The sequence below is a fragment of the Castanea sativa genome, chromosome 4 (genome assembly GCF_040712315.1).
Source record: "Castanea sativa cultivar Marrone di Chiusa Pesio chromosome 4, ASM4071231v1".
Lineage (NCBI taxonomy): Eukaryota > Viridiplantae > Streptophyta > Magnoliopsida > Fagales > Fagaceae > Castanea > Castanea sativa.
Window position 1 is genome coordinate 42,400,222 of NC_134016.1, and position 71,668 is coordinate 42,471,889.

The 71,668-nt window shown below is 35.4% G+C and overlaps 6 protein-coding genes and 1 pseudogene across 7 annotated transcripts in view; 1 reads left to right on the top strand and 6 right to left on the bottom strand.

Moving 5' to 3' along the window:
- Positions 1–3,918: 3,918 nt before the first annotated feature.
- Positions 3,919–4,395, bottom strand: LOC142632938 (uncharacterized). Its single transcript, XM_075807249.1, has one exon. The coding sequence runs from the start codon at positions 4,393–4,395 to the stop codon at positions 3,919–3,921; it is 477 nt and encodes a 158-aa protein (XP_075663364.1).
- A 1,857-nt stretch (positions 4,396–6,252) lies between these two features.
- LOC142632939 (uncharacterized) lies at positions 6,253–7,743 on the bottom strand. Its single transcript, XM_075807250.1, has 2 exons — positions 6,862–7,743; positions 6,253–6,660 (listed from the first exon to the last, which is right to left on the bottom strand). The coding sequence occupies exons 1-2, from the start codon at positions 7,741–7,743 to the stop codon at positions 6,253–6,255; spliced, it is 1,290 nt and encodes a 429-aa protein (XP_075663365.1).
- A 2,457-nt stretch (positions 7,744–10,200) lies between these two features.
- On the bottom strand, positions 10,201–14,936 carry LOC142631775 (serine/threonine-protein kinase ATM). Its single transcript, XM_075806088.1, has 2 exons — positions 14,703–14,936; positions 10,201–14,496 (listed from the first exon to the last, which is right to left on the bottom strand). Exon 2 carries the CDS (start codon positions 14,420–14,422, stop codon positions 10,427–10,429), a length of 3,996 nt encoding a protein of 1,331 aa, XP_075662203.1. The 5' UTR covers positions 14,423–14,496; positions 14,703–14,936; the 3' UTR covers positions 10,201–10,426.
- A 4,271-nt stretch (positions 14,937–19,207) lies between these two features.
- LOC142631177 (pantothenate kinase 2) lies at positions 19,208–34,916 on the bottom strand. Of its 2 annotated transcripts, XM_075805274.1 has the most exons (23): positions 34,380–34,916; positions 33,348–33,560; positions 33,097–33,152; positions 32,499–32,537; positions 32,293–32,409; positions 31,187–31,306; positions 30,973–31,067; positions 30,781–30,874; positions 30,473–30,604; positions 28,875–28,987; positions 28,450–28,642; positions 27,238–27,446; positions 27,114–27,158; positions 26,924–26,972; positions 26,385–26,467; positions 24,560–24,676; positions 23,851–23,914; positions 23,194–23,340; positions 22,921–23,079; positions 22,388–22,471; positions 20,810–21,004; positions 19,947–20,018; positions 19,208–19,652 (listed from the first exon to the last, which is right to left on the bottom strand). In XM_075805274.1, the coding sequence occupies exons 1-23, from the start codon at positions 34,660–34,662 to the stop codon at positions 19,563–19,565; spliced, it is 2,769 nt and encodes a 922-aa protein (XP_075661389.1). In that variant the 5' UTR covers positions 34,663–34,916; the 3' UTR covers positions 19,208–19,562. The 2 variants fall into 2 exon arrangements, with proteins under 2 accessions (XP_075661389.1, XP_075661390.1); XM_075805275.1 differs by lacking the exon at positions 32,499–32,537.
- Positions 34,917–41,629: 6,713 nt separating this feature from the next.
- LOC142631067 (iron-sulfur cluster assembly protein 1) lies at positions 41,630–48,037 on the bottom strand. Its single transcript, XM_075805138.1, has 3 exons — positions 47,645–48,037; positions 42,835–42,889; positions 41,630–41,988 (listed from the first exon to the last, which is right to left on the bottom strand). Exons 1-3 carry the CDS (start codon positions 47,952–47,954, stop codon positions 41,829–41,831), a joined length of 525 nt encoding a protein of 174 aa, XP_075661253.1. The 5' UTR covers positions 47,955–48,037; the 3' UTR covers positions 41,630–41,828.
- Positions 43,672–47,475, bottom strand: LOC142631066 (uncharacterized; annotated as a pseudogene).
- Positions 48,038–67,992: 19,955 nt separating the features above from the next.
- LOC142631300 (putative boron transporter 2) overlaps positions 67,993–71,668 on the top strand; it is a 5,149-nt gene continuing 1,473 nt past the window's right edge. The window contains exons 1-10 of the mRNA XM_075805445.1: positions 67,993–68,441; positions 68,690–68,772; positions 68,873–69,065; positions 69,144–69,282; positions 69,508–69,673; positions 69,956–70,122; positions 70,242–70,415; positions 70,555–70,650; positions 70,995–71,132; positions 71,217–71,536. Coding sequence (XP_075661560.1) covers positions 68,338–68,441; positions 68,690–68,772; positions 68,873–69,065; positions 69,144–69,282; positions 69,508–69,673; positions 69,956–70,122; positions 70,242–70,415; positions 70,555–70,650; positions 70,995–71,132; positions 71,217–71,536 — 1,580 coding nt within the window. The 5' untranslated portion in view covers positions 67,993–68,337. The remainder of the gene's footprint in view (positions 68,442–68,689; positions 68,773–68,872; positions 69,066–69,143; positions 69,283–69,507; positions 69,674–69,955; positions 70,123–70,241; positions 70,416–70,554; positions 70,651–70,994; positions 71,133–71,216; positions 71,537–71,668) is intronic.

Genomic DNA, 71,668 nt, shown 5'->3' on the forward strand with positions numbered 1-71,668 from the left:
GATTTAGGGAAAGATTTCAATTCTCGGAGCGGGTTAGGGTTCGTTTGCCCACCAAGGAGGATCGGGCTTGCCATTCTTTCCCTGGGGAGGTCTGTTTTTATGAGTCTTCCTTTATCTGCGGGTTGAGGCTCCCGGTCCATCCTTTTTTTTATGGAGTTGTTAGATCGTTACGGCATTGCTCCGGGGCAACTTATGCCTAACTCCTGGAGAATACTGGTCAACTGTATGGGAATATGGCTGGCCGCTACGGACGGTGGAGAGCTTAGGGTGGACGAGCTCACTTATTTGTACCGTCTAAAGGAGTCTAAAGAGTTCGGGTACTATGAGTTAGTCCCGTGGGAAAAGAGGACTAGGATTGTTTGAAATCTACCCTCGTCTTTCAGGTACTGGAAGTCCCGGTTCTTCTTTGTGTCGGGGGACGATTTTGAAACCCCATCTGGAGGGGTTTGGGGTGAACTCCCGAGGCTATCTCGTCAATGGAGGACCCCAAACTTAGGTGCGTCATTACTTATTCCCGTCACCCGAGCTTTGTTGAACTTGATTTTCTTCTTTTTTTTTTTTTTTTTTAACTTCTCTGTTCATTGTTTTGCGCAGTAAAAAGGCGTCCTAAGCTCAAGAGCAGGTATAAGGAACGTGTGGAGAAGGCGATCGAGTACGCGCGGACAATTGAGGATTGGGACGACCTTGTAGATCCGCGCACCCTCGCGTTTTATTGCCTCGGCCCCGAACCGTCTGCTTTCGTCTTGCGTAACCTCAGGATTGAGGGCAAAAAAAGTAATTTTCGCCTCGTGTATTTCTTTCTCATGTATGTTTCTTTCACATGTGTGTTTTTTTTTATGTATGTTTCTTTCTTGCAGAGATGACGACCAAATTTAACAAAGGCATGTATGACAAGATGAGAGCAAAAAAGGATGAACCTTTGTCCCACCTCGGGAAGAAGGTGGTACGCATTACCGGGAAGGGCCCTCCGGTTACTTTTGCGGCTTCTGTCACGCATCTTGCCTCCGGGACTGACACGATGAGGTCAGCCTCTCCTGCTACCTCTATCGAGGAGATCCCCACTCCTGCTTCTAAGAAGCAGCGAACTTCAGACAAGGGGAAGGAGAAAGTTGATTCCCGTTCGTCATCAATCTAGGACGACGAGAAACTTGCTGTGGACAGAGCTCGTGAGGTGGTGACGGCAGAGGACTTGAGGGTCTTCTCGGGCTCATCAACAAAGGACCTTGTGGATCGTCATTTGCACAAGCTAGTCTAGGTAATGCCCTTGTGTTATTTTTGCTTCATATGCCCGTCCACTTCCCCCTTCTCCTTTTTTTTTTTTTTTTGAATGTGACCTTCCTGTGTGTTCTACAGGTGTTGGGGGAGAGTATTCATCTTTCCTCCGAGTATTTAGCTCAGGAGGCCAAGGTCGAGTCTGCTTTATCGCAGATATCGGTCTTGGAGATGGATAATTCAAAGCTGAAGAAGGAGCTTATAACTGCCATGGGTGAGGCCAATACTGCAAAGGAAGAGGCCAGGAAGCTTCAGGATGACCTCAGAACTGAGCGGCAGTTGGTTCTAGAGAAGGACGAACAACTTGCTTCTGCTCGGGAGAGGCTGAAGGGAGTTGCTGCGAGGGCCATAGAGGCTTCCGGAAGAACCGAAGAGTACAACTCGTTCTCTTCACCGGTACTCTCAAGGGATTCGAGCTGCTGCGGAGATACCTGATCAAGCACCCCTCTGGAGTAAACTTGGAGACGCTAGATATGGAGGAGGTAGATAAGGAGATGTCTGCTGACGAGGCTGTGCAGCAATCGGTTCTCGATGCTAGTACCCCAGCTGAAGTTCCTCCTGCTGATGAAAGAGATGACGAATGAAAACTTTATAATTTCTGTTTTTTTTTTTTTTTTTTGGATGTGCCCTTTGTATTTTGGGCTTTAATTTGAGAACAATTTTACTCATATTTTGAGAATACTATTTTTATTTCAAAGTAATCGCTCACTGCTCTTGGTTTCGTAGCTACTTGTTTTGTTATCTCAAATTTTATTCGTACTTTGAGGATACTACATGTTTTGCTGCCTTCACTTTAGAATATACATCCGTTATTGCAGAATTCTTTCACTTAGAAATTTAGAGACAATCTTTCTGTCTCATCAGTAATGCATATCCGTCATTACTTAGATATTTTTTGGAGACATTCTTTTTGTCTCGTCAGTAATGTACATCCGTCGGTGCAGGATCCCATTACTTAGAGATTTTTGGAGACATTCTTTGTGCCTCGTCAGTAATATACATCCGTCGATACGGAATTTTATTACTTAGACTTTTGGGAGACATTCTTTGTGCCTCGTCAGTAATATACATCCGTCGGTGCGGAATTTTATTACTTAGACTTTTGGGAGACATTCTTTGTGCCTCGTCAGTAATATACATCCGTCGGTGCGGAATTTTATTACTTAGACTTTTGGGAGACATTCTTTGTGCCTCGTCAGTAATATACATCCGTCGATGCGGAATTTTATTACTTAGATTTTTGGGAGACATTCTTTGTGCCTCGTCAGTAATATACATCCGTCGGTGCGGAATTTTATTACTTAGACTTTTGGGAGACATTCTTTGTGCCTCGTCAGTAATGTGGACTAGTCTGTTAGCACGACTGTAATGCTTTTATTAATTTCAGAAAAGTGAATACATTAGCTTGTTACACCTTTTGATGGTACTTCTTTAAATGCTCAATGTTCCATAGTCGAGGAAGCGCTTTCCCGTCCAGGGTTTCCAGGTGATAGCTGCCTTGCCTGGAGTAATGAGTGACTCGGTACGGTCCTTCCCATGTGGGGCCGAGCTTTCCTTGGGTGGAGTTTCTAGTTGCTGTCGTCACCTTCCGCAGGACGAGGTCGCCAATGTGGAGTCGCCTGAGTCTCACTCTTCTATTGTAGTACTCGGTCATTTTCTTCTGGTATTCCGCCATCCTGTCCGAGGTTCTGTCTCTTACCTCGTCCAGTGGGGCCTGTGTTTACTCAGAATCGTTGGTTATTGCTTTCGTCGTGGAATGCTTCTCGTCCGATGCCGGTTACTCCCACTTCGACCGGATTATCGCTTCTGCCATATGTAAGCCCTCGAATGGGGTTTCGCCCGTCGGAGTTCTTGCCGTGGTTCTATAGGCCCACAACACGTTGGGTAATTCTTCGGCCAGCACCCTTCGCGTCGTCCAAACTTGGTTTTGATCATCCTGAGCAATGTCCACCCGTTACTTCCGTCCTGCCCGTTCGCCCGTGGATGCCTGTGGGATGAGAACCGATTTTTGATGCCGAGGCCGGAGCAGAAATCTTTGAAGCCTTGGTTATCAAACTGCCGCCCATTGTCCATGACAATCGTCCGTGGGATCCCGAACCTGCAGATGATACTTTTCCACACGAAGCTTTGGATTCGTGCTTCGGTGATGGATGTCGTTGCCTCGGCTTCGACCCACTTTGTAAAGTAATCAATTGCGACGAGTAGGAATCTTACCTGTCCTTTTCCCGGGGGTAGCGGTCCGACGATGTCAATTCCCCATTGTGCAAATGGCCACGGGGATGATATGGTCGTCAACTTCTTCGCCGGGAGTCGTTGGATGTTCCCAAATCTCTGACACTTGTCACAATTTTTGACGAGTTGTGCTGCGTCCGTTTGGACGGTTGGCCAGAAATAACCTGTTCGGATGACTTTGCTCGCCAGGGACCTGGGGCCAGCGTGGTTCCCGCACACGCCTTCGTGTATTTCTTCTAAGATGTACCTGGCTTCGTCCTCGTCGACACATTTCAAGTATGGTAGGGAATAACCTCTTTTGTATAGTTGGTCATTCAAAATGGTGAATCTGGTTGCTCTTTACTTGATTTTCCTGGCGTCTTTGGGGTCCTGGGGGAGGTGCCCGTCTTGGAGGAAGGATATGATTGGCACCATCTAGCTGCTTATTCTCTGGACTGCGAATATCGAGATTTCTTCGATGCTAGGGCGTTCTTGTATTTCCATGGTCAGCTCCGTGCATGCTGGTTCATCTTCTGACGAGGCTATCTTTGCAATCTCGTCTGCTTCCATATTCTGGCCTCTTGGGATCTGCATGAACTCCAGTTTGTCAAATTCCCGGGCCAAATGCTTTGCTATCCTGACGTATTTCTGCATTCTTTTCTCCTTTGCTTCGTACTCCTCCTTGATCTGTGCTACTACTAGCTTCGAGTCACTTTGGACGACCAGGTTTTTTGCTCCGATTGCCTTCCCTAGTCTCAGCCCTGTCAATATTCCTTCGTACTCGGCTTCGTTATTGGTGGCTGGGAACTTAAGTCGAACCCCATACCTGAGTTTTTCTCCGTCGGGAGTTATTATAACGATCCCTACTCCTCCCCTTTGGGTCACATGATCCGTCGCCTCCGGATCGTCCATCGTTCGCGCATCTTCGCAACATTGTCACCGTCGTTAAAGGTGAACTCGGCAATGAAATCCACTAACGCTTGGGCTTTGATGGCAGTTCCGAAGGTACTCGATATCAAATCTAAGTTCCACCGCCCATTAAACCATTCTCCCGATCGCCTTCAGCTTGTTCATGGACTTCCCGATCGGTTGGTCCGTCATTACCAATATCATGTGCTTCGAAGTATGGTCGCAGCTTTCGTGAAGCTACTATCAAAGCGAATGCAATTTTTTCAATCCCGGGGTACTTGGCTTCGCCCCTGCAGGGCTTGGGCCGATGTAATAAATCGGCAACTGTTTCTTGTCTTCTTCCGATCGTGGTCGCGCCGAGACGGCCGGGCTGGCCGACGCCAGATATAGGTAGAGGCTTTCCCCTTCCTTTGACGGACTTAGTAGGGGTGGATTGCTCAGGTAGCGTTTGAGCTCTTGAAACGTGGCTTCACATTCGTCAATCCAGGCGAAAGCTTGCTTCAACGTCTTAAAAAAGGGGAGGCATTTGTCCGTTGCTTTGGAGACGAACCTATTCAATGCAGCGATCCGTCCTGTGAGCTTCTGGACATCTTTGACGGATTTCGGTGACGTCATGTCTAGTATTGCTTGCACCTTCTCCGGATTGGCCTCTATCCCTCTTTGGGACACCATGAATCCCAAGAATTTCCCTGATGCTACCCCGAAAACACACTTGCTGGGATTCAACTTCATCTGATATCTCCTGAGGGTGTTGAATGTTTCTTCCAAGTCGTCTAGGTGTGCTAGTTCTTTTTTGCTCTTAACGAGCATGTCGTCCACATATACCTCCATGTTTCTGCCGATTTGCTTGCCGAACATTTTGTTTACTAACCTTTGGTACGTTGCCCCCGCGTTCTTCAGTCCAAAAGGCATTACCTTATAGCAGTAGAGCCCCTGGCTCGTGATGAAGGCGGTTTTTTCTTGATCTTCCTCAGCCATCTTTATTTGGTTGTATCCTAAAAAGGCGTCCATGAACGTCAGGATTTTATGCCCAGCCATGGAATCCACCAGCTGGTCTATCCTAGGCAAGGGGAAACTATCCTTTGGGCATGCTTTGTTTAGGTCCGTGAAATCTACACACATTCTCCATTTTCCGTTTGCTTTCTTTACTAGCACGACGTTGGCAACCCACTCGGGATAATACACTTCCCTGATGAAGTCTGCCTGCAACAACTTGTTAACTTCGTCGTTGATCGCCTGGCTTCGTTCGGGGGCAAAGACTCGGTGCCTCTATTGGATGGGTTTCTTCTCGGGATCTACGTTTAATTTGTGCTGAATCACTTGTCGCGATATGCCGGGCATATCCTCATGACTCCATGCGAAGACGTCCTGGTTTTTCCTGAGGAATTGAATGAGCTTCGTTCTCATTTCGGGGCTTAGTGTTGTTCCTATCCTCGTCATCTTCGCGGTTTCCCCCTCCACGAGCTCGACTGCTTCCAAAGCCTCTGCTTTGTCTTCTTTCTCCTTTTCTATCGTCCATGTGTGACTCTCCTTTGTGGCCACTACATCCTGGTAGCATTCCCTAGCCAGGACTTGATCTCCTTTAACTTCGCCAACATCGTCCTCAGTTGGGAATTTCACCTTTAAGCAATATGTGGACGTGACCGCCTTTCATCTGTTGAGCGTAGGTCTACCAATGATTACATTGTACGCCAACGGGCAGTCTACTACCAGAAAGTCCAGCCGACGTGTTTCGTGCTTTGGGTATGTTCCTATCGTGACTTTTAATGTTACTATGCCCCCGAGGTATACTTTGTCCCCACCGAAGCTAACGAGAGGAGAGTCGAAGGGGCGCAGCCTCTTGGGATCAAGTTTCACTCGCTAGAAGGTCGGCGGTGTACACAATGTCCAGGAACTGCCATTATCTATAAGTATCCTCTTGGTGTTAAATCCCTCGATCGTGAGTGTTATAACTAGGGGGTCATTGTTTGGCTGCCTTACTCCTCGTGCATCTTCTTCGTTGAAAGATATGTCATGGTCTGTTCGTCTCTGCTTGAATGAGGGCTGCATATGGACGCTATTCACTTGCCTCTGGCATGCTTTCTTGAGGGACTTGCACGACCCTCCCGTTGGTGGCCCTTCTGCAATCATGTGTATTTCTCCAATCACGTCTTGTGGTAGTTGAGAAGTGCTGGCCCCATTCTTTACCGAAGGCTCGCGCTGGCCCTTGCCTTCGTCTTTGAACCTGCTGGGTTCTCGCTTCTTGACATACTTCTGCAATTTTCCTTTCTGTATCAACTCTTCTATTTGTCCTTTCAGGTCTCGGCAATCCTCCGTGTAATGGTCGTGATCCTTGTGGAATCGGCAGTATTTGTTCTTGTCCCACACGTTAGGGGATGAATGTAAAGGCTTTGGCCACTGAAGGTAGTGTTGATCCTGGATCTGTGTCAAAATTTTGTCAATTGGCATAATCAGAGGGGTAAATTTTACCGTTCGTGGCGTCTTCTCTTCCTTTCGTTTGTCTACTTCACTTCCCCGACGGTTTGGACGCTCCCTCTTTTGCCCCCTACGTTCGTCTTCGTGCCTTCCCTCCTTTTTTGATCTGCCCTCGTCAATAATGGCTGCCAGTGCGTCCTCAGCATTCATGTATTTTTGCGCTTTCAGGAGCATCTCTGCCATCGTCCGGGGCGAATTTTTTGCCAGCGAGACAACGAATTCCCGAAACCTAAGCCCGGCCTTAAATGTCGTCAGCTGTACTTTGTCGTCTGCATCGTCCACTTCTAAGGTTTCTCGAGTGAAGCGCTTCACGTACGAGCGCAAGGTCTCCTTCTCACCTTGCTTAATCGTGAGCAGGTGATCCGCGGGTCTCTTGGGACGTTGCCCTCCGACAAAATGGCGCAGAAAGGCGCTACTCAACTGTTCGAAGCTGTCAATAGATGAGGTGGGCAGCCTCGTGAGCCATTCCCTACCAGCCCCCTTTAGCGTGGTAGGGAAGGAACGACACATTATCTCGTCAGGGGGCTGTTGAAGACCCAATGTTGTCTTGAAGGTATTAAGGTGGTCTTGGGGGTCCTTGAGTCCGTCAAAGGGTTCGAGTTGAGGTAGCCGAAACTTTGGTGGTACTGGCCGTTCTAAAACTGCCATGGTAAAGGGTGAATTTGTTGCCCTGACCATCTTATCTAAGCTCCGGTCTGTCTTCTCCTTGATGGCATTTTTCAGCTCGTTCATCTCCTTTCTCATCTCCTGGAGGAGATCAGAATGCTGTTCCTCCGGAGTGATGGTCCTTCGTCGGTCAGTTCTCCCGTGGCTATCTCCTTCGTCTTCTTGGACCGCTCTCGATCGGCTCTCTTCCTGCTGAAGCTTTTGCCTCATTTCTTCATTCTATCTGGTGAGCTCTTCCACAGTGGCCACAAGAGCTTGAACTTGCTGAGCCAAAGCTGCTGGATCTTGGTTGGACTCCATCTGGATATTGAAGTTGGTAGGAACTGCGCTTTCAGATCGTAGTACGAGAACGTCATTTCCCACAGACGGCGCCAAACTGATGAAGCAGACTATCGTCAGTCGAGGAGGGTTCGTCCAGATGAATACCAGTCGGTGGTAGTCCGTCCAGGTGATGACTGTATCACTCCTGCGAATAAGACAGAAGTTTCTTTACTCGGTCACCAGTGTGGTGCCTACCGCAACACCTCCGATGCCAAAGTTAGCACAAAAAGAAAATAGAATTTTTATAAAGGAATTGCCTTGTTTTTCATACAATTGTATATATCTTTTATGTGGGTGGTGCCTCTCCTTTATATACCTTTTTTTTGGTGTCTAGCCGTTGTGGTATTAATTCCTGGCTTAATGGTGCTCCTGGCCGAGTAATGGTTCTTTAATATGTTTCCAACAGTCTACCCAGCTGGCGTCGTAACCGCTCGAGGTATTACTGCCGGCATTGAATCATTTTGGTGCCTTCATCAGTGACGTGGCAATATTTTTCTCGTCATGGGGGTATAGGTCGTCTGTAGAATTATATCCGTCTGTGAGCCATTCTCGTCATTCCCATCAATATTATTTACAAAAATTCTTAAATTTACAATTCGAAGCTCATTAGCCTAATGATATCACAAAAGAATGAAAGAAAGATATGACTTCAAAGACTAAATATCAATCTCAAATGCATTATTTGTAGTATATAAAATGTGAAAGAAAGTTAATTAACAATATGATCTATGCTGGATCTCACCTGAATCGCCCCATCTATCCTCTTGACTTTGTAACATAGATGATTAAATATAAGGTTGAGTAGAAACAGGCTCACAAATTAGCGTTTTGAATGATAAGAATAACATCAAGGTTGACAATTGAATGCAACAATAAATGGATGGGTGCAAAACCAAAGAGACAAAGATGAGTCACAACCGCAGTTAAGGGAGATTGTCAGATAGATCATAATCAAGATTAAAGAAAGAGAAAATTGAGAAAAGTGAAGAGTAACATATATGAGAGTTTGAGAATGTGAAACAAATCAAATCATGACCATTTGAGAAAATGAGATTCTATTTTTTCTTCCTAAATAAAAAAGGAGTCCACCTTTTTAATCCGTCAAACAATCCAAGCCAACCCATTGTTTTTAACAGACCAATTTTGGGTTGATCTTATTTTCATTTGGCTTTAAAGCCAAATAAATCCTTACCCATACTTGTTTTTATCTGTGGGGTTTGGCAAGTTAACAAGTCTAGGTTCAATTATGCTTCCTATCCATGTTCGGATGCTGCAAAGGATTGATAGAGCAAGAGTAACATAAATGACATCAATAAGTAGGATCATCCATTCACATCACATTGGGAATTGACTCATCAAATTAACCACCTTTAGCAGGAAATGAAGATCCCTACCCCTCAAACACTATTTCTAGGAAGATAGAATATATGAATTAATAATGTACATGTCCAATGCTGAGAATTAGTAAGTTTTTTTTAGAACAGAAAAAAAATTCATTCAGATACATCATCAATTAAGTGGGACTGAAGGAAAGAAGGGACTTTCTCCATCCAGTAATGACATTCAGTAAAATTAATAATGTATATGTCCAATGCTGAAGTTGATTCTTCATTGATAGGACACAACTTTTTTAGCAAGATAGAACATATGTATGGATAATGTATATGTCCAATGCTGAAGTTGATTCTTCACTGATAGGACACCACCTTTTTAGCAAGATAGAATATATGTATTGATAATGTATATGTCCAATCCTGAAGTTGATTCTTCATTGATAGGTAATCTAAGGTGACATATATCTTCCCCATCCCACTCATCGGTTATTTTGCATCATTTCATGAGTAGCCTTTTATAGTTTTATTGACATAAAGAATCTAAGATTGCATTTAAACCCCAAAAGTATGCACAATGAAATCTCAAGAAGTACCTAGCATTTACTGAAAAATGCAAGACAAATGTAAATCGGTTAGAACAGAAACATTTTTCATATCCCAAATTGGAAAAACCAAAGTGGATTCAAATCAACCAATTTCTCCTCTAAAGCAGTCTAAAGTTCAGATATTTGGGCACAAGGCCTCCCCTCTGTTTAACTCAAACTAATTCAGCCAGTAAAACAATTTCTCATAGTGGTAGAAAATGGCTTGGCAAAGTTTGTAACCAGCTGGTTCAACAAGGTTTGCTGGCTCTAGGTTTGTTCTTTCAGCCAGGAACTTGGAATTAGCAATGAGTTATCAAGCATGTGAGCCCAATATTATATGACTAACACATGGCTTAATTTCAAGAAACATATACACATGGATCCCCAACAACAGAAAGCTAAAATTATACGAGAAAGAAACGAGAAAATGAGTAAAAATGCATGTAGCTCCCCAGATATGAGCCATTACTTGTACCCCTTCAATTGCAATAAATCAATAGGTTCACAATTCTAACATCCACATCCAGAGACATGGAGAGAGTACGGTAGCAAATGTCAATTTACGAATCAAAAGGATCCCAACCAGTCTACCAATAGCTTTGCTACACTAATAGGCAAATCTAAGATGAAGTACTTCAAATCCTACATTTCCTATTAAGTTGAGGAAGAACCAGCCATGGAGGTCACCTTCTGTAGAAGGCCTTTAATTTCGCTCTCCAATTTAGCTCTCATCTCTGGAGAAAGATTATCTCCTGACTTCTCAAGCATTGATGTCATCATCTGAAGATTTTGCCTTATAAAGTCAAGTGGAGGCGCCTCACCAGGGTTAGCCACTGACCCAGACGCCTTTCCAGGAGTCATAAGTCCTTCCTTTGTTGGAGAGCCAAGAGTTGTGAGTAAAGGCCCTTCTGGTTCAAAAACTCTGGAGCTAGCTGACAGATTATGGAGCCGATAATTGACAAGGGCTGCACCAAAAGGGTTATTCATCTCTAAACTCCGAGAAGCTTCCTCAGCATCAGCACTTTTCAGAAAAACCACCTGGGCACTACCAGAATCTTTCAACAACTGTGTTCCTGATTCCTTTAAGGGCCCAAACCTGCAAAATGTAGCGAGAAAGTCTTCTTTTGAAGGCACAGGAACTCCTGGGGCAAATGTCAACAGAAGAGCAGTCCCCGGAGCTTCTTTGTTAGTATTAGGTCTCCGGACAGTCAATTTACTTCTTGGATGCTCTGAACTAGCCTTTTCTTTTCTCTGTCTCTTCTTCCGCTCTGGTTTGATTTGAGATAAATGCCCGTTAGTCTCTGGAATTTCCTTTCCAAACGAGATATATTCACCACTTATTCCATTTAAATCTGGTATGCCCACAGTGAGTTTATTCTCAGCTGGTGCTTTATCCTTCCTCTTTCTCCCTCTCTTCCTTGGTTTACCTTCAGCTGAGAGGAGACCGATCTCTTGTGGATCTTTAACCAAGAAGCCAGGGCTAGCATTACTTCCCCCAAAATTCAGTACGCCAGAAGAGCTCATAAATAATGAAGTCGCTTCTTCCTTCCCTTCCCTGTCATTTTTCTGAGTAATACCTTCAAAAGAATGTGGGCTCACTACCCCCAGATCAATGACCAATGAACCAGTCGCAGTAATGTCTCCATTCAGATGTTGTACACCAGAATTAGTTTGAATCCCTGAGTGCCCTGAAGCAGCTTCTTTCCTCTTTCTCTTTTTCTTCTCAGGTTTACTTGCAGAACCAACATGGCCCATAGCCGGTTGATCTTCAACAAATGGTAAGTGTGTGGCAATGTTCCCATTCAAATCAGGTATGCCAGTCACTTGTTCTGTTGGCAGACCCATCGGACTTGCTCCATTATTTAGCTGTGTTTGCTTAGGTTTCCCATTTGACATGAGATGGTAATCCTTCATAAATGAGCTACTTGTAGCAATATTTATATTCACATCTGATAGGCCTGAAAGCGGTTTAGTCTTCAATCGCCCAGAGGTTGCCTTTCCTTTTTTCTTTCCAATCTTCCCCTCAGGTTTAGGGTTGGATGAAGGCAGACTTATCTCTATAGAATCTTTCCCTGTATGTGATTCAGGGCTTTTGTTAACATCCAGTACACCAGAGACATTGTTATCAATTACATTTGGTATGCTAGAGGTAAGTTCAGCCACTGAACGCTGTAAGGTTTCCCTCTTCTTCCTTTTCTTTGAACCAGATTTAGTCCCAGGGGAAGGGTGCTGATTCTCCTGTAGATTATTTTTGAACAAGTTGGGCTCGGCAGCTATAGTCTCATTTTGACCAGCCATATTTTTGCAGGACAACTCATAAATAGATTCATCATGATACACCGAAATTCTATATCTAGAAAAGAACCACTCAATTAAATCAAAATTTTCTTTCTCAATTGGATATAGGCAATTCACAGCTGTAAAACGGAGTTCAGAGAGCAATTGAGCTGAAGATTCATTTATTAACTCAGAATTACCATTCTTATTACTCCCACTAATGACTTTCTTGTACCACTTACTCCAGAACCTCTTGCTGCTACATTTAACAATTGCAGGGGACTCAGTGATGTGATCAGAACTGATATTTGCATCCTCTTCTTCAGGAGCTATTGGAGCCTTAGAGTCTTCTGTTTCAGCTGGCAAGCCTTTTTGTTCCCAGTTTATGTATGGGTAAGATAAGTACCTGCTCTTCTTCCGTTCTCTTGACTCAAAGCCCGGTTCAGTTTTTCCCTTGCTCCCACCTTCAACTTCAGAATCCTTTGTCCTCTTTCTCTTCTTCATTTTTGATGCCTTGCCACTTGAGACAGTAACTTTATCAGCAGCATTACTTTTGCAGTTCTCTTCATTCTTCTCTTCCGACAAAACTTGATGCCTTGATACCTTGGATTGTTTTTGCGACCTAGTTAATGGCGTGCTTTGCAAGTTCTCTTCAGCTGGCTGTGTACTTTGGTCTTCAATCTGAATATCAGATTTTCTTTTAACCATTAACATTTCATCATCATTGTCTTCAACAACATTTGTTTCTCGGAGTTGATGCATTGGCAATTGTAAATGCCCCCTGGAACTGTAGAATGCTGATACACGATTTTGTGCAACAGCAAACTCAATCATTCCAGGCTTGCAAACTGCCAAGGCAAATTTTTTGAGTTGTGCTAGAAAGTTTGCAGGTTGGAACTGAGAGACTGAAAATTCATCAACTTCACCAGAAACAGGATCTGGTCCTGTAGCTCCTTCCTTGGCTTGAGGAGACTGAGCTGACAGCTGAATTTGTTTCAAAGCACAAGAACAAGTCATCTCCAACTTCACACGCCTACCAAACTCTTGTGCAGCCTTCTCCACAGCTCCAAGGAAGCTTCTAGACTTGTTCTCTCGCAACATAATTTCAAAGTGCTTGTGGAAAGGCTTCAATTGAGATGGACTGCACCAAGCAACATGGCTGCTCCTGATATATCCAATAAGTAAACAGTCCCTCTGGTCACCCTTTGCAGCATGCTCTGGGGCATCCAAAGGATTATAAATCTTTCCAGGCCACCATGTCTTACTTTTTGTTTTAACCCACACAACATCGCCCACAGAAAAATTATATTCCTGATTTTCAATTCCATTCTCCTCCTCATCTTCAGCTTCTTTTGACTTCTCTCCACTACCTGTCAATTCAAAACATTCTTCTTCATCAAGTCCATCAGGAGGACCACAGATATCCACAAAAAGCGATATACCGTCTCCCGAAACTTCAATCTTCTTAGCTGGATGAATTTCATCTAATCCTGACCCACTGTCTTCTTTCATCCCCTCCTCTTGCACAATCTTGTCAACTCCCACATCCTCACACCCATTACTCACCAAACCCTCCAAGTCCCCATCCAATTTTGATTCCACTCCCACAACCACATTATCCCTATCAACCTCACCATCTACCATATAACCCTTCTCAATACTAACACCATCCATGCCACCCTCCCCAATACTGGTCATTGATTCCACACCCACAACCACATTTTCACCTTCAACACCACCATCTCTTTCCTCAAATTCAACCTCTCCATTCACCAATTTCACTATGTCAATTTCAATACCACCAATACCACCCTCTTCAACACTGACCATTGATTCCACACCCACAAACACATTTTCACCTTCAACACCACCATCTCTTTCCTCAACTTCGACCACTCCTTTCACCACTCCCACATTGTCAACCCCAACACCATCCATGCCACCCTCTTCAATACTGACCATTGATTCCACACCCACAAACACATTTTCACCTTCAACACCACCATCTCTTTCCTCAACTTCAATTACTCCACTCACCACTTCCACATTGTCAACCCCAACACTATCCATGCCACCCTCTTCAATACTGACCATTGGTTCCACCCCCACAAACATATTTCCACCTTCAACACCACCATTTCTTTCCTCAACACCAACCACTCCATTCACCACTTCCACATTGTCAACCCCAACACCATTATCATTCACATCAACCCATTTGTCATTTCCTCCAGCAGAAATCTCCAGAATGGGCTCAAACCCATTATAGTTCCCACTTGAATCAAACAACCCAGCAAACCCAGAAGATTCTTCCAGGCTTTTATCACGTGGGTCATGGGCTTCTAGGGTTTCTGGGGTTTTGGGGCTCTCCATATACAGAGAATGTCCAAATTTCCAACTCTCCTTTTCCTTTTTTCCCAATATATTAACCTCACTACCACATCACACTGATCAAAAACAGAAAACAAACACAAAAATGAAATCTTTGTCACTACATAAGTACATAACTTTTACACTGTTCATAAAAAGATTCTAAATTCACAATCAAACACAACACACACAGGAAAAAAAGCAATTTTTTTTGGTAGCCAAAAAGAACATTTCATTAACAGGTGCAAATTACCCAAAAGAAAAAGAAGAAAAAATAAAGTACCTGAGGAACATAGAACTTGGCATTACATTAGTGGATGATCCAAGTAGCCCCAAGTTGAAGAACCAGTTTGATCCTAAAGAGAGAGAGAGAGAGAGAGAGAGAGAGACAGGTCTATGATGGATGAGTTTAAAGGAGAAGAAAAAAAAAAATCTTGTTTGCTTTGAGAAAACAGTGTTTTTAGACAAATTACTCTAGAGAGAGTGAGATAGGAAAAAAGATCCTCTTTTCATGTGGTACGAGGGCTGTCCGTATTTAAAGGAGTTATACTTAGGACTATCCTGGCCTTGTTGCCCAAACATGCAAGAGAGAGAAAGAGTAGATTTCAATAAAAAAAAATAGATTGTTGTGTTCTTTTCTCGCACGAGTGGTGAAACCGGTTCGTGATAAACTAGATTGAGAAATGATATGTCCACAACATTTTTACAATATTTTTACAACAAATCTTAAGTGGCAGGTTGTTATTGTTGGGGCAAAAAAGTAATCTTAGTGTTAAGTTCAAATTTGAACCAATAATAACTAACCACCTATGATTTGTTGTGAAAATGTTGTAAAAATGTTGTGGACGTAGCACCTCTCAGAAAAACTAGATTAGTTCTTTCTAGTTCTACTGAAAAAGTTTGAACATCACTTTCACATTACCCCATCATATCATACTTATTTATAATACAAAGTTTAGTTAAAAAGTTTGAATATCACTTCTACATGACCCCACCGTGTCATAGTTATTTATAGTACCAAACTTATGTACTTGCATCTCAAAAAGATAAGTGCAAATGTAATGTTATCTTATCTTCTTTTTCTTTTTCTTTTTTATTTATTTTTTATTTATTTTTTATTTTTTTTCTAACTTATTCCTTAGCAAAGTTGAGGAATCCTAGGATGCTATACTTGCCTGGAGCTAATTAAATGTGTTTCAATTGGTTCCTTTTTATCCTTATTCTACTTATTTATTTATGTACATTTTTTAATATTTAATTTTTTATATCGATGGAACTTTTATTCATTTCAGAAAAAATAAAAGACTATTTTTTAAAATAAAATAAACCATGGGATAGACACATCGGTGTCTATTATTTTGGTACGCTAAGCATAAACGAAACCTTACAAAAGTTATAGTAGTTAATATACCAAATTTGATGAAACAAACTCGGAGAACTTCTCTTTTCTTCATTTAAAAAAAAAAAAAAAAGATATTGTACCACAAGAGCACTGTACTAATTGTAGACTATTTTTTTATATTGTTTTCTCTTTGGTTCTTACATTTCCTTATGTGTAATTTTTTTGTTTAGATATTAAGTTTCACTGAAAAAAAATTCCTATTATATTAATATTTTTAAGGTGTAAAAGCTATATGAGAAAAATAAGGATAAAAAAATAATAAAGAAATAAAGTTTTAATTCAAGAGAAAAAAAGTGCAAAAAAATATTGTTTTGTTTCACAAGTTTTATGAGTTTAAACACTTTATGTAGTAACCTATTATTTTTCATAACAACGTGTATAAGTAATAATATTTGAAAATAATCATATAATAAATTTCATAAATTGATATTGTTTTCGAATTAAACACCTAACGTTTAGATGTATAAATGATTACTCATTACTATATGGTTTAAAACTATTATAGTTTAATTGTTTTATGAGTTTGTATTAAACCAATATAAGCTGTACTTGAGGTTTATCTAATTACTATAAATCATCATATGAGAATTATAAATGAATTTTTAATCATAAAAGAATTACAAAAGAAAATATAAAATTAAACATAAACAAAAAAAAATGAAATAGATATTGTCATCTTTTATGGGTTTTATGGCCTTAAAATACTGTTTACTATTCACAGGACTGGCATTTTAATTATTGTACAAATTGGTCTAAGTATTTATACATAAAATTCGTGTGCATTCTGCTCATCCATAATGGATTGAATTTGCTCTCCTAAAATAAAATCTTGATTCCGCCGTTAACAGTAGAGGATTAAATAAATAAAAATTAACAGTGGGCACTTATAGATTTTTTTAACAAAATTAAGAATTCAAATTTTAATGGAATTTGATTTTTGGATTTATTTCGTTACAAGGAGAATATTAACATCAATCACATTTATGACTTGTAAAAATAAAATAAAAATGTGTAACATGGAGAGCATAATGTGAGAGACTAACTAGATGACCATCACTAATGAGTCAACACTTCTATTTGAAGTCATTTTGCATAATGAGAGAGAGAGAGAGAGAGAGAGAAAGTCATTTTTGCATTTTATATATATATAAAAGTTTATTGAAGTCATTTGAGTAACATGATTACATGGGAAAGGACAAAATTTTCTCAATAGTCACTTTCAAAGTCATTTTTTTAGTAATATATGTACTTTTTGTTGGGATTATTATTTAGTAACATCAAGAAGGGACAATTTTATTTTATCTTTATTTTATTTTTTGAAAAAACAGAATAATTAGCAACGGATTTATTGTTTTGGTAAAGATTCCATTTTGTTTTTTTATTTTCCGATAAAGATTTCTTAATCCATTGATTTACTCCAATAAATATCCCTTATACAATTGAAGTCTAAAATGCCTAAAGTCAAATTGTTATGAATGTCTTGCCACTACAGCGCAGAAGAAAATTGATTATCATTGAAAGTCCCCCTATCAATTATCATGAGCATGTGTGGAAAACCACGTGAAAAATGACTGAAGTGGCATGGCCCTCACAGTGTACTGGTTTTGAATGCTTATCCATATAATCTACACACCATTTTTTCAGAATTTGATTTTCACATAAATCTCATAACTGACACTATTTTATTGTTTGTAATTAACAATTTGCTACCTCAATAATTATAGAAAAAAATACTGTAAAAAGAGTTAAGTAATGCCCATTAAATTGTATAATCAATGGTTTATCAGAGTTTTACCTTGAAAGACAACAGCTGAATGAGATACCAACCTTTCAATTCTAAATAAATTGTATGTTTCAAAAAAAAAAAATCTAAATAAATTGTAGGGATCTTGTTTGTGATTTTTGTAAGTGCACAATGGCACCTAAATCTAAAGATAGACGTGGGCTCAGGCTCAATGAGCCTTAAACAATAAGATTTGTAAAGTGTGGATTTGAAACCTAGCTTGGGGGTACTGGACACTTGATAAGCAGGCTAGAATGTCACAATATTTGCAGATGATAAACAAATATGACAAGGGAACCTCTTCTGACGTAAGCCGAGGATGATTTGTATATTGCTTATCTTTTATGCCAAAAATTACAGTTCTTAGTTTCTTTCTGGCTCACTAACTGATCTCCCCCCTTTCTCTTTCCTCTCTTTTTTTCTTAAATACTTCTTCTTCTTCCCTCTTTTGTCCACGTGTCGCACAAATCTTATCCTTAGATACTCTCCTCATTTTCCACCACCTTCTTGAAGTCCTTAAATAATAGTAGGAAAGTTGAATTCCACTGTTCAGGGGTCATTTCCCCATTAATGTGGTCAGGGAGGTAGGTGCAGGGTCTTTAATGTGGAGGTGGCAGGCTTTTCCTGAGATATTTTTCTCATATCCTTGCTTCTAGAGGATACTTGGATCCCCCTCTTAACCAATAGTTTGTCCAGAACTTTGCCTTTAATCTCCTTGGCAAATTCCAGGATCATCGCGGGTTTGTCCGAGGGTACATTCGTCCTCGAACGGATCCTCGGACCTTCGCTTAGTGGGCCGACTTGTAATTCTAAAGGCCCTTAATCAAAAAACAAATTGGCGCTCGTCAATAAAGTTCAAGACCCAAATACTTGCTCAGGTTCTTTTACTCCCCACAATTTTCATAATATTTTCGGTTCCTCTCTGTTGCAAAATAATTTTAGTTGTAGGAGAAGAGTGGAAAAGGCAAATGTTTTGCATTTCAGCCTCATCTTTTTTCTTTTTTTTTTTTAACAAATCTTATATATAAATACAAAATGTGTACATATTACATTTCCCAAAGATGTGGGATAGGTCCCTTATTTTTTTTTTTCTTGGATAATGCTTCATCTTTTTTAAAGTCAGAAATACCTTATCCTTTAAATTTCCTCTTCTTTACTTTTCCAAAGAAATAAATTCTCTCACACAATTCTTTCTTCTACTCGTATATAAGAGTTGAAAAAAATGGACTGCCAAGTGAAAAAGATTAATAGGGGTATTGGATGAGCAGTTCAAACCCTTTCTTAAGTGTAAGGGCCTCTATGGTGGCAGATCATAATAATAGCTAGGTTACACCGACACTTTATTTAGGGTGTTGCATCTATGTCATACTCGTGTCATACCGGTGTCATATATGCCAGTTCATGTTATAATTTTTCAAAAATTGCTTGTATCACTGTATTGTACTCATACTTGTGTCCGTGCATCCTAGAATAGTAGCCCTTACCCGAGAGAGAGAGAGAGAGAGAGAGAGAGAGAGAGAGATACAGAACTAGTGCATTCTTAAATTGTATAACTATCATCTCAAAAAAAAAAAATTGTATACATATAGAAGGGTTCAAAATTGATAAATATTTGCAAAGACAAAGCTGATCATCCCTCTTTATTTCCTGAGCAAAGACTACTATAAGAAGTCCCAAACTCTTTTTTCTGTTTTAAATAATTCAGCAGTTTGATACTCACTAAAGAAAATGGCATATGCAATGCCATCATTGCTATTTCCATGGTTAATTTCACATTGTTGGTGTGACATGATCATGGTAAACTTACATATTTGGGACAACAAATAAAAGTCCAAAGAAAAATGAACAGGATTCTAACATAACTATGGATGTGATATCACCATGCAATATGATATGGCACCACATCATGCTTCTTAAGTACTGTGTCTGTCCCTATTTGAGTGTCTGAAGAGAAGCTTTCAACTGGCTGGTTCATATCTACAAACACAATCGTATATGTTTCCTTTAATCAATTTCTCTGCCAACCTCTGATTCTTCACCATTGCAAGCTGCAAGAAAAGTTTTTCATGTTATATTAAAGTGTCAAAGGAAAACTTTAAAACCCATTGATCTCCCAACATGGCTTACAAGATTTCTTACATGCATGCAGTTTAAAAGCAAGGACTTCATTTCAATGAAAAATTATAACAGTCATGATCATCAAACTCAGGAAAATATGACCTCAGAAAATTTTATTGAGCTATTACTCAAACAATAAAGTTGCCAAATAATCAAGAAGGCTATAGAAACAATTGCAACCCTCTTTTTCACATCCCAAACGAGACACAAGAACATAGTCTTACCTTCAAGGCATCACATTTAAATCGAGCATTGTAGTTGGTGTGTAGAGATCTACCCATGCCTTCTAAAATAATCTGCAGAGCACAAACCATGATTACAGTGTTTTCTCTTTATTTATTTCTTCTTGATTCTATATTTGCAACAATTTGTTGTAAACTGTAAAGGACATTAAAAAAAAAACAATAAAAGCGAAAAAAAGCTTGCAAATGTCCTTCTAGCTTGATGGCACCCTAGGAAGCACCGACGCAGCTGAGAGGGTGCCACTCCGGAGTCCGACGTGGGGTGTGGCCACCGATGCCGCTGCCGGTGCGTTGGTGCCGCGTCTGAGTTTTTATTTATTTATTTATTTTAATTCACACTGACTCGGCTCCGATTCGGGCCGATTTGCGCCGAACTGGGCCAATTCGGCTAGAATCAGGTTGTATCGGCTGAATTGGATCATTTTGGCCAGCAGCCGAAATCGGCTTTGAATGAGGCCTAAACATCCTAAATCTGTCCTGCCTCAATTTATTCTGCATATTTGCTGCTTCTTTTGTGTTTTCTTTTTTGTTTTGTGTTTCTTGCCTTCTTCTTTCTTTGTTTTGTGAACCAAGGCCATAGTAATGTGTTTTTTAAGAATATTTTAATAGTAAAAATATATAGAAAATATAAATAAAAATATTTTTAATAATTTTTTAATTGCCGCACCCCCGCCGCACCTGCAACGTATTTTTTCAAAAATTGCCGAGTCCCAGACCCGCACCCGAGTCCTGCAACGCATCCGTGCTTCTTAGATGGCACCCCACCCCTATTTGTGGGGCTTGAACTAGGGATCGAGTAATGTAATGCTTGACATGGATTTCAAAAAAAGGAATGAGCATCATACCAAATCAGCATCTTTTGCAGCAGCAGCTAGCTCAGAGCTGACCTGCCTTAAGTCAATGCATGGACTCCCACACCCATTCTCAACGACCATCAACGGAACCGATGATGAATTTTCTTTAGAACCATCTAAGGTGTTGATCATTGCATCCACAAGTAAGCCTCCTGCTTCAGCAGCTCTGCGAAGAATGTCACAATGCTGTGGACAAGAAGAATCTATTACCTTCTTTTGATTAATTATGTGACATCAAGAATAATGTGTTCAGTGTATCATGGAACCATAAATACCAAATAAATAAAACCAAAAAAAAAAAAATGCAACCCAGATAACTTTTTCAATTTCAAAAAAATTTTGACTAATGATAATCCTTGAAAGATATATAAACAAGGTGGATTAATGATACTAGCTGAATTTCCGCACGATGTGTGGTGAAACTCATTTTAGTTTTCTCCAATATTTTAATAAGATTTAGTTTAACTGGTTGACATCTCAATTTCTAATAGAGACATTATAATTTAGATACCTTATCCTCATCAATGTATATAAAAAAAAAATTCAATAACTTTCCTTGTAAAAAAAAATGTAATCTTTAGTTATTTTATAGACAAAGTAGAAAGACACTAAGAATAATGTAGTAATTTGATCATAGTATATATATGTGTTTTTAAATTGAAAATTGCATGATCTATTGGGTCATATAAATAGGCATGTTTCATGCCTACAAAAAATGCAAATCTCCTTTAATTATTTTTTTTACATTCTGGATTTTGTGTTAGTAAAGTTATTTATTTATTTTCCCTTTTTGTTGGACATTGTTTCAATAGTTGCAAAGACAACTAAAATTTTAGTAAGAATACCATATTTCAAATCAATTGTTCCTCACATAAAAAAAAATCAATTGTTTCTCATATAAATCTTAGAAAAATGATATTAAAATTTCATTATGCTTAAAATAATTAATATAACAAAATATACATATTCATTCTATTAGTTATCTTTCTAATTACATAAAATATATAACACAATGTTTGTTCCACATACATACATACATATATATATCTATATATCACATGTCACTAAAAGGAATCAGGAAATTTAAAGGGTTAAGATTAATTTTTAGTGAATTCACAAATGTTTAATATTTTTTTTTTAAAGTTTTTGTGTCAATTTTTGTCAAAGCAACTAAACGTGAGGAATGATGTTATATTGTAAATCTAATATTATTATTATTCTAACTAAAAATTATTTCTTAAATAAAGTTTATAATAATAATCTTATAAATTCATTTAATATAAATAATTAATGCACAACCATAGATAATTAGTATATAAATTTACTCTATTAGTTGATTCAATGAACTAATAATTTGATATGAATGCAAACTCTTTGAAGTAGAAGCCTAAATAAAAAGAATATCAAGGAATGCGCCACTTGGCACAACCCCATGTTCTCCAACATGAGGTTTCTACTTTTATATATATATTGATTATAGCCAATGATATGAATCTTTAAATGGGACACCTCAAAAAAAAAAAAAGACTTAGATCAATTGCATAGAAGTATTCATGCAAATGGACAGACCTTGGCTGCCTCAGCTACAATGTCAGGAAGCTCCATTGCAGTTACATCATTTAGAGCAGGGAGTGAGTTTGCAACCAACACAACCTGCAAAACAGAATCCCATTGCTCAATTATTACGAGTTGGCAGAAGAAACTGATCCTATATCAAAACAGTCAAACACCCATCACTTTGACTGTTCTCAAGCATTTATGCGCAGGAACAAAAAAAAAAAAAACTAAACTAGTAATATTTGGGTATGGTAGGACAGGAACAAGAAGTATTACTTCAACATTTACATTCGTGGGGAAGGAATATATGTTTTATTTCATAATCATTAATCAATGGGCAAGGAATAAATGTTGTGACAGAATTATTTCAACTCACTGTAGTTAGGACTAAAAAGAACTAAAACAGCTCTTCCCTGCAGAGATTCTAATGATTGGTAACACCATTTTCATTGTTAACCAACAAGACAAACTGGGTATGAAACCCTACTATCATGGCTGATAGACAGATATAAGAGCTTATTAGCATTAGAAACTACTAAACTTACTTCAGTTCCTCGTCGGAGAAGTTCCCTTGCAAGGGGAAGCATCCCTAGAACAATGTCAGCACCTGAGTTGTCCACAAAGAGTAAAGCTCTCCTATGTGGGGGAGGCTTCCTGTCTCCAGACCCAAACATTCTCTCTTTGAAGACATCGAAATCATCCACCTAAATCACATAGCAAGAAATTTCTTTTAAACAAATTCTACCAGCACTCAACTTAGATCAATAAAAATAGCAAAACAAGTTCGTTGAATGTGGAATATTTTTGGCTCCACTTACTCGCCAAGGTCTTTGCATCTTATTGCGACTCATTCTATAAATTTCAATAATTGTTCCTTTATGATAGAGCTCCACACAGGCACGGGATCCCCAGTCAAAAATGTTTGCAGCTAGAACACCTTCAATTAGAGTTAACAGTCTGGTTTCCTGCAAATCAAAAGGTGGTTTCAAATGATCAGAACAATGGTTTTAAAAGAGTGCCAGGTACAGTCACCTCAGTATGCTGGAAGTAAATGGATGCCCACGTGATTGCCACATGAACCTAGCCAGGAATCTGCCCCACTCTGGTTTTATTTAGTTTTTTTAGAGTTACTTCTTGTTATTTTTTATATTAGCATGTTAGATTTCATTAGCATAAAGGTATTCTTGTAATTGTGCCATAAACCGTAATAAAAATGTGCTAAGGTGAGGGACTTATAAACATAGCGCTGAACCTTTCCTCAAATCACTCTCTCTGTTCTTCCTTTCTCTCCTTTGAACCCTAATACCTCATAATTTACTACTTAGTTTTAACAGCATATAATGACAAGTGAAATATCCTGCATAACCTTTAAGAAAGATCAGAATTACAAAATGCAATAACATCCCTATCGAACAGTTTAACTTCTTCTGTTGAGCAACAAGAGGCACAGAACAGCAGATTATAAATACACCTACCTCACTCATGCTATCTAGCTCCATTAACAGGTCAGGTAAAACAGCAAGTGACGCCTCATTCTCCCTGTTACATTCAAAAATAGTAGGAACAAACAAAATAAGTAAAAGAGGTGTCAGTAGACTGTGTGTGTATGTGTATGTGAGAGAGAGAGAGAGAGAGCACTGTGCTTGTATAATGTCCCCTCAGCCTTTTCTGTTTCATTTTTTTTTAGTAGGTCAGTTTTTTATTTTTTTTTTCACATCTAAAGATAAAATGATTGATAGATGATTAATTAAGGGAGAGTATAAAACCTAAAATAACATGTCCACATTGACCTTCCATGGTTAATTTATTTTTAAAAACTTACAAACTAAACCATAGCTAAAGATTGTTGTTAAAAAAAACAAAAACACCAAGAAACAAGGATAATGAATGTATGCTATACTACCAAACACATACATTTAAGAAATTCATTCTGTGTGGATCACACGCATGTAATTCCTCAAAGCAAGTACACATGCAAATTGTTTTATGCTCATATAATTAAAACCATATGTTGCTCAAAGCAGACTGCTTAAATTGTACACATGACTTTCTGCATGTAGTGCACACATGCAACATATTTTTAATATGTGGAAGTAATCATCCATTACACATTTACAACTTGAAATATTTCAAACAGAAAAATCAGAAAAACCTTTACTGCTTGATAAAGAAAAATGCAGTTACCTCTGTTTTATACTTCTGTAGGCATCAACAAAATGGAACTCCCTCAAGCACTCTTCCCTTAGTTCCAATAGATTGGCCAAGCCTAATTTTCCATATGCTGCGGGCTCCTCCATCAACCTATTTGGGCAGTTGGAATTGGTAAATGATATAAGTACAAACTTTGAAAATTCAGAGCAGACAAAGTAACAGCAATAAAGATACATGAGTCTTTCAAAAGTAATTGATGATTAATAACAACTTCATGCTATTTTTATGTTACATTGTCCAAACCAAATTGTCTATGATGTTCTCACTTTCATTCAATGGCTCAGTTCATACAAACCTAGTGATGCGGAAAGAATAAAGACCATTTTATTTTAATTTTTTATTATTTAATTTTAGAAGTCAAATTACATTTTTTGCTGCTGCAACATTGGTTTTTATTTTAATTCTTATTAGCTAATTAGATTATTGTGAGGTTGACCAAGAGTGAATCTATTTCAGTAAGGAAAAAGGACTTTGCCCATGGGAGAGATTGATTTGGAATCGGGCAGAGGAAAAAGTGATGGACCTCATGTGCTCACATGCATTCACCCAGGGTTGAATGCTCATATTAGAGTCTTTCTTGGGTTTTCATTCTGAAGCCGTGTGAACCTGTCCCTAGACAGCCCAGGCCCAAACCTGGCAAACTGGAAACACATGGTTCAGGCCCATGCCCTATGACAGCTGATCAACAGCCCTAGGCAGCAAGCCTGGTTCTTGTTTCAATTCTTTATTAAAACATTATTCTAGTACCATGATGGTGATATTGAAACCACCTACTTTTGGTGGTCATCAAGACCCACACATCTTCACTAATTGATTACATTTGATGGATCAACTCTTCAAACAAATAAGCTTACTAGATGACAGAGAAAGTTTCGTTTGCCAAGATGAAACTGATAGGCAGAGCCAAAGAATTTAGGTACAGTAATGAAAAACTACATCTTAAAAGGAACAAAATTACCATAACCAATTAGGTAGAAATGAGAGGAAAAGAGAAATATTTACCTCAATCCTATCTAGAGAAATATCTATTCCAATCCTAACGGTGTTCATGAAGATTCTAATTCTAAGTCTCAATCTACTATGGAACGTACTTTAGAAAATCTGGTAAAAGCCATCCAAACCCTTTCAGTGAAATTTAAGAACTTGGACGCTAGGGTAGATGGCCTTGGTTCCTAACTAGGATCCATTGAGTCTTCCATCCAAAAAGTGCCCAACAAGTTCAAGATGACGCTTCTGATAGGAGAGACAATACCACCAAAACTTATGCTTTTTGAACTACAAATACCAACAAATGTCGCTACAATGCTAGGGCAACAAGAAGAACATATCACAGAGCCTAAACAAGGAATTGAAATACCAGAAACATGTGTAGTAGACTTAATACAACCTATTAGAGAGTCAGATATATTGCTTATCTCTGAGAATGAAGATTCCTCACTACTTGGTGAAGAAAAAATTTAACAATAGAGCAAAGAATTACAATAGTTAGTCTCACATTAAAAATCTTCTTATAGTAAGTTACCTAAGCTGATGATCATAACTACAATAGTTATTGTCCTTTACCTGGAAAATTTTCACATTAATTTAAATTATTTGAAAAGAACAATAATTATGCATCAATTTTAGTTCTTTTCTTTTCCCAAAAAAAAAAAAAATATATATATATATATAGTAGGAAGCTATCTAAATAGGAATGTACTTTGTTAATCCCCAAACAATTAACCTTTTTATTTTTTTCTGAAGTAGTAAAACAATGAAGTAAATGTATGAGATAAAATTTATGAAACCATAAAACTACCTTGCCAAGTGTGCAGAAAATGCACGAGCAAAAGCGTGACCCCTTCTTTTAGCATCTTCAGTTCCGCCTTCACTTGCTACCGCCTACCATATTGCTCATTAAAATCTCACAATCATAATGAGACAATAAGACCAACCCTTAATATATTTTTATACATATATTGGCTCTTAACCTTCCCACTTCTTATACCAAACAATCAATGAAAAATTAATAAAGCGCACAAGCTACTCCCAACAATACACGTGGTAACACAACATTACTATAACCAAACAAAACAAGGGTGCACATAGCACAATAGATTAAGAATCACTTTCTCTAATTTATTTCTTTCAGAAAATTTGGTGGCCCGGATGTTGGCATAACACATCGTACGGCCCCTAGCACATAATAAACAGCAGATTAAGGAAATAAACTTGGTGTTCATTAATTGCAGTGTTACCAGAACTTCACAGATATTTCACTTTTTTGTTACTTGTTGCAGGGCCAGATTGTGTGTTTGAGAGAGATTTTGGGGGTTTCATGATGATATCTAATTTTACCTTATCAACAAGGTCGGGCAAATGCTCTGACAGCACAGTAAACCAATACCTACATCAAGATTAACATTTAAAATAAGCTAAAGAGGCATTAGATTCATATTTTTGTAAGTAACGATTGGGTATTAACCATTCTTATCGCATATTCTGTAAAAAGAAAATCAGAGATTCCAGATTCACTGTATGTACTCACTCTAACTCACTGGGGTCCGCAAGATCAATAGTGTTAGGCTCATACCTGCAGGAGAACTAATACAATATTAGAAATCAAACATTTTAGAAGTAAGCTCATCTAATTAGAGTAGTATGCAACATACGTTTTTGGGTCTGCCAATAGAGGGAACACCTCTAAAGTGGGCACTAAATGAAGAACGCCAATATTTAGAGCACTTGCATCAGAACGCAGAGTTTCTCCTTTGGATGAAGGAACTTCAAAGCCTCCAAGTCCAGTAGTGCCAGTTGGAGCCATTGGTACAGGTGCAGTAATCTCATTTCCCTTCCGCACAAACTTTTCCATCCATGAAATCTGCATTTGAACCCAAACTGTTCATGAGAATTTGTACAAACACACAAGAAATTCAACCAAAATATTTCTGAAAAGGCATGGGCTTCTGCAGCTAAGAGGATAGAGCACAGAAGTAAAAGCTCAAAATTAGTCAAAATAGAACATGAGGACTTCACCCAGCCACTGGCCTCTCTCTTCAAGTACTAGACTATAGATCACATTGGGAGAAAATCAAGGAAAATGGCTTGGACAAGGTATGTGAGTGTACATACTTCCCCGGATATCTAATGTTTGTTATAAGAAGAATAATCTTTCTTTGAGCTCAACATGAATCCAACAGAAAAAGACATGTTACATCGCAATGCCATGCTCCCAATTTGAAGCTCAAACACAAAACTCAGATATAAGATGAATTAATCCTTAAAAGTACCTGAGAATGAGGGGGGGGGGGGGGGGGGGAATCAACATATACACACCATGATGACCCTAATTATGTACTAATGGTTTGAATGGATCAATCTACAAGACTACCATTGATTGAAGTACAAGTTCATTTTGCATGATGAAGTAGTAAACCAGATTAGTTATTCACAAAGATGACTTAAAGGTCAACCTTTAGTTTCTCCTTTTGCCAATTTTGCAATTGTTTTCTTCAACTTTAAAGGTTCTCTTGGCCATTAATCAATTGATTCCAAAGTTTCTGGCTTTAAAAGCTATCCAACTGGAGGGGGAATAAGTTCAACCTTGACAGAATATGATTCCAGAAAACAACAGAAGAGAAATGTGATTCTAGAGAATCATAGAAAAAAGTTCTTTTGGCAACTTTTATTATTGTCTTTCCAGGAGAATCCTGTGCTGCAATTAGTAGGACCATCTTAATGATAAATAGGTTAACAGCCAAACTCAGACCTAACTCATTTGTCATCAAGTTGGGTTTGCAGCATGCAGAATACCCAACCCAGTTACATTAGTTTCAAGTGGGCTAGCAGTCCAAGTCAGATTTGCCAACTCTTACTACACTTGCCTTCTCGTTCAAATCTCCAAGTGGTGGGCCATGGATCTTTCCTCCTGTGTATGGTGCACCCATTGGGAATCTTTCAACTAACTGATGGACCATCAAGTCATCAAGACCATGCTTTTCATAACTCATGAATGCACCTAAAGCTCCCAGAAATCCTTCATGCCGCAAGAACATTGCTTGAGCTTCTCCTTTCGACCTAAACAAAAATTATATTTTAAAGCCTCAAGTCAAATTAGAAAAAATTAATAAACAAAAAAAAAACATTAGAGATGAAACTGACCAACACAAAAGTGAACAAAACAATTCAAACAAGGAGGCATTTTATGTGCAAAATAAGGAAAAACTGGTTTAAGCCTTGGTTATATTTTTTAAAATTTTTAACAATGAACATAAAATCCTAGTGTGTACCTCAATAAAGTAACACTCACCAAAATTGAACTGCAAACGAGATAGTGTCCATGGTGTAAGCATGACCCCTTATAAAAAATCCTCCGAAAAATATTCGCTTTAGCCCAAATCGTAGCGCATTCAAGTAAGATATCTACACAGGAAAAGTGTCAAACCAGATCTATAAACAGCCAGCATACAGATACCAACTATTTGATTCATTAACTAATATGAAAATACCAAAATTATCTGAAGGTACACAGATTGAGAGGGCCTTATCATAGAAACCCACTTAAATATAAGATACTAAAGCAAAGTACTTATAAACCATTATCTCCAATAAATATCAATAAGTCTCTCTGAAGTCATGAATCACAGATCAAGTGCAGTAAGTTCACCAACTATGTTTTTTATTTTCCCTAATTGAGAATTGAGAGTGTAACAGACACATTTTTTAGGAGAGCATGAGATCTATCGAGCAATTGAAGTCCTTGCTGCTTCACACTTTGTTCGATTGGTCTCCAACATGGGGTTTTACCAATTGTACTTCCATTTGTTATTTTCAAATCTCTCTTAGATCTTCTAATTGATTTGCTCGTATTTCTTCAAGGTGCACTATTTTCATCAATGTGAACATACAGTAATTCCTTTCATTTGCAATAAAATTTTGATTACTTATCAGAAAGAAATATATATATATATATATATATATATATATATATATATATATATATATAGATTCAAGTATACATTAAAATAATATAAATTTAATAAACTCAAAAGAGTAAAAAAAATATTTGCTTAATAACTCAAATTGATGGTGGAATTGCCCAAAGTTTCTAAGTTCATATTTACATAAGTTATTTCAATCTCTTAAAAAAAATTGTATAATAAATTTAAAATCAACTATAAATGAGTAATGTGATAACAATCTAGACATATAAAGTTTAAAAACAACATTTGGTATAATTCTCTTGTCATAAGTAGTGCACAAGGTGATCTGGGAGATGTGGTTGGTTGACAACCTTAGCCCCAATTTCGGAGAGGTTGATTCCCAAACTCAAACCCACATTGCTTGGGTAGTGGGCACTTGCCATCACACTAATGTCTTTGACATAATTCTCTTATGGGACAAAAATGTGATAGCTATGATCAAAACGAAGTATATTGTTTAATCATAACAAATCCAAAAGATAAATGACCAAAAAGCACAAGGATAAACAATTATCCTTATTTGTGAAGTACAACGCCTTAAGAATAGTATTTGTACAATAAAACAATGGTCCATGTCATTTCCTTCAAGATCAAGTGGTTAATTTTAAGGATTAATTCATTTTTAGCAAATAAATAAATAAAAAAGTATGTCTAGGCGTGCTTTGTGCTTCTTCAAAAAGTGCACTGAAGGGGAACTTCATTAAACGAGCTTCAGCTCAAACAAGTGAAGAGCTTAGTCCTTTGGACATTGAGCTTTGAGCATGCTTGAGCACACTTTTAATAACACTGCTAACATGATAGGATGAGATGGTATAACATCTTATTTTTTCTAACCCATATAATTTGGATGAGGTATAATGGCAATTGCTTAATTGAATTTTTCTAGGAAACTTGCATAATAAAATCCTGTAATTACACAACTCACCTGGCCAATATTATAAGAAATCATTCGTAAGAGAGAAAGGGATATATCTTCTGGTCTGTAGTCCTCGAGCTCCTTGTTTTCTGAAATAGCCTTGCCAAAACTAGAAGCAATAGTTGATGCAGAGAGACCAATCTATAAATATTTAAGGTTGGAAAATACTTAGAAATGGATTATTCAACAAAAAACTCTGGCTAATATAATCTATAAATAAATATCTGGACCAATTCAAAGAACCTAAGGATTTTCTATGGCACGTACAGATTATATATCCCAGTATAGAAGGAATGGAAATTAAGATTAACATATACCTTAGAGTAATCCATACCACCGTAAATATCTCCAACAAGCATGTCTATGGTCCTATTATCTCCCCTTTGACTCAGCTCTAGCAACTCATCAAAACTGAAAATGGAATTAAGTAATGCATGAACATCATCAAAAATTTTAGACAGAGATGGAGACATAAAAACACTACAAAATTGAACAGAAATCACAATGACCTCTTGCACTTTGTTAACAGCCTTCCCAAGCCCCAATAAGTACCACCACCAACATTTGTCCCACTAACCCGCTGAAATTTCCCATCCCCATCAACCTACCACAACTCAAATCAAAAGAATAGATTAATATAGAAGTTATTACCATTGTTTAGCTTAGCAGTTATCAGTTAATAAACTGCAGAGGAAAAAACAAAAATAAAAAAGACAAAGGTACCTTGATCACACTAACACCAGATCCAATATTGACAAGAAGATAAGGAAACAAATCATTGTGGTCAATCTGCACAAATTCTTTCTGACCCTCCTTGTGTGTGAAAGCTTCATGGCGAATCGCCTACTAAAAAACATGGTAAAATATCTAGTTAACTATTTTAAGAAGCACATGAGTAATGGAGGAAAAGAACAACAAATAATGAACCTTTCGGTAAGTATGTATTCTCTTAACATGCATCATCATTGTTATTATTTATTCGGCTACAATGGGATTAAGATATAACTACTAACAGCAAATCTTGAGCACAAAAGTAACTTTTCTGCAAAGCATAAAAAAATATTTATTTATGTTCATTTTCATGCCAATGTTTTGGAAGCAACAATGTAAACCACGTAATAACATTTTGATCTCTCAGAAGCAAGATCTTCAACCAAAATATGAAAATTTTATTCCATCTTTCAATTTAATTGGCATGACATAATTTACTGAGTCAACCTGTTTGATTATTTTATTTGCATGTGCTTGCACACATAAGTTATTATAATATAAGTGAGCATCCTTGGCTATTTGCCATAGCTGTTGTGCTACATTGATGTAGGCAATCCATAAAAAATAAAGGGATAGAATCATGGTTCCAACCCTTAACTAAGAAGAACCCCCCCCCCCCCTCCAAAAACAAAATCCCAGACGTGTAATGGTGTAATTATTATGACATTGAACCATCTGCCTAGAACTACTAAATTTAATTTCTCAAACATTTTATGTCCACTAGAAAATTCCAATAAGGAGCTCAGATATGAATATAACATTAAGTATACTTAGGTTTTTCATGCTGTAGAATGTGAAACAAGATAGAATCCAACCACAAACCGAAAACTAATGCCAATTCAAAGCTTTCAATCATGATACCAGAAGTATTTTGTTAGAAAGGAGAAAAGGTATGTAACTTACTTGTGCACTACTAATTATCAAATTAATTCTTTTTCCTAGTACAAAATACTCAAATCCACTAGGTGCTTGTGTTACTTACCAATCAAATAATAAAAAATCACATAACAACAAGCACATTCTAAGTGATACATAAGAAAGAAATAGAAATTTTCCACCTTAAGCAAAAAATTTGCTCCTGCCACAAGACAATCCATCTCATCTTCTTTGTCCAGACTAACGCCAAGCCTTTCCTTGAAGAGATCAGCAAACTTGTATGCCCCACCACCTGTGGCCTTCACACGATAATCAACTTGTTGATAAAGCATGTGTGAAAAGAATGACAAAAAATCCACCAAACTCAAAAAACTCAGATAAACCATGCCTTAATTGAACAGTTTTCCAACTTTGAAACTGATGACTGCTGTACAATCACAATCATGATTGAAGAATCAAGAACTTGCAAATGCCAATAAGGAAAAAATATGACAATCTTTGGAGGATTTCTAAAATAAAGAATTCATAGAACAGTTACCTTGACGATGAATGAAAAGAAGAGAAGGAGTGTAAGGAACAAGACTGATTCATGTTTATGCCAAATGAATGGGTTGTCAATGGGAGGAGGACCTTAGAGCCAGGAAGCACATTACAAGCAAAGTGGGCTTTATAAAGTGTGAATGCATAACCAATTAATGGAATGATATTGCAATCTTATGGGGTGCAATTTTTTGAATATATTTGTTTCTAACTACAAGGAAAAGTAGCTAAATCTTGATCAAATAAATCTAGGTCTAGAGGAAAATTAGTCTCAAATGTTACTTTTCGTATTAGTAACTCTAAAATCTAATTAATGCATAATTTATCTCATTCTGTATAATTGTGTGTAAAAATTTTAAAGCCCTGCCTTGAGGCGTTTTATTCCATGAGGCAGTACAAAAGGCAACCAGCTTTTGAGATGCCGAAAGTGCTCAACAGAATTTTACCTTGATAACAGCATTGTTATTGGCCGGGAGCTCAGAATCCCAACGTGAATCCATTCCTATCGACAAGAGAATATCACATTACCCCCAAAAAGGAGGGAAAATAATGAAAATGAATGTAAGCAAGTTAAATGTAGTCACATAAACTAGTAGAAATCAAAAAATATAATTCGACAAGCTGGTACGTTCTACTCTGTTTAACAGTGAATAATGATGACAAAAGCAGGATGATAAGGAAGAATGCAGAGAAATACCACCACGGTGAAGCTGCTTGGAAGAAATAAAGTCTAAGCACTCGTTAATTTTGTTTGTCTCAAACTTCACAAAATGAAGCCTCCCACCAAGAATAGGGTAGCTTCTCCTACTACCATTGGAAATCCCTAATCTATCCTTCAAAGTCTTCTTCCTCTTATCATTACTTGATCGGTCCTCATGTCTTGAAAAGTAGACCAACTTGATGAGTGATCCTACCAATAATTCACAGAAGAATCTTAAATTCCAGTCAATCTTCAAGAGACTTCTAACAAACTTGTACATATATCAAGAAAAAAGGTGTAAGTTGTAAGTTGTAAACATAGCAGGGGATCCGTTATTTACAATTGAAACAGTCATAATTGACACTTCTAAAGTTTATTCAAGAAGATAAAAGGTAATTGACAAGTATTTATTGACAAAAAACTTTGCAAGAGAGAAGCGGTGTGGGGGGTACAAGGCTACATGTAGTTTCTTGCAGCCAAGCATATAAGGTAAAAAGACTGTTATTTCCTGCAAATAAAGTAGTATTGATCACATTGGAGTTATGTTCATTAGCATTAACCCTGCATCATGTTGTCCATTGAAGTTCAAAAGCACAAACATTCATTAATTTGTTGACACTAATCGCACAACAAATGGTGGCACTCAAGAAACATTTCTCCTTCCCCGCAAAGGCAATGAAAAGTGAGGATAAATATATTCTCACTACAAAGAAAACACAGTAATGGGAAACCAAGAAATAGAATAGCAGTGTAGTGTCCCAAAAAACCATTCATAGGGAAAAAGTAAAAAAAAAAACAAACATGAATGGAAGAATGTTATATACACAACTACAAACACGTGAAAAGCAACATTCACAACAACCCAATAGAGAAAGAAACAACACAAAATCAACAAATACAACCACAATCAAGCCTTAGTCCCAAACATTTTGGAGACGGCTCAGAGTCAACCACATGTATTCTTTTTCATCATTCTATCACAAGAACAAACTGCCTGAGAGAAAAAACACAAAGGTGAAATATTTATACCTCCAAGGTCTACAGCCAGATGGGAAATGTCATCAGACTGATTAGGCAACAGAATTATGGGATCCTTCTCCTCAAAATTGCCTTCAATTGCAGCCTTGCTAAGGTCAAGCTGAGGCCTTGAACCTGACCTGTGAATAGAATTGCCTCCTGGAGGGGACATATCTCTCTCACCTTGACCCTCTTCTCTTACCACCACCTTGTTGTCTATAGCCAAATTTGTATCCTCCTCCTTCACCTTTATACGGTTAATTTCAAGAACTGGGTCCTCTGTTAGATTAGCCATTAGTCCCAAAATTCCTCCCCACGCAGCTACTGCCTTGTGCCTAATCCTCCACGCAACCCAATTGTTTGTGTTTGGTCAGAGTCAAACTCCTACTCGCTTACTTTGTCCCTATGCTCCAACAAAAAACAAATAGCCCAGGTACTAAAAAGTCTAAAATTCAACGTAAGGAGTCAAATAAAACCCGAAAAAAATAAAAATAGGCAAAACCCATTTCATTTTTCAGAACTAAAATTGTAAGTTTTTATTAGAAATGCAGTAAAAATATAAACTTTCTTCCGGAAATGATAAATATAATTAATACCCAGATGAAAAAATCTTCTTAAAAACAAAGATGAAAATTTATTTATTTATTATTGATAGATATAGTTATTGAAATTTAATGCATTTAGTACAGCACTGGACTCTGGACCAGCCGAAAAAGACGGTTAACATTAAATAATAAGGATAGATATTCATTAAGGTGGCGTTTGGTATGGGGTAATGTTTTAGGATTCCCAGGAATGTTTAAAGATTCATGTTTGGTTGCAAATTACGCTAGGGAATCAGATGCCAGGGGAATCCTTAAACCCCTCTCAGTAGGAATGTGGATTCCCTTTAAAACAGGTGGGAATCCAGATTCCCAAACTTAAAAGAAATTGTATTTTTTATAAATTGACAATTTTAACCATTTTTCCTTATCATTTAAGCAATTAAGATAAACTATAAAACAAATTATCAATATCTTCTCTCTTGTCTTTATCTTTTCCCGCCAAAACAACATAAACAGGATAAATAACTCTGCTAATAGTTATTTTTGTATTATTCTTGTCATTTTGAAATGCTAGATCACAGTTTTAATGAATGTGTTGCTAATTGATAGTTTATATAATGTTTTTTATCTATCTATTTAGAGTAAGATATTTTTTTTAAAGGACTAATTAATAGTTTATATATATATTTTTTCATTATTTATTTAAAGGAAGATTTTTTTTTAATGGGCTTGGTACTTCACATTCAAATCTAAGGACAAAATGGGAAAAAGAAATAATTCATTTAAGATTCCTGGGAATACACCAAACATTATCATCTCACATTCCTAGGAATCTCCCAATGAAACCAAACATAGGAATAGCTACATTCCTAGGAATGTGATTCCTAAGAATCACATTCCTGAGAATCTAGATACCAGGAGTAATGTGGATTCCCCGTACCAAACGCCACATAAGAGAAATGATATCCTACTAGGCTACGAAAAATCCCCATGAATTTTTTAAAAAAATTTATAAAAGAGAAAGATAAATAAAATAAAATAATTTAAATATTAAAAAAAATATATAGGGTTTAGGTGAGGAAGTGAAAAGGACTGATTGAACTGAATTTGAAGCTAATAACAAACAACAACAACAACAACAACAACAACAACAATAAAAGAAACGGTGTTAAAAGTTTTGGATCTTGATGAACAGTGGTTCTTAATTTTAAATGGGTGAAGAAATTTGTTGGTGAAAACACAAAGACAAGTAAGAAAGTAAAGAGTAGGAGAATTGGAATTTAAGAGAACACAACACTGACACGGCCAAAAGGGTTGTCCTTTCTTCTTCGTGTTCCTGTTAGCTCTTTGAACGTTAACTTCGGACCTGATGAGTGTGTGTGTGTGTGTTTGGTGAAGTTTTGGTCAGCTTGGTGTCTTTTCGTACTCGCATGGAAGCGCGTGAATGTTACGCCATACGAGGACAACGCATTGTCTATAATAGTGTACTTCCTTCGCTCATTGCTGACTCCCTGTGAAATGTATGTACGTTCCAATATACCTCCTAATATTTAAATAAAATTATTTTTATTTAGTCTAAATTTAATAAAGTTCAAAACTCTATCTTTCTAGTAAATTTAAGTAAAACTTAAATTTATCATTATTATTTTTTAAATATTTAAATAAAATTAATTTTTTAGTCCAAATTTAACAATGAGTGAAACTCTATCTTTGTAACAAGTTCAACTAAAATTCAAACTCATCATTATCATTTTTTAAAACAAAAACTGAAACTTCCACAATTTTTCATGTAACCACAATATTTAAATAAAATTATTATTTTTTAGTCCAAACTTAATAAGGACTAAAACTCTATCTCTCTAACAAATTCAACTAAAACTAAAACTCAAACTCATCATTATCATTTTTTAAAAATATTTAAAGAAAATTATCGTTTTATTTAAATAAATTATTTTTGTTTAGTTCAAACTTAACAATGAGTGAAACTTTATTTTTGTAACAAATCCAACTAAAACTCAAGCTCATCATTATATTTTTTTTAAACAAAATTATTATTTTTTAAGTGAAACTCTATCTCTTTAACAAGTCAAACTTTAACTCAAACTCAAAAATTGATAATTTCTTTCCAAATTTGTGAGGTTAATCATGAACACTATAAAAGTAAAGCAAATCCCAATATTTTTTTTTTAAACCGAGTAGAAGTATAAGCTCTTCTTATGTTATTTTCTTCTCCTCTATTCTGTTAAAAAAAATTTATTTTATGGTTTTTCATGTATTTTTTAAAAAGTAATTTTCGTACATGAACCACTAAACTCTCTCTAGCTAGTTTTTACAAGATAAAAAAGGTTGCAATAATTGAAATTATTCTTTTGAGTATAACTCATATTTCTCTTATATTTATCTATTGTTTAGTCATATATATATATATTTTGTTTTGTTTCAATAATTTATAAGCAGTGAATCATCTGATTCTTTAATATATTTTGGTCTTTCAGAAGTTTTGATATCTGAATTTTTGAGTTATTTTTTTACTATATCTGAAACTATCTGACAAATTTTGTGTAAGCCATTGTAAGTTCAAGTAATGACTTATTCATCAAATTGTAACATAAATTGAAGCCATACAAGCGCAAATCATACAATGGTGTAGTTTCTTAAATTTTTTATAAAATTATTTTAATCTACCTCACAAATAGATGGCTTCTCGTGCATAGCACGGGTTAGCAACTAGTAAGTTTAAATTAAAAAACTAGTAACAACTTTCTATGCATAATTTCTTACGTTTCTTCAAAAATATATATTTTTTCTCAAAAAATATATATAATTTCTTGTGAAAATATTGTAAATATAACATTTCTCAATCTGATATTCTGGATGAATATAAGCCAAATTAGTCAAAATAAAAATTGGACTAAGGTTGAAAGAGAGTAAATGACATAAGATTATACTTGGGTGAGAGCATTTATATTGGAGTATACAAGATTTTATTATATAGCATTTGTTTTAAAATTTTAAAAAAAATTATGGAAAAGAAAAAAAAAGTGATTTTTTTGACAATTTTTTATATTTTCCATAAAAGTGGTATTAAAAGTTTCTTAAAGTAAACAATTGCTTTTAAGACACCCGTTAACTAGACTCATTAAAAAAAAAAAAAACTCCTTTTTCTCCTATTTTATTTTGCTGGCCAATTTTTCTTGTATGTATATCAAATTCTCTATTTTTTAGTTTTTTTTTTAAATCATATTTTTTTCACCTAAAATAAATAAATATTTTTTAAATTCTTTCTTTAAACAATTGCTTTTAGGACACCCGTAAACTAGACTCATTTAAAATTAAAAAAAAAACTCCTTTTTCTCCTATTTTATTTTGCTGACCAATTTTTCTTGTATGTATCTCAAATTCTCTATTTTTTAGTTTTTTTTTTTAAATCATATTTTTTTCACCTAAAATAAATAAATAATTTTTAAATTCTTTCTTTATTACTTTTCTCTCTAATTTTTCTCTGGCATCTGACATGTTGATCAACAGCTTCTCATTGAAGGCAACTGTAAGTGCACAATTGCACCTAGATCCAAAGAAAGTTATGGGCTCAGGCCCAATGAGCCTTAAACAATGAAATTTGTAGAGTGTGTGCTTGAAATCTAGACTAAAGGTACTGAGAACTTGATAACAGGTTTTGGCGTGCAAACACTTGTAAATAACAAATGATAATTGCAAAAAGTCCTCATCGGACGTAAGCCGAGGACTAACTCCTTATTATTTTTCTTTCTTTCTTAAAGATTACAATTCTTAATTTCTTTCTTTTCTCCCAGCCTCCTCTTCTTTGGTTTTCACCCCCCTTAAATATTTCCTTTCCTCATGCTTTATCCACGTGTTGCTCAAACCCCCTCTAGATATTTCTTTTCTTAGTGCCTTTGAATAGTGACCAGAAGTTTCAGTTCTACTGTTCAGGGGTCACTTCCCCATTAATGCGGCCAGGGAGGTAGGTGCAGAGTCTTTAATGTGGAGGTGGCAACCTTCGCTCTTGGTATTTTTCTAACACCGGTGTATTTAGAAGGTTTAGGGTTTCCCCTTTTAACCAACAGTCTTTCCAGAATTCTGTCTTGACCTTCGTAGTGAATCTCCGAATTCTCTTGGATCTGTCCGAGGAGAAACTCACCCTCGGCTGTATCCTCGGACCCTCGGCGTATGGGCCGATTCGCAGTACTAATAAATCCTTAGCTCAAGAGCAGTTCGGCTCTTCTTGCTAGAGCCCAAAGACCCAAATGCCTGCTTGGGTCCTTTACTCCCCACAACAACCATACAAAACCCATGTCCACCGCCAATTAGAGTTCTCAGCCAAATACAACTATAAATGAGTCGTGATTAACCATATATAAAAAGTTCAAACTTAGTCATTTAATTTTATTTAGAATAGGAGTCGAGCTTGAGTTTATCAATAACCTATCATGCATATTTAGGCTTGGTTTAGTTTTTTGTCAAATAAGATTGACTTTGTTCATTTGCTATTTTATTGACTTATTCTTTTCACACATATAATAAATACCACAACAAAAATATTTTATCCCTAACAAATAAACAAATGATGTAAGAAATCAGTAAGCCATATGCTCCAAACTTCAACGGTGGATCAACAACCTGAAAAAGAAAGAAAGACTATCTAAGGTAACCAGGGTGAACCAGCCAAGGATCCTTTGATGATTAAGTCGGTTTCTCTCTAGGACTCAAGTATGATAAGTGGATGAATAATAGTGTGTACCTTGGTTTGGTGTGGCTTGGTCCTTTTTATAGAGAGTTTGGAGTAGGTCTACTTGTTTAATTGCCACTAACATCATGGGAAATGTGTGGACTTAGTAGGGAGTGTAGAGCAAATTTCTGAAAATTAACTCCACGTCTTGAAACATTGGATCGTGATGCAACCATTATTGGTTTGTAGAGAACACCCTAGAATATACTAAGTGTTCATTGGTCATTTATATATACTCTCTTGTCATGTAGCCGATCTATCTTCCTTAGACGACCTTTTTCCTTGATGTTGCCATTTTTTCCTCTTCCTTCCAGACTATTATCTTGGACGATCCTTGTTCTTGTGGATAACTCATATGGACGATAACACTTTTTAATTACCCAGCAACTAATAATCTAAAAATAATGTCATCTAAGTTTCTTAGATAGAATGAATTTTTGTTTATGAACTTATAAAAATTAGATTTACCAACTTATTATTGAAAAATAGATTTAATTTTTTATATGAAATGAACTATTTATATTATCAATAAATTACAAATACTAATTTGATATCTCAAAAACTTATTTAAAACTTACATAACTCAAATTATCCAATATCAAATTTATATAACTATATTTTATATAGACAAAACTTAAATACAGTACTTTAAGTACAATACACGACATTCCCTCTTTAAGTTTAGATAAATTAATTTGCATGTAAATATAATTTATACAAATTAGAGTATAATTTGAATGATGTTTGGCATCAACTTATAGTGCATTGAAAATCTAAAGACACTTGAAAAAATAGGTCAATCAAAAGTACGCTTGTCACAAAATTGGAATACAATTAGAACATAATTTGAATTATTGTGCTTCCACTTTAATATGTTATATATGATCGGAAAATGTGACATTATTTGTATTTTATTGATCAAAACAACAATGTGCTTGAATTTAGTGGAAGAGTTTAAAGCCAACTCGGGGACACTTTCTGATTCATACAAATTCAAAGTCTAAGAACCTTGGTTGGTTTTTTTTTTTTTTTAAATTAAAAAAAAAAACTATCAAGGAATGCTTCCTTTATCAGAAAGTTGCTCTGTAAACAGGCCTTAAGTACATTTGTGAACACTAAATGATCACTTTTAGACGTTTTTTTTTTGAGAAGCAATCCGATGGTTGCTTCTCAAGGGCACTTCACCTTTCAATAACACAGTTGTTGAGAGCAGGACAACACCACATTTGTTCAAAATTTTGGTTGCACATACGGTACAATGTTAACCTATGATGTCAGATCCATAATAATTGTTCCTTACACTATTTGTTTCAGTAATAATATTTTTAATAAAATGAATCATCTTCCAAAAATTGTTTTTTATAAAACTATTTCGTTTTCCTACGTTTGGTAATAACTTTAAATGAGTCGAAAAACAATCTCCTAACTTCTCTTATTTAGCTTGCTGTAAGATAGAGTTGTTTTCCAAAAAATATTAGTGAAGAACAATCTTTAAAAATAAGCTAGACTTTTTATGTTGACGAAAAATAATAATTTTTCTTTTGACTTTTTTTTTATTTATATTACTAAATACTGGAAAAGAACAACTATCTTTACATTATGTTTTCTATTGAAACAAACATAATGTTATCATCAGAGCAAAATACCAACTGTTTTTTATTATAGACTAGATTCAAATTTTAGATTTTTTACTTGAAGACATTAAACTTTACCGATTAAGCTAACTATATCAATATAACCATGCCATCCCACATTTTAAAATTTAAAGCTTTGGGAGGAAAAAAAAAACCTGATAATTCTATAAATATAAATTTCAACACACAAGAATTTTAGGGTATTAATCTCATACTATAAAATAGATCAAAAACATTAGATATGTGTTAGCAGACATCCATATGTGGTCACACAATATAACAAAATCAAACCTCCTTCACATCCCCGAGGAAATGGAGGGGGGGGGGGGGTGGATGGGAAGGAACACACTTTTTAATATTCAATTTACTCAAAGGGTACAACTTAAAATCCAAGATGTGTGTTCTGGAGCTATTCTTACATTCCATTATTACATTACTACTAGGTAATCAGTATGTAGAAATCCACTCTTGGAAATTTTCGTCATTAATGTACATAAACATAATCAAGCACCAGAGGCCTTATCCACAAACATCTTCAAGCCTCAGCGGCCTTCGCTGCAGGTGCTGCTGTTGCACTACCATTTGATTTGGCACGTTTAGCTTCATAATCTTTAACAGCAGCCTTGATAGCATCCTCAGCAAGCATGCTGCAGTGCAGCTTTACTGGTGGGAGAGAAAGATATTTTGCAATTTCCCTGAGGACATCCAAAAATGCGTAATTTGGTTAAGCATAAAGCTCTTTATAAACTCTCCGTTATACTTGGTTTGAAATAGTATACATGCTCATAAACCATGTTTGGAACAGATGGCAAGATACACTACTTCCTTTAAAAAAAAAAAAAAACACGAATGGGAATCATTTTATGTCTTACCTGTACCTTCCACCATCTGATTTCAATTTCTTTCTACAGAAGTAGAAAATTTAAGATTTAATTATTCCAAATTACTGGCCTAAAGACTATCACACAGAATCCAAACTCCTGCTGACCTTCAATCCCATGTCCCAACTAAATATATCTACTACAATCTAATGTTTCTGTTAATGCCAGTTTCATTAACTGCAAATTCTACTAAAAACAGTAATACAGCCATAACATAATGTTTTCTCAATTCTCATATAATCCATATCAAATGCCTGAGAAAACACCAATGTCCATGTGATGTCCATATATCCAACACACTTACACGGATAAAGATCCTATCCTTTTCAAATTGATCAATTTCATGGTTTTGATTAGATATTATAAATCTAAAGGTGTATTTAGTGCCACATCATACAAGAAATCAAATCTTAATTGTGAAATGGACTCTCAATGAAGAGGATCCTATTCCCACTGAAAGGGATAGCACTTGCTGTAAAGTGGGAAAAAATTCCACAATGATCAACTGCAAAAGTAATTACGGAAACACACAAAAGATGAAAACACCACACAAAACTGATCATACAACTAAAATTATAATTACAGTGGCATAATAAGCACAAAATGGAACAGTGAATTCATGGACTAAATTTAAATTCAGAGAAATATGGCAGAACTCACGTGTTTTTAATGGTCACAACTTCTTCCAATTGCTTCCCCTTGACCCACTCAGAAGCTGAAAATTGTGACACAGAGCAATTAGAACAATCCCTTGCAATAACAATGGCCACAATGCCATGACAAAAGGACAATAAGCTAAAGCAGAACACAAACTGCAACTTCCAAAAACTTGAGAAATCAGTTAAAGAGACAAATATTTAATAGCAATTTCTAACTCTAGACCAAGTTTCAGATATTTTCTATGACCACTTATCCTAAATAAAATGGAAGTGTGGAAGCATTTAAGGGGCAGTCTCATTAGTGAGCCCTTGGTGATGCAGTTATATAGAATGGTAAAGATTTTGGCATTCAACTACGAGGGCAACTGTGGTTGTTGCACAAAGAAGCCAAACATGTTGCCCTTAAAAGCTAAAAATAAAGCCTTCCTGTCAACACCACAACCTAGGAACACACAGAAGAACTGTGTCTCCATCAAATTTTTACAATTGTATTTGTGGAAAAATATAATTCACATACCCTAGCATAATTTTTCTCACCAAACATTAGCATGTCAACGAATTTCAAGACACACAGCAAAGACATACATTACTTCATAGATAAACGACGACGACAACAATAACAACAACAACAACAACCGAGCCTTAGTCCCATAATGTTAGGGTTCGCTATGAATCCTCAACAAGCTAGTCAAGGTCGGCCAAATGTATTCTTTTCTACCATTATATTCTATCCAAAGTCATACTCTCCGTTACTTCCTTAGTTAACATGTCATTTTTCACCACGTCTTTTAAATTTTAATGTCATTTTTAATCTCTCTTCCTCTACTTATTTCGTTTTTTTTGTTTTGATGGGTAATAAGATGTTAAACGGCTAACCAAGGTTACCACTATACACTGGTTTTTCAAAATTACTCCACTATACATTGGACTGTTACAGTGAGCATATCTAGGTTGTGAAATTAGGTTTAGCTTTAGGTCAGAAATGAAACAAGTAATGATTTCTAACAAACTGCTGCCCAGCACCCAAATAAGGAGAAAGACTGTAGTTGCCAGCATAACCAAAATGCCCATGGCCTCCATGAGCACCTGTACCATAATGGTGAGGTGAAATGGCATGAGCAGGAACCGGCATTGCATGGGGTCTGACAGTGGAGACAGCAGTTCGAGCACGTTTGTTTCTATTCTGCGGCTGCGCTTGCTGCTTGCAGGCTGAACCACTATTATCACATTTCTTCACATCTGGCTGTTTTGGTCCAAATTCGACAGCAGAGGTTGATGCAGCATTTCTCCTTTCTGCCTTTAGCTTTTCAAGCTCAAGAACACGTCTTTCAATGTCCTTGTGTGGGAACTGGGATTCAAGGTTGTAATCTGTAATGCATCCCAATACGTCTCTTAGAGCTGCTATTTCTCTATTTGCGGCCTTATCCTTTTCTTCGAGTGATTTCTTTCTCTTGCATGAGTTCTTTGTAGAGCTCCTTGAATTCTCCAAGTATTTTTTTAAGAGTGGTACTGGTGGAAACTTGTCAACCAACTTGAAGGCACATATAAATCTAACAGCCTTAATATAGATTTTCCTCTCAATAAGATTCTTAATAAAATCAGGAATTTGATCTGTGAAGCCAAGGTTCTGACATACTTCTAGAGCCTGTTTATACTCTGCAACAGCTTCAAAAAGCTTTAAAATCTCACCTCTATTGAATGAAGATGTCAATTCGTAAGTAGCTAGAAGCAGCAAAAAAGCCAAAACCTCCAAAGAATTGATAGCACTGGCAGTGAATTTCGTTTTCCACTCAACCGCCAGTTTCATTGCTTCTTCTTTAACTTATGGGGGTATCTGTGGTGAGAGACTCTTAAGCTGCTGTAGCATTAAGATGTAGCTCTTCATGACACCTGCTTCAAAACCTGTGTCTCCCTTCTCCCAAATATAAGGAAAAGAGCCTTGCATCACATCCAAAACAAGATTTGCTGGGTCCGATAACAGTTGAAGAGAAGCTAATATTTCGTTGCACGTCAAATCAGTCCCATTCAGTTTCTCATTCAGGAACTGCAAACTCCCATATGTGGTGGCATTTAATTGAAGATTTACAGAAGAAGAACGAGCAACATTTTTGGCTGGTAGATATTCAAGCTGCTCCATTTTAACCTAAGAATGAAGAGCACTGGCCACAGGTGCTTTATATATGATCCCAAGGGTTCGACATAATTCAGGTGCCAGTCTATGCTGATCAATAGTGAGAAAAAGTCTCTGTAGCTCATCTTCATTAAAGCCAGAGCCCAATCCATATGTTGCCAAGAGCTGCAGAAAACCCAAAACCTCCAAACCATTATCATTGTCCACTTTCATCTTTGCCTTCCATTCAACTGCCAATTTCATTGCTGCTTCTCTCACCTGAGGCTTAACAACTTTTGAGGTTTTCATTAACTGCTGTAACAAAAGAATACAACTCCTTCTGATAATATTCACATCAAACACCATATCTCCCTCCCTTGAATGTGGAGTGTAAAACCCATGCATTGCATCTAGCACCAACTTCGAAGGGTCAGATGCTGTTTGAAGAATTGTAGAGACTTCACCACGCACCGTCTCATGCCTTTTAAATTCTTATTCAAGAGCAACTGCAAACTTCGTCCATCCATGGTGGTGTGGGATCTCAAAGATGCAAGGTAAGGATCAACAATAGCATTGTTGGCAGGTGTGTGTTCATGTTGCTCAGTCTTCACTTGAATAGGAAGGTCATTAGTGCTCCCCTTCAATTCCTTCTCTTTTATAGTCTCTTTCAATGATATTTGTTTTGAATCAAATTTTTTCTCTCTCAATTCAAGCTCCTTGACTCGTTCTTTGACTTTCCTTTCTCTCATTTCAAGATTATTTTTTATTGAATCAAATTGTTTCTCTTTCAAATCAAGTTCCTTGACTCGTTCTTTGACTTGCCTTTCTCTCATTTCAAGATTATGTGAACGTTCGTCCATTGACTTCTTGAGTGAGGCAAGATGCTTCTCTTTCAATTCAAGTTTTTTGAGCCCTTCATTCACTGTTTCTTGGACAAATTTCAGTTGCTTCTCTTTTGATTCAAGAGAATCAGCGCACTCTTTGACGGACTTTTCTACCAGATAAAGTTCCTTCTCCTTTGATTTTTGTTCCTTCAAGCATTCCACAATTGCTTTCTGAATTGATCTAAGCTCTTCCTGCTTTGATTTAAGCTCCTTGTCACACTCTTTACTCAAATTCTGTCTAGAATTCAGTTGATTTCCTTTAAATTCAAGTTCCTCGTTGAGCTCTTCAATAGATCTTCGGATTACATTATACTCCCTCTGTTTTAGCTCAAAATCTTCACAAAATTTTCTATACAATTCTTCGACTGATCAAGTTGCTTCTCCTTGGACTGAACTTCTTTAGATTGGTCTATCAATTTCTTCTCTATCAAATCTAATATCTTCTTTTTTTGACTTAATTTTTTCTGAACTCTCTTTAATGCAACCATCAATAGACTCAAATTCATTCTCTTTCACTTTCAGCTCCATTGTCCGCTCTTTGATTAACCTCCCTATTTGATCAAATTGCTTTTCCTTCGGTTCAAGCTCTTCACTATTTTCTTCAATCAATATTTTGATAGACTCCAAATCTTTCTCCTTTGACTTAAGCTCCATTGCTTTCTCCTCAATCAACTTTTGAACCCTGCACAGTTCCCTCTCTTTCAACACAAACTTTTCAGCACAATCTTTTAGTCTTTTTTTCGCTAACTCCACTTCCTTTCCTTTCATCATGACTTCATCACTATACTTATCTAACGAGTCCTTCACGGTCTCCAACTGCTTCTCTTTCGATCCCAATTTTTCACAACACTCCTCAAACGACTTCTCCAACCAATCCAGTTCCTCTTTTTTCAACTCGAGGTCCCTAGAGTACTGTCCCATTGATTTTTGCATTAAAACCAGTTGCTCCTTATTCAACTGAAGCTTCTCCAGCACCAAACCCAATTCAATTTCCTTTGCACCAAGCTCACTCTGCACTAAACCCAATTGTTTCACCTTCAAACCCATCTCCTTTTCGCCCTCCTTGAGTTCTTTGAACTGGGTTTCAATGGACTTCCTTGTGGAATCCAAGTGTTCCTCCAAGTCTTTCCATCGCAGTGTGAGTAAAAGGATTGAAGCCGCTTGAGCATTCAAGGCCTCGAATGCTTTACTCAAACCACTCTGCTTCAAATCTAATAGCTTTAAATCTGAAGCCACTTTCTCCATTGCTCCATAAAAAATTGTACAGAGACGAAGTCCAAGGTCAGAGAAAGACGACAGTTGCATGCAATTTTGTGAATGTGATGCTCTGCTTTTTTTTTTTTCTTTTTTTTCTTTTTTCTCTGTTCCTTCACTTTTGGTTTTACTTGGTGATTCTACCTATTTCGTTCCCTCAACTTAAATCAACACTCTTTTTTCACTAATAAAGCACTAATCTCTCTCCTATGAACATAACCAAACCATCTCAAACGACTCCCTCCCATCTTTTTGGACAACCTATCCTTAACCGAATCTCCTCATTTCCCAATCCCATCTTTCCTTGTATTTTCACTAATCCACCAACATTCAACACCATAAACCATAGCTAATCTTATAAAAAATTTCCCTTTTTATCTTAATAGATATTCTACAATCATCGCACAATAAAATTTAGTCACTTTACCATGATTATAAATAAATTCACATTAATTCATAGATTATAAAGCACAAATACCAAAAAAAAACCCTAAAAATTCAATCAAATTTTCCGAGCAACCAAACAAATCAAATCAAAATCAAAATCAAAACAGCACACGAACCTACAGACGAGGAAGCGATAGCGGAGCCACAACCGAAGGTCTTGAAGCGAGCATCCACGATCTTCCCAGTGACCTCGTCGACCTTGATTTGGAGCTTCATGACATCGCCACAGGCGGGTGCACCGACGAGTCCCGTGCCCACCGTCGGATCGTTCTTGTCCAACGATCCAACGTTGCGGGGCTTGTCGTAGTGGTCGATCACCCTCTCGTGGTACATACGCGGCAGCACCTGCACCGGCCGTGACGCCGACAACGCCGACCCCTCCTGTGAGGCTAGCCCTATAACCTTCTTCGATACGAGCCTCAGCATTTTTTTTTTGTGAAAAGTTTCAGTGTTTTTGAGGGGTTTTTGTAAATTTTAGGGATTCAGGATTCTTCTTTTTATTGAAAGGCGGTGCGTTTTTTTATGAGGACACGTGGAGGCTTATAAGTGTTGGAAAAAAAAAAAAAAATCTTGAAATTCCAAGATTACTGGATTAGCTTTGTTCAACCTCTCTCAGGTTTGAGAAAGTCCAACCACAGCCAAAGACAATAATAGAAGGGGCATTGCTGTTAATGTATACAAAATATGTCTGGACGTAGATTACTGTGTTTTGTTATTTTTTTTTTTTTTTTTTAAACAAAAGGGGAGGCGGGACGATCATATGTGGCTTATCTTCAGAGCGTGACCTAATAAGAGCACCCCTTGTATACCGGGGTAGTCTTTATTTTGTAGATTGGATGATGGAGAGGTGGGTCTTTTTTTTTTGGGGTGTGTATTCAGTGGGTTTTTTTTTTTGGAGTGCAGGGGCTTTTTGTATTTGTGTTTTATCTTGTTTGGCACCTCGTTCATGTATATTTTGTGTGGTCTGTTGTGAACTACTATTATCAATACAGTTTCTATCGTTTGGTTTCAAAAAAAAAAAAAAACTTCTCTCAGGTTTTATATCATCCACTTGCTACATTTCCCCCTAACTTCAAAAAAATATAAAAATACTCATAATTTAATTAGATAATTTTATTTTTAAAATATAAAAAATAGAGTGAAAATTATAATTCAATAAATTTAAGAACAAAAAAAATAACTATCATGTAAACTTTTTTTTTCTTCTAAAAATTAGCACACTCTTTATTTAAATATATCTTAATTTCAAATATTCAATTTTAGTTTTTTAAAAATCAATTTATGTGTAATCTCACTAATAATAGATAAATTTAAATTGAAAAATTATATTAAACTAAAAAAAAAAAGTCTCGTCACACATACAAAATGCGTGTGATGAGGCTAGTTTCATTTATTCTAATATAAAAAGGGGAAAATTGCACACCTTTAAATTTTGGAGGTATTTGAATTTTACACTTAAGTTTTATAATTTAAATTTTGCCTCCTGAAGTTTGGGAGTGTTTGGATTTTATACCCTGATATTTCAAAATTTGGATTTTACCTCCTAAAGTTTGGGAGATTTTACGCCCTGATTTTTTTGAAATTTTAGGATGTAAAATTCAAACACTTTTAAAATTTAGAGAGTAAAATTCAAATTCTGAAATGTTAAAATGTAAAATTCAATCACTTACAAATTTTAGGGGTGTAATTTACAATTCAACCCAAAATAATTTATCATTTCATTAACTTGAGAATTTCACAACAAATTTAACATTGACATGGCAAATTGTTATTGGTAAATAAAAAAGTGATATTAATGATAGGTCCAAGTGAAAGTTAGTAAAAGCAACTTAGTTGGTGTGAAAAATGTTGTCAATTTATTTTGTGTATATAGCATTACTCGTTAAATTATTCTACATAAGTAGGGATTATAATGAAAAATTATGAAATGAATAACTTGACAGGTTTATGAGGCAATCTCCAGAACATCTCAATTATAGTATGTAGGGAAATTATTGAATACTCTTGGAGTACCATAAATGTGTACTCCTTACTTTCACATGAATTGTGGGTCCTACTATAAATTTAATTAGTGGGACCCACAGTTATGTAAGAGAAGGAAGTATGTATTTATGATATTCTGGGATTATCCAATAATTACCCTAAGTATGTATTCGTCATAAGCTATTTTTGTCTAATCTAGACAAATGTAATTATTAGCAATAGGTGATAAACATCATTTCTTTTTTTTGTTGGTAGAATAAACATCATTTCAAGTATAAATGCTTGTGGGGTGTGGGGGGTAAGGACCGGGGTTCAAGTCTTCAGGAGGGAGCTTCACACATATATACACTTAGATTAGATTAGAGTAGAAATTCTATCTTGTATATATAAAAAAATAATAATAATAATTTCATGCTCTAAGATTTAGTGGTTATGAAAAAAGTTGTGAATTATGTTACTAACATTACTTTAATGCAATGATGCATTATCTAATACAAAATATTCTACCAGGGCAATCATGCATTATCTCATACAAAAGTATTACATTATTAGTAAATTTAGAGGATTCAAGGCACCTACAAATTACACTTGGTGTAACTCCACAAGAATTACATATTTTTTATGCCATAGATTTGTGAAAGATCAAAGCGGTTAAAAAGAAAACACTATTATCCATTATTACATCATTAATATTTACCAAATTAATAGCATCCTTATTAAATGCTTTTTTTAGTGACAGTTGAATTTATATATTTTATTTTATTGACATTAATAAATCATACGCATCTAAAAAATCTAAAAAAGGCCCAATGGCTGGAACTTGGTGTCAATGGACACGGCCCAGGGCCCGTCTTTGTTGTTCCAGGCTCCCATGTCAAGCAGTTTATGTGTAGAGAAGAAGCCTTTCGGTGAGTTAATTGTGTAGAAACCAGGCCCAAAGAAAAAGTATATCTAGAATGGAATGTGATGACAAAGCCACTTGCTTCTCATCAAGGCTTTGATTAGATGGTCCCTGAGTTGGAAATATGCCCAAAGCACATCTTAAGCCTGGGTTGAAAGAAACTGGACTCAAATTTCTCCCTAGACTCCTAGATCCAAAAACTTAATTAGTCTTATAATTATAATGATGCAATGGCCAATAGATGGGAAAAAAAATCTTATGCAATTTAACCTCTTGATGAATAGAAATTTTTTGTTCCACTTTCGTGATATGTCATGTATTTGATTTGATTTGATTTTTTAATTTTTGTTATTTTTAAGGAAAATAACAAAAATATGTGACAAACTTTAATTGATAGAGTATAAGGTAAAAGGGCAAAGATTTGTTACAAACTAAGTTGCAGCAACTTTTGCAAAAATGGACACGTGTCAATACCTCAGATAGACACCTGTCCAAACTTATATTTAAATTAAAATTTCCTTGTCAAGATTAATTTTTTTACCAAATAGCCACTTGACACGTGTGCATTTTGCAGGAGTTGCTGCAACTTAGTTTGCAGCAAATCCTTTCTCAAGGTAGAATAACTATCTTTAGAAAATGCTGATATTTTTAAAGCTTTTAAGAGAGGATAAAGAAGACGGCGTCGGTATTTCTTTCTAAAATGAATTACACCTTTATTCCTTAAAGTTTGGGATTTTATTTTTCAACATTGGCATATGATATGCCCCTGGCCTTAAAGCTATTCAAGAACCCCAGTCTACAACTATAAAGGTTAGACCTTTTTGTAGTTATACTTTGGTTATGTAATGTACTATAAACCTGGTTTAAAACACTATTATTATTTTTGTGTGTGTTCTAATAAGTATTACTGTTTATTCAAAAAAAATAAAAATAGGGATGTTTATCTCATATTGGTTGTGTGTGTCTAGCATCCGTTGTTTATAACCCTAGTCTACAGGCTACAACTACAAAGGTTAAACCCTTTTGTAGTTGTACTTTAGTTATGTAATGTATTATAAATCCGGTTTAAAACACTATTATTATTTTTGTGTGTGTTCTTATAAGTATACCTGTTTACTCAAAAAAAAAAAAAAAATTAGCACATGCATTTATCAACTTCAACAACCTTATTTTGTAATTATTTGGTTTGTGTGATGGGGCTGCACACTTGGAGAATAGCAAAGTGTTTGAAGAGTTTTGGGCACTATCAACCTTACTAATTTGATAATTTCTTCAAATATTGCACAAAATGTTCCCAAAAAAAAGCATAAAACTATGCATCCACGAAACCCCTAACACTTTTGGCTAGTCAACATGACAAATGCCTTCTATTGCATCTCATTTTCAAAGAGAAAGAAACAAGGAACAATGATGACATTCTTTCTTGCTGTGTAATTGTAAACTGTTCATGGATATCTCCCTCTTCCCCTTATTGTAAAAAAACTATTGCTTAGAGCATCCACAATGGTTTTTTCAATCCTATCCTATTTTACCATTCCAAAAAGTCACTTTATCAATTATACAATACAATTTTACAATACTTCCAGTATCCCAACTTTCACTTTTTTATTCTACTCATTAAAATAATATTTTTACACAATAAAATAATATATCCCACAATCACCATCATTTTCAATACAACACATTATTTATTCTTTCTCTCTCTTTCTTTCTGTTTAAGAACCACAATTTTCACCACCGCTGCACTACACACACCTGACACCACCACCAGCACTAGCAACCCATAATCTACCGTCAACACAAAAAAAAAAAAAAAAAAAACCCAAACCATCAACACCACCCTCTCCGATCATCAACACCACCAAAAAAAAAAAAAACACAGCAACTCACGGTCACAACCCACCTATTGAAATCAACCCACCGCCACCCACCGACCCAAAAACCCACTCCCACACAGATCACAACCCACCTGACCCACACAACCCATGCGACCCAACACTAACCCACTGCGATCTCCATCGCTAACCAAACCTAGCCCAGCCCACCGAGACGCCGATCCAAACCCAACTCGTCGATCCAACCTCCAAAATTCAAAACCCACCACCACACACCACCGACCCAGACCCACGCCGCCGCCACCACCGCCACATCAATTGAACTTTTATGCCACGCCTACCTCTGCCGCTACCACCACCACAAGGGGTTTTGGGTTTGAGAAAACGGTGTTTTTGGTTTGAGGAGTAGAGAGGGCTGAACAAGAACAAGGGAGAGAGAAGAGATGGAAGACAGAGAGAGAAAGAGAGAGAAGAATAAATTTATATGAAGGAATAAAATATATAAAATTTTATACAATCTGAGCTACAGTGCGCCGCACTGTAGCACAATTGTATTTTTTTTTACAATAGTTGTAGTTTGCAACTTCTAATGGAGCAAGCAGCTTGGGCTAAATGGCAAAACAGGCTTACAATTTGGGATTTCCATTGTGCACTGCTGATGCTCTTAAATCTCTTTTGTAGTGGAAGGTAAGATATGGATAAGAAAGTGAAAGAAAAAGTAGTATCTCTTCTGACTCATCTGATGCATTTTAGACAGGTTGATGAAATCTGTTGGCCATGAGAAAGGAAAACTAGCACTCCAAAAGTTCCTAAAGTATTCCTCTTCTTGTTGTCGCCATACATGTTGGACTTTCATGAAGGTCTACTGCCCCTTCCTTTCATTGATCAGTGACAATTTAATAATGCTGTCAACATGTAACAACAGCCAAACCTTTCATGTCTTTCTTTCACCTATCTTCTCCTCAATGATGGATTGTCGTTTTTCTCTTTACAATTTGTTTGGATTCTCAGTATGTTCTGGAAGAATATATATATATATATATATATGGGTGCTTTTGTAGCACTACAATTTGATTGCCTCAAAAATTAGCCAAAGGACAAACGTTATGTGGACTAGCAAATAGCAATAATAGCATCCTTTAGTATTATTGAGGCTTTTATGCAACCATATTCTAGCTATAGCTTGCCTTGCCTATGAGCTTCATCATTCACATGGAGGGCATAAAGAAGTGAATTCATTTCCTTCCTAGATTCACTGTCCCTTGTTTTGAAAGGTATCTGTAGCTTTAAGTTGACCCCCAAATAGGAACAAGTAACAAAGTCCCTAGCCTATTAAAGAAATTCACATGGGAGAGAAAAAGAAGAAGAAGAAGAGAGAATCCAAAAGCTCAAAAGAAAATTATATATAATAAAAATAACTATGGTATGTGATAATGCTTGAAACTGATGGTGATCCATAACAAGTAATCTTCGTCCCTAGTCCTCGTCCAAAACCAGTGACACCACCACAAGTTTATAACCACTAGTACACAACAACAAAATACTACCAATAAATACAGCTGATATATGTCACTTCTTGAAGTCTATGACTGATCAATGAGCAATTGACTTACTATCGCCTACAAATAATGGTCTTTTGCCTTCATAGAGGTTTTTGCATTTTATAGGCTTTGACGGAAGTTGGCATTGTGTTTCAATGCTAATACAGTGACATTTTCTTTGGTGAATTTGTTATTCATTTCCTATATATTATTATTATTATTATTATTATTATTATTTTGTGAGTTAGTAGCCTAAATCATGTTGCTGATCACCACTCATTGAAAAGAAGAAATAATGCTACTCTTTTTTTTAATAACCTTTTGAAATATTTGAAGTACTTATGAGCATATTCATATGTATATGGTCCGAGAGATTTATAATGACAATTGAAGAAGTAAACCCTTTAATCATTCCCTCGATCCAGCATATTCAATCATCATCATATAATATGTCCTAAATGAGATTCACATAAAACTTTGTTTATATAGTAGAGATATCTTAAATGGTGAAAACCCGTGACTCAAAGTCACGATTTCAGTTCAAATTGTGTAAAAAACACCACTGTTCCTAGATAATAATTGATTTATCTTTCATTATTTTGTCATGATTAAAGAGTACGTATTATTATTATTTTTTTATAATATCCCTGAGCAAGTATATAGCTTTCTAATAGACCAGATGGGTTCCACAAAGCTTATACCAAACCTAACCATGACCTAACTCCTTCAAATATGATGCAACCTTTTTAAAAGGAATCCCCCTCCATAATTTTATATTTTATGCTTTTCCTGTTTCCATTTCCAAACTTGTTAGTTGTGTGTGTTTCAATATATTGCAACTTGCACAACTTCGCATATCAAGGTTTAGGTAACGAGGGGACCTTGCCACCACTAAAAAAGATTTTGTTCTTCCAATTCTACTTCTCTTTCATAATTTATTTTTAAAAGAAGAAGGTAACGATGAACTTATTCTTATAATCAATTAGTGGGTAACTTAATTATTCTTATAATTAATCACATTAGGCAGATTTGTGGCCGAAGGCCACTGGCTTCTCACCTTCTGGGCCCAACAATGGACTTGCTGATCAAATCAGTGTGTCTAACAACTTTGAATCAAGAAGAAGAAAAATAAAAACTAAAAACTAGGCCTAAGATCATCCTCGACCAATTGAAGATGATATTTGGGACTTTCTGCACCATCTAATCAATGTCAACTAGTATATATTATTGTTAAAGATGCATTATTAATTAATCATTTTCAAAGACTAAAGGGCTCCATTATTCTTTTTTAACCTCCCATTACTAATTACATGAACTAAGTTGCGTGTGTCACTCTTTCTAAGTTTATTTTTGGGGGCCACAAATAATAGGAAACTACCTAATGTATCGAAAACAAAAATGTCATAATCACTCACACCCATTTCATGATATAACCTTGAATGCTCTTTTATCATGTAGCTTTCAAAATATGGTTGCAAAAGACCATATTGTCTTACTCTTAAATAAAGTGTACTATTTATCTAAAAATTTACTGGCTGAAATACAAAAAAGGTCTTCAATTACCTAACTTTTGAACCCTTGGTAATTTTTTTAAAAAAAAAATTAGATTGTTTAGAGTTCCATGAGGGACAATAGAGGTAATGGGGAATTCAGGCCATGCTGATGTCGGAGGGATCTAAGTGCACTTGCATGAGTGCTTGCATGATAGAAAAAATATTATTTCTTAGCCAAACAAGTTCAAAATTTATATCTTTCTAAAAAAGAAAAAAAAGTTCAAAACTTATCCACATAGTTGCTATAATAACTGTGTAACTTTTGCATTTAGTTTTTTTATTTATTATTATTTACATATACTAAGGATTTTTTTTTGAAAAACACACACACATATATAGGGGAAGGGTGCATGATGGTTGTTACATGTGTAAAAAGAGAAACAATAATAATAAAAAAAATTGAAATTTTAATAAAATATAGTGTAAAATAGATATTTTGATATGTAGTATTCTGAAATAAGCTGATGTGAATACTCATAGATGTCCTAATCTTAGTACTCAACTTGGGGTTTTTAAAGATTATCGTGGAAGTAGATGCAAAAGCTTCTTCTAAATATAATAAAAAGGGGAAAAAAAAGATGCAAAAGTTGACATTCCTACTCCAGTGCTTTGAGAAGATATGGAGAAGGAAATTTTTGTGCTGATTTGTTAGTTAAACATGGATTAATAATAGGGAGTCTCTTGTTATGTATTCAGAATAATCCTCTTTATTTATTTATTTTATTAAAACCCAAATATTACCCCAAATTGTCTTGTTCTAAAGTTATGCTTTACTATAATATATTATAATTCCTTATTCCTTTCCAAAAAGAAAAGATAAGAGAAGTAGTTAGTAAAATGGGTATCTTTGCTTTGTTATCTCCTTCGAATTTCATGAAATTTTCTTCACTAAATATATATAAAAAAGAATTAAATATATATTTAAAAAAGCTTAAGAAATTATAAAATAAATATGCAAATTGAAAATAATGGGCAGGTCTGAATTACTAGCAACAATTAAGTCTGAAAAAACTAACACCCGAATAATTTTATCTTGTCATCAACTCATCATAAGTCAATTGTCGACCTTTTGGTCTCCACTATGCCTTGTTGTACGGATTTGCTTATTAAACTAAGAGAAATGATATGTCCATAACATTTTTACAACAAATCTTAAGTGGCAAGTTGTTACTGGTTGTTATTGTTGGGACAAAAAAGTAATCTTAGTGTTAGATTCAAATTTGAACCTATAACAACTAACCACCTATGATTTGTTGTAAAATTGTTGTAAAAATGTTGTGGACGTAGCACCTCTTAAACTAATAAACATAGACAATCAATCCAAAACTTTGATCAAGCATATTAATTAGGTATGTGCATCCATCATCTCATAATTTAATCAAATACGGTAATAATAAAATTTATCTACATTAGGTGTGAGTATCCATTTTTTTAAATAGTTTTAAGGTAAAAATGCAAATTGCATTTTCTAGATTTGATTAAAATTTAATTTAGTTCTCCATCAAATTTCATTAAATGTTGTGGATAAGCGTCCAATTTTTTTTATCTTCAAAATTTTTTAATTAAAAGAATCCAATTAATATGTATACTCAATGGTGGCTTTATATCCCTGATTCTCAAAAACAAAAACAAAACAAAAAAATTGTACCTGACTTGCAAAAAAAAAAAGTATAAACAATTAAACACAATTATTTTTAACTTAACATATTTTTTTCTACGTTAGAAAAATATTGAATACCATGGCTTGAGAATCCTAAGAATTTGGGTTTAACAAAAATAATTTTAACTTCCCAAACATAATTCTTAACCCCTTAAACAAGAAAAAAAAAACCCAAATAACAATAATAAAAAGCAAAAATAGACTGTTAGGTTATTTAAATTTTAGTGGTTTGGCAGCATTGTTTAGTATATTTTAACTGGTATGATAGACTCTTTTTATTTTTATTATTTTTTAAGAATAATATAATAGACATTAGACTATTAAATTTTGTATAATTTAAGTTTCTTAATGGCTATCCTAGAAAAAATTCTTAGAACCGCTACAATGAATATTCAATTAAGAGTATTATAACTCAACACATCATAGTGTCTTAACCAAAATGTCAAGGGTTCAAACCCCCAACTACACACACACACACACACACACACACACACACACACACACACACACACACACACACACACACACACACACACACACACACACACACACTGCTATTTAAGACGCTTTCCCTGTTTGGGATCTTCATTTTGCTTTTCAAAAATGCTCCTATACCTCTATGTTTAAGTAGAGACAAAATTAAAAGACAATTTGGTAAAAATGTAACTTCTAACTCTCACTAAAATATTGCCTAAAAAATAGGGTCACCTTCTGTTGATTTTCAAATTACTTTATCCACTTATAAATTAGATTCTCAAAATAAAAATTATATATATAAAATAAAAACAATGTTTTTTTTTTTTTGCTACAAAATAGGATCATTAAGTCCAACGTTTTCACTTTTTTCCCTCTTTATCAAAACTTAAATCTCTCTCTCTCTCTCTCTCTCTCTCTCTCTCTCTCTCTCTCTCTCTCTCTCTCTCTCTCTCTCTCTCTCTCCTTTCTTCGTATTTGTTCATTTTTTGAAACTAGTTTCGTGACACTCTTGATTGTATTAGTAGTTCTAAATAGATAATATTAATGAGAAAACGTGTAAACCTCATATTTGAATGAATGCAAGCGCGAAGCACATGTGATGAGATTAATATATATATTCAAACTAATCTCTACCTCCAATTCCAAACTGTCATCTTCAACTGATATAGGTATAGCTCAGCTAAATCTGTGGTACACACTAATGAAAATGTTTTGGTCCAATCTTGGTGAAGATAGTTGCTTCTTTTCATAACCAAAATGGCGTCTTCAACCGGAATAGCTCTGCTGAATATGTGGGACACACTGATGAAAATATTTTTGTACAAGACTCCAAGGCCCAAGCTGGATGCATCAGATTGAATACCAACTAAAGCATCACTTTCTTGTCTGCGTGATTTTTTTATTAAGTCAACAGATATTATGTAAAAGACATAACTAAAAATGTTAATAAATGCTGTTTCTAATCCGTAATTTTTTTTAAAATAAAAAGGGGAGTATTATTTATATAATTGAGAGTTTATACAACAACATGCATATATATTAGCCTTCCAAGGAACACAGTCCACTAGCCCAAGTTGCCTCATATCCCATACAGAAGTTGGATAAACAAAAGGAGGACAGTCGTTAATTTGCTATTTCCTGTTATCATTTATTTAAGATACAATCAATGTTTCCAAGTGGAGAATTATTCACCACGACGGAAAGAGTTATCTCTCTTTTCATGGGAGTGTCGACACCATGATACTTCTATAAATTATAAGGGAAAATTAGAGTAATACTTACGTACTTTCGGAGTACGGATAATGGTATCCCTTCCTCTCAAATTCATGATGAAATCTACTCATTAAATTCAATGGAATCTACTATAAATGTGAGAGGAGAGAACACTATTCTAGGTGTGGTGGGAGTACCTAGGAATTTTCCGGAAAAAGTATGTATTGATCTTTTATAAATATGCTCAAAAGCAAATCCCATTAAATTCTCATGGACGATTGCATCAGTCTGACTCTATGATGCAATATTGATCTTTAACTTAGAATAAATGTGTGATGGCAGATACAAAGCAAAGGTTTTCAATGGCGGTGGCAGGATCAACTCGCAAAGTCAAAAAAGTAGATAGATTATAAATTTATAATAAATTGATTAGCTAGGAATACTTTCTACTTTAGTATTATCAAGATTATATATGGTTATTAATTCGCAATAATAGAAAGAGATGTTCCCTATAATCTTCAAGTACTTGTCGAAGCTCAAAAAAGAAAAGGTACTTGTCGAGGATGCCCATCTAGTAAGAGTTTCTAATTCCTTTTTTATTTTTTATTTTTTATTTTTTAAATACTATTATATGGTATATTCTCTAGTACCTTCATACGTGTTATGAACTGGTTTGTATTTATTAAAAAATTTATTGTTTCTATTCATTATAAAGTAGAAATAGACCAAATCCTATCTTAGATGTCAATAATGTTGTAGTTTTCACTACATCTATTCATGAGGAGAATTATAATTCAAATCTTTCATTCTCTGTTATTGTTACTATCAAATTATAAAAAGAAAAAAAAAATTTATTCTTATATCCACCCTACCACAAATAAAATGAATCCACCAATTGAGGTAACTATAATTAATAGTTCCACTTTGGTATGTTGTATTGGTTAAGACTAAATTGCAATTTAAATCCTTAAAATTTGGGGTAATCTTCTATTTTGCCCATTAAGTTTTCAAGATTTGGATCTATACCCTAACGTTACCTATTGTTTATATTTAATAAGTCTTTTTGTCCATTTATTGTGACCCTAGCTAGAGCTTCGAAGCGCGAAGCATACACATAGCAAACGTAGTGAGTGAAGTGAGTCATAAATCCAGTGAGAAAATGAGTGGAGTGAGCGAGGTGATTTAATGAGTGAACAAGCTAGCTTCCCACTCCCAAGCAAGACCCTCCATAGCCTTATAAGGCAGAGGGGGGCTGCATTTGGAGTGGGTGGCACATCAAAAGAGCGCCTTTACAACAATGTCATTTTGAGTTTAGTTGGCACTTGATAGACATCTCATCACGATGAGTTAACGGAATGACTTAAATCTAAACAATATGTACCATTAGAGGTTCAAATCCAATTTTTGAAACTTTATCATATGTTCTTTGGTTTTAGATTGTAGGACACTATTTCCTAATATTTTGAAGTAAAAATCCTTTGGAACTTTGTAGTTTTCTGTATTTTTGATATTTTGTGGGATGGTTTTCATTTGAGCACCCTTCATTTTGTGTACTTGTACATATTTTGTCTATGTTTAATTTTATACACACACACCCAATTGATAAAAAAGAATCAATTACATTTTTTTTGGGAGAGAAGAATCAAATTTACATAAATTATACACAAAGTAGTTTTTTTTTTTTTGATACAAGATAAAAATTCTACTATAACTTTATTTAAGTGTATATATGTGTAAAGTTCTCTCTTAGAAATTTGGAACCCCTGTCCTTGCTTCCTACCCTAGAAGAACTTTGTACTTGTGAAGTGACTACCATTACGTCAAAGGTGCATGGTAGTTATGTTAAGTAGTTCCTAAACCTCTATGATTTATGTGTGAATTATACGTGTGCATTGAGTGTAATAGTATTTTTTTTTTACTTCTTGAAAAATGAAGGTGATAATATATATATACTATGATTAGAAATTCTAATATCCTAAACCCCACCTCAAACCTACCCACGACTCGAACATAAACACACACGAGTTCATAAATACCTTTAAACTCTTGTAGCAAGGGGAGGTACCACTTGGCCCGGTAGGGGCGGTGTTGGAGTGAGTCTTGGAGTTTGACAAGACTGACAGCTAACCACCAATTTGAAGGTGCATGCTCAAATCAGGAAGAGGACACCATGCATTGCTATAGACCACGTTTTAGTGTAGTAGCTAGGGCCACTTTGAATTGAAAGGGTCTCTTAGCCTATCTGTTAGTGGAAAATGACAGAATGCTACATATTGACAACGTTACCCATTGATTTAATTGTAGTTGTTGTCAAGTTGATCATGCCGTTACCTTTAAATTAGTAAATTAGTATCAAATTTTTTATCCCAATATATTATTCATGTGGATGTCTCCTCTGGCCGTTACGGTTTTAGTCCAAAAGTCCGGGTTTTTTTAAATTTTAGTTACCTAATTTTCAAAGAAGTTTTATAAGATATTCATTTTCTCCCCCTTTCTTTATTTTGCTTAATGTGTTAAATTTGACTTATTGGAGACAATAAAGTTTATTCCAACAAAGTGGAGTTAGTACTTACCAGTTTACAGTCGGTAGAGAATAAATATGAATTTCGAATAATTTACAGTTTAGTGGTAAAATATCTTGTCTACCTCACCTTTATGTTTTACCACTTAGGTTCGAGCCGTACGGGATGTATTAGTATGGGGGTGGTAGTGGGGTCATGCACAAGTGGTGTTTATCTTGACACTCCTAATGACAAAGCACGGTTCATCCTAACTATATATAGCATATTCTGTTTTGTATACCAAATTATAGAAATGTGTTATTATAATGTGACTTATTTTATTATTATTATTTTTCCATATATTTTTTTTTAAGAGCAAATTGTTAGAACAATTTCCATATATCCTTAATTCCTTATCAACACATCATATGGATATATGGATTGAAGAGGGATTTGCAATCATTATCAACGCATCATATGGATGCACAAATTTGTTACCACATTTGAGTAGATTTGAATCTATTAATGCATCTAATTGGACCTCAATCTTAACACATTTAATTTGTATGCCACTTTACAATGGAAAATATGTATCGTGTTAAATAAGGCACTAAAAAGTTCCGTGTGTAGTTCAATTTTGTCGACAATTCAATATCATTAACAGGATGCGTTGTGGAACAAGTTGGTGTAGATAACACTCAAGGGTAACTGGCAACTGGGTAAGTATGCAATGACTAAACTAATAAGATGATAAAAGATAAAGCTAGTTGTGACGACTGGGTACTTTGATAAGATAGTGATAACAAAGAAGTACTTATCATTCATTATGGCGGCATAGATGATAAGATAATGATAATAAAGCTACACGAAACCTGAAAGAGAGGTTAAATAATCTATGGTGATGCATAGTACTAAGTACTAACTAAAGAGAGGAACATGCATAATCCAGAATCCAGATGTGCAACTTTACACATAACAATCTAAAAAATTATAATCCTAAGAGCATCTAAAGCAGATGTTACAAAAAAAAAATGTCATTTTACAACACCAAAACTCTACTTTATTATTTTACCACATCATTTTACAACACCTCATTTATCAGATGTTCTATCCTTTCATTCTATACATTAAAATAATATTTACACAACATTAAAATAATATATTAAATTATTCTCCTATCATCCTCATCAACAACACCAACAAGGCATCAACAGCAACTACAACAACACCAACAACAACCAAAAATTGTTGCAGCCACAATCATCAGAAAAAAAAAAAACACACACACACACACACACTCAACTACCAAAATCACAACCGATTCGCCATAACCCACAGCCACAATAACAATCGATTCGCCCTCACACAGCCACAAAAAAAAACACACAGCCACAATCACAATGGATTTGCCACCACCGATTCGCCATAACCCACAACCCATGAAACTCAACCCACCCACCGCCATAACCCACAACCTGAACCCACCCACCACCGATCTGCCCATCCGAACCCACCCACCGCCATAACCCACAATCCAAACCCACCCACCACCGATTTGCCCATCCGAACCCACCCATTGTCTAACCAACCCATCAAACCACAGCCAAAAAACGTGAACGGAAAAAAAAAAGGAAAAAAAAAAGAACCCGAAGCGGAATAGATGGTCGGCGGCTTCGAGTGGTGGTCTTTGGTGAGATCGGCGGTGTCGAGTGATGGGCTTTGGTGATCGACTTGCTGTGGAAGATGAAGAGAGAAGACAGAGATGAGAAGATAGATATTTGTGATGAGAGAGAGAAAACGGAATAAAATAAGAGCAAATATTTTTGCCATGGCTCGTCCGTACCGTGGCAAATTGCCACGGTACTGTTCAATGTTGCAAAAATTTGCAACATATAGCACATCTGATAAAAGGGATTTTTTTATGTTTGATGTGCTAAATGTGCCAAATATTTAGCATTTGGCACATTTAGCACATTTGTAAATATTTGGCACATTTAACACATTTGCTACAAATGCTCTAAAAAGATTTCATTAACTTTTTGATGAACGGTATCATCTTGATCTTTTGATAATTTAAAAAAGATTGGTTATTGTCCCAGATCATGACCTGTTCAAGATGCATCTCACCTTTAATATATATATAAAAAAGGGAATAAATTATACTTTTTCATTATAAATTATCACCATGATTAACTTCCTAAACTATCAAAATGCATAATCCACCTCTCCTATTTTAAAAATACATTATATTGAACCTCATGCTATCTATTTTGGAGTTAAGTTTGACGTAATTTAGCATTAAAGGACCAATTTACTCCTCTACTATCTATTTTAGAGAGTGGTAAATTGGTATTTCAATGCTAAATTCTGTCATACTTACCGTCCATTTGGAAATTGCTTAATTCTAGCAACTTGTTTGCATAAATGAGACAAAAAACTCAAAGTTAGCTTATTTTTAAAAGTTGAAAGTTAAATAATTTGAAATAAAGTTGAGACAAAAAATAGTGTGAGACCTGCAAACAGAACATAAAATAAGCAAAAAAAAAAACTAGCTTATAATTATTTTTCAAAACACAGACTTAACACCAAAAAACGGTAGGGTGGACATTGAAACAAAGTTAAAACTTTAGGGTTAATTGTGCATTTTAATAATTAAAGGGATTAAGTGTAATTGGGATAAAATATTTTAAAATGCGAAAATGTAATTCACCCTTTAAAAAAAAAAGGGAAAAAAAAGGTTGCCTGCTGCTACTAATATGGCACAAGGTTAGTGTGAATGGTGCACACCTATTATTCATACAGCTGTAGTGTTCCAAGTTTGACCTTAAGAGATAGAAATATTAACAAGAAACCTTTTTTTTTTTATTTAAAAAAAAAAACTATTACAGCTGTGACTCACTTAGCCAAAAAAAAAAAATAATAACATAGGAAAAAAAATAGCCTCTAAAAATTTGAGAAATGCCTTATGAATTTTGATTCTTTGAATGACTTGGATAAGTTCATTTAAAAAGTTAGTACTATTTACCCTAAAAAAAGAAGAAGCCCTGAGTTGGATAATAAATCATAATTTCATACCATAAATTTAATTAATGAAATTTTTTATTATTTAAGAATAGAAAAAAAATATATATTACTTTAGAAATATTGTTGAAATAATAATAATTCATTTATTATAACGGGTTTTGTTGAAACATCTTTTAATGTTAGTAAATCCCTTTATTACCTTCACGCCTAATAAAGGACATTTCAACTTATGAAACAATATTATTCCTTGATCTGAGTCTTTTCAGTCGCTTTTATAGTTGGAGAGTAGAAAGCTTTTCAGTTGCGTCACTGCTTTTGTCTTTCCTGCACCTTTCAATCAATAATAATAAAGTCTTGCAAATGCGATTCTTTGATGAACACTTGCAAATGCGATTCAACCGTTCATTCTTTCCTACTTTTAATACTTCACTTCCCTCAACTGATGGCGAATTAAGAAAGTATATATTACTGCCTCAAAATTAATTTCAAGTAACTTCAAATAAATAAAAAATTTCAAGTAAAATAAAATCTTATTTTTTAAGTGCTTCACCGATCACCATCAAAATATATACTTGTAACATAGAATAGAATGATTTTATTTTGATTTTTTATAAACATGATAGGATTTGAAATTCATAATATCTATTTTATGATGATTGTTTTTTTACTGTCAAGTCAAAAAACCAATCCAACAAGGACATATTATTGCTTGTGCTTTTGGCTATATGAGCTCCAGAAGCTCATGACTTTTTTTTTTTTTTTTTTGTTTCTTCGTTGAGAGCGTGTTTTAAGAAATAAGGGCTCTACTCAGTCCAAATTACATAACGTTCAATATCTAGAGCATATTTTGCTAAAAAAATGAGCTAGTTGATTACCACTCCTATGAGCATGAGAGGCCTCAAAATGACGAAACTCATGTGACAAATAAATAATGCCAGAGGTAATAGCAGCTAACGATAATGGAGGAAGAAATTTTTTGGCTAGAGAATTCACAACCACAAGAGAATCACCTTAAAGCACAAAGTCTCAAATATCAATATCCCTCGCAGATAAGTTACATTCTTCAAATGTATGGATGGAGGAAGTTCCTTCAAATTTAGCAAATGTACTGCTAAAAGACGTTTTCAATTAATAAAATCTCTTTTATTTTTTTTCTCAAATTTTTTTTTATAATAAAGCTATCATTTCATTGATTTCAATGAATTTTTTTTTTTGTTTTAGGTGAAATTCAAACTCATATCCCTTGTTAGACACAAGGCTCAATGAATTGTTAGTAACCTTTGGTGTAAAAATCTCACTTTTATTACTTTAAAATAATCTATTATTTATAAATAACTATATTAGCTTCAATACTCTACCACTAATAGACTCAAAAGAGAGAAGTGAGAAAATTAATAAAAATAATTATTTTTATGTATTGAGTGAACTGTACTCAATAAGTGTATTGAGCCCATTGTTCATTATTTTTTTTTGGGACCATTTATTAAATCTGATGCATGAGAATTTTAGGTGAGTTTAGACAAAATTTTAACTAAAAAATGTGTTTTTTAAGGGTCTGCTGTTAATGCTCTTAGACAATAAAATCAGTGGAGCCAATTGAAAGCCATTAATATGCTGTGGCTTTGAGGAGGAAGGCCTATGATTGAATAATTTACCTACATAGTTCTATTATTTTAGTACATTCTTCCCATATGGGGTTCAAGAAAGTAAAATTAAAACCCTCCTACAAATTTCAAGAAATGCAGCAATAAATGCATAAATGTACCAAGATTTATTGAGATCTAGCTTGTAACTCCATGCATATATATGAATACACTTAAAGATATATAATAAGATGTATAATATAATTCGTATATATATAATTTAAATACTATTGATAGTCGTTTTTATATTTTGTTAATTCTTTAAAAAAATTTGTAAGGATATTATTAGATATAAAATGTAAAGTATGAAGTACTTTTTTATTTTATTTTATTTTTTACTATTCATTTATTCTAGACTCTTTGATTTTTGTACTTAAGAACTCACTTATATGAATATTTATGATGTGGTTCCACATTTGATTTTAAAATTAACAAATAAAACTCTTTAAGAATGAATAATTTAGGACACATGACGCAAAATTAGAACTCTAATTTGAAATTTTAATTTAAATTTCTTTCAGCTTCATATATATATATATATATATATATATATATATATATATATATTTGAATCCATTGCAATTATCCACTCCTCATATAAATTTTTACCATTTTTATTTTTTTTTTAACTTTAACTTTTTAACTTCTTTCAACTATTTTTCAACGTTTATTATTCCGTGGTTGAGATTGAAAATTAAAAAAAGGCAACTTTCAGTCTCAATCATCCATTGTTATTGCATCAGGTGCACTTGATCTCAATTCATTTATAAAAAATATTAGCAAACTTCAAGAATTTTATTTTTATAGAGTTTTAATCTATAACTTCCGCTTATAATGACTATCTTTTTTATGATCAGAACAAAACATCAGTCGATTTTTGGTGTAAACTAAAATTGAACCTCTACCTCAATTGAATTAACCCTCGTACAATGGTTTTCTTATGATGTCCCTTGACTCTTGTTTGTTCATTATTTTCTGTCAAAAAAAAGAAGAAAAAAAAAGCTGATATCTTTTCTGGGTAAGTAAGCACTGGTTTATTTCAGGAGGAAAAAAAAGTACTACTAGTTTATTTTTCTCACAGCTCTCTTTCTCTCTCTAATCAAATTGTTTATTTGTTTTTACTGAATAATCAATACTGCCAAGACTTGAGAGAGTTTTTATTTTACTTATTTATGCTTTGTCACACAGCAACTATCTTTTTTTTTTTTTTTTTGGTAACCAGGCACAGCTCACTATCTCATTCACGCGAAAATCACTTCAACATTTTGCTGAGTTTGTTTGCGAAAAATCTCTCTCTCTCTCTTTGCTCATCTATAGCGTCAGAGTTCAGAAGCTGTTTTGAGAGCATACATTTTGAACCTTCTCTTTCATTCCTGTCTTCTTTTTTTATTATATTTCTGTGCTCTCTCAGCTGATGTAACTGCAAGCCATACCTACTCTTCTCTCTCTCTCTCTCTCTATATATATATGTGAGTTCTTTGTTGTTGTAGTTATTGCTCAAAAGGGTCTTCTTCTTTTTGAATAATGTAACTTTGATTTAGCTGTTCAAGTTGGTTCTTTTCCCAGTTTGGTTAATGCCCATTTGCTCAGAACTGTTCTGAATCAATCCTGCTATGGTTTTAGTCATGAATTCTCGCTAAATTTCCAATCTTTCTGTTGATGCCCACTTGCTTCAAACTGTTCTGAACCCATCCAAAGATGCAGTTTCTGGTTATGGGTTCTCGTTAATTTCTTGGTTCTTGCTCTTGTAACCTCTAAAGTCAAGAGCTTGACACAAATTTCACCAATTTTGGCATGTAGAATTTGTACCATGTAGTTTAATCCTAAGCATTCTGCTCCAATTTGTTACTATTAGTGGGAACAGTTGATGAATAGGAGGCCACTTGGATAGATAGGAGAAAAGTGAAGGTGATGGATCTGAGCTTTGCCAAAGTCAACCGCTAGTTCTGATCTGAGCATATATGGGGAGTGTCTGTGTTCGTTAATTTGGAAATTCTCAATTCATTATGGATTCCATCCGCTAATAGTAACATACTTGATTCTTTATAAAGATATGGAATCCAAGTAGTTAGGTTCATTACAAAGTACCTTTTGTTCTTCTTCAAAGTAATATACCCCAATTATTCTTTACACAGCTAAAATGTAAAATTCTTCAACTTTATTCATATGTATATCTTCAAGGGTCTGTTAACACTCAATGACTCAACATTCTTTTGTCCTGCCTTTCCTTCACCTCCAATGTTGAAGAAGAAATCTCTGCCTCTCTTCCCTTAAATTATGTATTTACAATTTTACATACATATATTATATATATCTTCTGTTATGCACGTTTAGTAACCATGTTGGCCTCTCGAGTCCCTTAAATTTGAACTTGACTTAAGCTTCTTCGATATCATATATTGCCCCAGTTACTTGTTACTCAAACTAAAGCTAAATAAAGTTCTAGTCCTTTTTTTGTTCACAAAATATTTCACTTATCATGGAAGAAACATTTGTTCCCTTCCGTGGAATCAAGAATGACCTCAAAGGAAGGCTTTTGTGCTACAAACAAGATTGGACTGGTGGTATCCGCGCAGGTATCAGGTATGCAACTCTTGCAATGCTCATCCCTTTATAACAAATAGAATATTATGTTGTTGTTTAAAGATATTGATTTTACGACTGCAACTCCAAAATTTTGGGACTAAGGCTTGGTTGTTGTAATATGAGGAGCTATCACAACTTCAAGACAACCTTGTTTCTGGTCCATGGACAATGTTCAATTTTTGCCTACACTGCTACTTCTAAATATATGTCATTTGAAGCTATAATAATTTTTTTCTGTCGTTTAGGATCCTGGCTCCAACAACATACATATTTTTTGCTTCAGCAATTCCTGTTATATCTTTTGGGGAGCAGTTGGAGAGAAATACAGGTCTGATGGATTTTCCTTTTTTGGTGTTGCTAACATCCTATTGTACTTTGTACTTTGGTATAGTTTGCTAAGACATGCTTTGTTTGATTATATGTTACAGGAGGAACTTTGACTGCTGTGCAAACTCTTGCATCAACAGCACTTTGTGGTATTATCCACTCAGTTATTGGGGGACAGCCTCTACTCATTCTAGGGGTGGCTGAGCCTACAGTGTTGATGTATACATTCATGTTCGACTTTGTTAAAGACCGGAAGGATTTGGGGCAGAAACTCTTCTTAGCCTGGGCTGGATGGTAAGGTTATATGAATAATGCAAAGGGATTGATTTTTGGTGATATTTTAACATTCTCTACACTTCATTGGGATTTCAGGGTATGCGTGTGGACAGCCCTTTTGCTCTTCTTGCTGGCTGTTCTGGGTGCATGCTCTATAATCAATAGGTTTACGCGCGTTGCTGGCGAATTGTTTGGTCTGCTAATTGCTATGCTATTTATGCAGCAGGCCATACGGGTGAGTATGCTTTATGATTTTACTTTGTGTAGTGAAAGTTTCATTTTCACCAATGAGGACTCAGAAGTTTTCGAAATAACTGTATATTTGTAAGTTAGTTGGAAAACATCCAGCGTGTTGATTAATTCTCATTAGTTGAACTTTTCCTCAAATAACTCAACATACTAATATTGTTTATAAATATTTTTTATGTGGTACCTTCAACTTTGGAATTTCATACTACAGGGAGCTGTGGAAGAGTTTGGTATACCCCAAAGAGAGAATACAAAACAGACTGCACTCCAACCATCCTGGCGATTTGGCAATGGAATGTTTGCCTTGGTTCTGTCCTTTGGCCTTCTTCTTACTGCATTAAGAAGCCGAAAAGCCAGATCCTGGCGCTATGGGACAGGTATGAGGAGTTTGCTTTGGAACTCTTGAATATAGGGTTAAAAGATCATTCACATGTGTCCCATTTTATTAGTTAGCCTCAATTGGATAATCTCTCTCTTGTTGTCCTCATTAGTAAATGTGAGGTCATCTTTTCTATTTCTTTTTATGGATTCAGTGATTTTTCTCTCTTTGAAGTATTTTTGTTACCTTCTCTCAGGAGAAAGCAATATTTTTCAGTATCTATGCTGTTCACTTAATATCTGATTAGTTTCTTAATGGTAAACGTGATTTGAATTTATAGGTTGGTTCCGGGGATTCATTGCGGATTATGGAGTGCCACTTATGGTGCTTGTATGGACAGCTGTGTCTTATATACCTGTTAATGATGTCCCAAGAGGAATCCCAAGGAGGCTTTTCAGCCCGAATCCATGGTCTCCTGGGGCATACTCAAATTGGACAGTCATTAAGGTGTGGTTTGCCAGATAGCTACTAATATACATTTCTAGCATCTGCTTTCAGAGAGAGCCAATTTTTTTTCCCTTGCATCTGAAGATTGTCTACAAACTCAAACTTGTTTAGTTGTGCAGGACATGTTGAATGTTCCTCCATTATATATAGTTGGAGCATTTATACCAGCAACTATGATTGCTGTGCTTTACTACTTTGATCACAGTGTTGCATCTCAACTTGCCCAACAGAAGGAATTCAATCTGAAGAAACCAGCCTCTTATCATTATGACCTTCTTCTTTTGGGTTTCTTGGTAAGTTGTTTCCCCTGAATATCAAATTTCACACATGTGATTATGTCAAGAGTCTCCATCTCAGATTGAATAAAAGCATTTACTTTATGTTGTATCTAGGGAAAATTTTCATTTTAGTTTTGGATTCTTCCCTTGCCAGGTCATATTATGTGGGCTTATTGGTATTCCTCCTTCTAATGGTGTAATTCCACAATCTCCTATGCATACAAAAAGCTTAGCTACCCTAAAACATCAGGTAAGCTCCTTTATTGGGTTCTGTAATTTGATGAATCTCATTTTATAACAAGAAAATCCCCCTATTTTTGTTTGCAAGTTTATCATAGAATTCAGATCATAAGACTAAAATCTTAGCCTCTCTATGCTGGCAAACAAGCAGGACCAGAATCTAACCATTCTAAAGATTCATTCCAATGCTAATCATCTAATAATTTGAGGGCTCACTGTATTTTACAAATTAGGCAGTTGGAATTATCTGTCTATGGACACTTGTGTTCAGAAACTCTAATAAAAATCCTTCTTGTCTTCCAATTTTAATTTATTCTATAAATACTCTGGGCCCTTTTGGTGTCCATGGAACAGCTTTTGCGGAATAAGCTCGTATCAACAGCCCGGAAAAGTATTAGTAAGAATTCAAATTTGGGTCAATTATACCGGAACATGCAAGAAGCATATAATGGAATGCAGACTCCACTAGCCTACGAAACTCCACCTGCTCTGGTAAATTTATTCATTTACAATTTTTGATTAATACAAATCTATTATCTTTTCCTTTTTCTTGTCTTAGATCTGAGTTTCAAACAGGGACTGAAAGAGCTGAAAGAATCCACAATTCAATTGGCCTCTAGTGGTGGCTACATAGACGCCCCTATTGATGAGACAGTTTTTGATGTGGATAAGGATATTGATGATCTTTTGCCTGTTGAAGTAAAAGAACAACGCCTCAGCAATCTGCTTCAAGCATCGATGGTTGGCTGTTGTGTTGCTGCTATGCCACTTCTCAAGAAGATCCCTTCTTCAGTTCTTTGGGGCTACTTTGCTTTCATGGCAATTGAAAGCTTGCCTGGAAATCAATTCTGGGAGAGAATATTGTTGCTTTTCACTGCTCCAAGTCGAAGATACAAGTAAGTTTATGCTCATACTCACTGTTGCTTTTGGCATTTGGTACAAATTCTTAAATTTCTTCTATACTTTGAGACTTAAACCTCCAAAGACATTTTTTTTCCTCTTTCCAGAATTCGGCTTTATAATACTAA

Excerpts from the sequence above, each read along its gene's own strand:
- LOC142632938 (XM_075807249.1), bottom strand. The coding sequence starts at position 4,395 with ATGGACGATCCGGAGGCGACGGATCATGTGACCCAAAGGGGAGGAGTA.
- LOC142632939 (XM_075807250.1), bottom strand. The coding sequence starts at position 7,743 with ATGAGGCAAAAGCTTCAGCAGGAAGAGAGCCGATCGAGAGCGGTCCAA. Across the intron at positions 6,661-6,861 it reads AAGAGAAGACGCCACGAACG|AAAGGAAAATTGCAGAAGTA; the intron begins GTAAAATTTACC and ends GAGTTGATACAG.
- LOC142631775 (XM_075806088.1), bottom strand. The coding sequence starts at position 14,422 with ATGGAGAGCCCCAAAACCCCAGAAACCCTAGAAGCCCATGACCCACGT.
- LOC142631177 (XM_075805274.1), bottom strand. The coding sequence starts at position 34,662 with ATGGCTAATCTAACAGAGGACCCAGTTCTTGAAATTAACCGTATAAAG. Across the intron at positions 33,153-33,347 it reads CAAGCAGCTTCACCGTGGTG|GAATGGATTCACGTTGGGAT; the intron begins GTATTTCTCTGC and ends TCTTGTCGATAG. Across the intron at positions 24,677-26,384 it reads TTTTCTGCACACTTGGCAAG|GTTGATGGAGGAGCCCGCAG; the intron begins GTAGTTTTATGG and ends CTGCCCAAATAG.
- LOC142631067 (XM_075805138.1), bottom strand. The coding sequence starts at position 47,954 with ATGCTGAGGCTCGTATCGAAGAAGGTTATAGGGCTAGCCTCACAGGAG. Across the intron at positions 42,890-47,644 it reads TATCGCTTCCTCGTCTGTAG|CTTCTGAGTGGGTCAAGGGG; the intron begins GTTCGTGTGCTG and ends CACAATTTTCAG. Across the intron at positions 41,989-42,834 it reads GTTGTGACCATTAAAAACAC|GGAAATTGCAAAATATCTTT; the intron begins GTGAGTTCTGCC and ends GGATGTCCTCAG.